Raw genomic sequence first — 60,948 nt, forward strand, 5'->3', positions numbered from 1 at the left:
ATTTTCTACATATATTGAGTTAATTATATAAGTTGACTTAACTTTCTTCAAAAAATGATGTAATTATAAAAATCTTTTTTTTAAAATTACAGTTATGAATTATATGGGTCCACATATGTCAGTTTTTCTTTTATTCAATTTTCTTTTGATTTCTATAGTTACATCAAATGTTTTCGATCGACACAATATGAAATTAACAAAACACAAACGCTCTTGGATAAAGTACTTATATTTTTTAATGCTGTATACTTCACATTTTATGAGATCGATTGTATGATGATGAATACATAATTAGAATAGACAACATAACATAAACACTGTTCGCAAAGACTTATTTACAACATTTCACAATCGTTTTCACTTTTCACTCGAAATGAACTTTATACATTATAGTTTATCATTTTTTTAAATGCTATTTTTTATTTGTTTTCATCCAACTATTCTCAGGTAAATGATAACAAATACACATTTACATGTGAAAACAGACTATAGCTTCCTGACCACCCAGGAGTGAAAATCACAATGGAATTGAGAATTTCAGAATGTTGGCAAAGTGGGAACAAACCTCGTTTAGACATGACACCCAACTACCCATCCACAAAATATCTATGAATTGTTTATCATTGACATTTTTTTCTCGTTGTAGAAAACCTTCAAAATCAAGTTTTAAAATGTATATTGACGTTAATGAACTGTAGTCATGAGAGAGCACCTGTACCTACACCCTGTGTTTATTTATAGCGTAAATTGCATTATTATGTAACGAATATCAGAACATAATTTAAATTTCCTTCTCAATTAAAGGAATATCAGTGCATATCTTCTACACCTGCCTTTCTTTGTGGTCATCGAATCAGAAACTTTAAGGTGCCAAAAATGTATATTACAGGGGTTGTTCCAAAAGTATAATGTATTGCAAAGCAGGTTTAATATTACTTTTGTGTCAACTCTCGTACATAATGTCCTCCTAGTCGATTTTAACAAAAGACTGTATAAAAACAGAGATTTTATTTTAGTCTGTTTAAATGCTGTTGACTCCTGTGCGTCTTACATCTACACGACGAGAAATTTATTTTTAGTGAGTGGAACATAATCCTTGATAAGAATTTAAAGGGGGCATGGTCACGATTATTATCAATATTTTCTCTCCATCTTTAATGTTTACAATGCCTCAGTAAGGCATTTGTAGTGGGCAACCAAAATTTGAGTGTCAGCCGTCGAGTTATAAGCGAAATACAGAGCTCACCATTTTTTCTAATGTAAACAAAGCTTTGTTAACGTTTTGAATGTTAAGGAGAAATTTTCAGTTTTAGACCCAACATGAATGTGATAAACACTAGAAACTACATATAACCAGCTTGAAAAAGATGTTTTCCTGTATATTGAACCGGTATATTGAACCAATTGAAAGTAAACAAAAACAGGGCACGAGCCTTGTTTACCTGACAAATAATTGTGAGCTTTGTATCTCAAATTTTGCTTTATCATTAGAAATGCATTTTTAAAGCATATCAAACACTAAAAAAGAAATATGAAATTCGACCAAAATCGTGACCATGCCTCTTTAACACCCGGATTTTGATATAATTATATGAAATTGATAGATCGAATGGGGAAAAACGTTTGAGTTTTATATTTGCTGTTGTTCTAAAGAAGAGATTTTAAAACTCTTACAAGTGCTATTATTCTCGAACATTGGAAAAAAAATATACAAAGGCATAGTTTGAAAGACTGATATTTTAAAGAAATTTTTGCAAAAAGCGCCAGCTAATCAAATATTTAAAAAAAAACTACCTGGGTTTTAATCTATGTCATCAATTCAAAGAACTGCACACAAATGTTAAAGACGTATTTACAATCTTTTCCAAACTCGAAGAAAAAATTGACGCCCGAGTTCGTAAGATACTTAAACCGCCTACATTAATGCGTGCAGTGAGTATGAAAGTATTAATAATGAACGACATTAAATGATGTGCAGATGCAACAATTTAAATATAGTTTTGTTATCTATTTTCATACATCTGCAGCCTCATAATTTTATTGATTTTTTAAATGGTAAATTGGAAAAAATTGTAAATATCTTTAGAATAAAACAAACAAATAAACGAAAAAAGTAAAGAACATAAGAATGTCTTAACATTGTAAATGTTAAGCATGATTAAAGTACTTACACTGAATCTGTGATTATGTGCGTGTAGAAAGGGTTTCATATCGTCTTCGTTTGGTAGTCTGCACAAGTTAACAGCTCGGATAACGCAGTAAGTGACTCATTTTAAAAAGGGATAAATTAGACGGCAAGGCATTTAACGCTATGGTGCAAATCCTTTTGGGGTTTCCCCTATAAGGAGTTAGAATGCTTTAGACTTGTATGTCTTTTATTGGTAAATCTTAACAACAAAATGTAACATTCTAATGCACACAGAGGTCATACTTTACTGGAGAGGGGAAAAAAAACCCTAAACAGTACTAGTGTCATTTTGTGAGCTGCATCTTTGAATTGTGCAGAGCCGCTGCTCTGATTCTATTCTGACTGTATGAACTGGGCAGGGTTCTAGATATCTGATGGGTCCTGCAATATTTTTTAACATCTGGGCGATGTTTTTGATCTTGATTTGATATCTACACAGACTGGTTCTTTTAAAAGAAAAAAAAAGTAGGAAAGACACGGTGCTTCAGTATCTGAGAATATTTACACAAAACGTTTAAATATTTTCTTTTCACATATGCGGAAAATCAATCTTTTTATGCATTGTCTGTTGACATTTCGATGGCAAGTAATGAGATTTATTTATAAATGAAATCCTCAGAAAAGATGGGACTAACTACCCACTAAATACCTTAACAAACATTGCCACTAGAATCCAGCGTTAGTTGACAGACCAACTTCAAAAATCATGGCACCTGAAGTATGGATGTCACTAGTATTGTTATATATAGCTACAGGTCTGTACCTCTATGGGAAAACAGTTTCTCCAATTCAAAGAGATTGAAATTTACGGTGCACCAAAAAATGCGCTATTTGGACAGGTTTATCTTATTTCTTGCATGTGGTACAAAATTCTCCCCAACAGTTAAGTCGTCTTCCTAACTTAACACTCAACTTCTTTTAAACATCACGCGCTTATATGTAAAATATGGCGACTCTCAACCTGCACTTGTTAGCGTTTTTGATATATAGAAAGTCTACGGCAATCAAAAGAAGTAAATTGTCTGAAGAATTTAATGGGATTAAGTATTTTCACAGAATGCGTTAGGAAGCAAGATGAATGGGAATCTATAGATACGGCATGTCAATCCGAATTTTCATGCAGGGTTCAAAGACACTTGTTTCTGCGATAAAATTTATCATATAGTTTAACACTAACACAAGGTGTCCAACTTCAAATTCAATGTTAAAAGACTTGAGCAATGTTTGAATGCTGTTTATGCAGGTAAAATTTTAAAAATGATTTTCACAACTTTGAATCTACACTACCTCATTATGCTTTCATACAAGTTCAGCTTTCCTGGCTGATTAGTTTCTGAGAAGGAGATTTTTAAAGATTTACTATATATATTCCTATGTAAAACTTCGACCCCTCCATTGTGGCCCCACCCTACCCCCGGGATCTTTGAATCTACACTACCTGAGGATGCTTTCACACAAGTTTCAGCTTTCCTGGCTGATTAGTTTCTGAGAAGAAGATTTTTAAAGAATTACTCTACATATTCCTATGTTAAACTTTTCATAATTTTGTTGGTAAATATCTTCCTCATTTTAAGTAAAGTTCTGCGTTTTACATTGGTATTCATTCCCGTATTTGGATTTAGATCCTTTATCCAATCCAAGTTCTTCCTTAAAAAAAGACTTGAAGTATGCAGAACGCAGGGACATCTCCTAACTTGTATCAAATAATTGAACATTGCAGAGCACAATGAATACAAAATTTAAGAAAAAAGTCAGAACAAACTCACTAAGGTTGCCTTTTCCTGAGAAGAAAAAATAGATATACCTATTTCTTTGTCATAAGATCATCATCAAAAGGAGCAAGACAAATGTCCTTAAGCCTCGGCTATACAGTCTGACCGACCTTGCATATAAAGTCATTATTCAGATTGCTGTATACATGAACCTCTTGTTTATGGTTATGAGAGAAAACACCTATTATAGAACCATTGATATCTAGGGTTATCTCTCTTAAGACACATGAAGCATTGATTGTAGAAGATTGGGGTGGTAAAGACCAATTCTGCTCCCTGTACAAAGACGCCCTCCTCGTTTGATTATATTTTTTTTTTCATGATATTGGGAAATTCCCCGTATTTTCTTTCTTTTTTTTTTGCTTGTCAAGATTTTTTTTAATGAGTCTGCCCCCACCCACAAAACTTTAAAGTCCTATACCAGACATGCTTTGCGCAATTTTGTTTGAGATAATTATAACACTATTATCCCGGGGGCAAATATGCAAAAAGGCCTAATTTTCAAAAATCTTCTCATTTCTCACACTTGCGGGAAAACTAAATGCATGGTTTTTAGGCCCATGAAGCCCTCATCCGAAACTGTGAAATTTTCGGCCCCTGGGTCAGGGGTTCAGGTCCTAAGGCGGAGCAAATATGGCGACAAGGTGAAATTGTATTGTATCTTAGAAAATATTCTTTACTTCCACACTAGTAAAAAATAAACTGAATATATGATTATGATGTTCATAAAACCCTCTACCTAAATTGGGAAATTCATGGCTCCTTGGTCAGGGGTTTATGTCTAAGGGCGGGGTTAATATGGCAATATTGTGAAAATGTCTTAAATCATATAAAAGCTTCTCTAGTTTCGCTGAAGGAGGAGATAAACTCTACCTCTATCCATATATTTATAAAAGAAAATCTTAATGCATGATAATGATTGCCATTAAGGCCTCCAACAAAACTGTGAAATTCATAGCCCCTGAGTCAAAGGTTCAGGTTCTAAGGCGGAATAAAGTAGTATCTAAATCTAAGAAAATCTTCCCTACTCCCATAAAAGAGGGGATAAACTGAATGCATCATTATGATGTTCATAAAACCCTATACATAACTGTGAAATTAATGGTCCTTTGGTCAGTGTTTCAGGCCCTTGGGCGGGGCCAATATGGTCATTAAGTTAAAATGTACAAGTTTATCTTTTTAAAAAATAGGTGAGCTAGCGCTGTAGCCATCATAAAACACAGAAGTAGATTTCTAAACCATTGGTTTAATTTCCTGAAACGATTATTTAAAACTAGGAGGGCACGGTTGTGAACAGAAATTGTGTTGGAGATGGGATCTAGAGTGAGACTCACATCGGCACAGGCATATCTTTGAAATGTGCTTTAATTATTCTGTATTTACTGTAATTTCAATTCTGATGTGAAAATAAGAGATTTATAGTAGAACCCAAAGTACCGTTTATGTAGTAATCGTATATTCTCGGGCCTTTCCGGCAAGCTCGGGAAAACACAATGGAGGTTGTTTTCCGAGCTTAGCGGAAAGATATGGGGAGGCAATTAAGGAAAAAAATCTGTTTATTATAATTTTAGAGATAACTCGGGATTGAATATCAAAACTCAATGCTTTGATAAAAAAAAAAACCCGAAATAGACGTGGTACAGTTAATCAACAGAAGTATTCCAAGAATTCCCTACTGTGAAGTCGCGCATGTGTATTCCAGTGATTTTAATTTTAGGGCAAAAGTGAATACACAATCTTTTAAAATACCGTATAAATAGTTTTTAGAACAATTATGCAGCCTTATTTTTATGCCGGGTTGTACATGAAGGTGGGGAGTTAAGCGTGTAGCGGTGTACAAGCAATGTATGAATTTAATACTTAAAGTTGTAATTTTGTAGACATAACTCTCTGATTTTCATGGTCTGGTGGCAAACTACTTCCAATATATTTACTTTTCAATCTAAGAGAGTTGAGAAGATATATGCGGACTGTGGTAGTCTCGCTTATCCCAGACTCTCGCTCTCGCGAGAGAGCGCGAGAGTCTAAGATAAGCGAGACTACGGACTTTGGCTGCAGTCGATTCCCATTGACAGTCTTCCATTACATTGATGCCTAGTTTGACCTAGACACTAACCGGTTTCATAATGTCTTCGAATATTTCTAACGCGAAGTGTCTAATTTCTTCCCAGAATTCCAATTTACGCAAGCGCAATTGTAGTTTCATCCTAACTTAATATAGTCAGCCCGGGCTGACTAACTAGTTTAAAATCTTCTTCTCTACTTGCAAAGCAGGTGAGATAACTGAATGCATGGTCATCATGTCCATTTAGCCCTCTACCTAAATTGGTTAGGGATTTAAGCCTTTGCGTAAGGCCAATATGGCCACAAAGTGGAAATGTATAACATTTTTAAATATTTTATTCTGCATTTTCACAATCGTGGGAGATAAACTAAATGCAACGTTATGAAGTCTATAGTATTCTCCTTTTAAATTGTGATTATGTAACTTATTGTTTACAGTGGCCAATAGTAAAGGCACTGAATTCCTTTGCCTTCACAATTCTTTGATAGCTGAAGAAGATTAGAAAGTGTGACTTCAATCGCAAAAGTGCACAAGGCAATTAAATTTCACAATATTCACGGGAACAAACTTTTATTTTACTTACTGACAGCCATAAAGACATGCAGGTCTCTTTTTACCAAACGTTTACAATTGTTTGCCCCTGAAGCTATGGTATAGATAATCCGAGATTTGACTCTGCCCCTTTCATGAATTGATGTTTGCAAACCTCAAATATTAAAAACCGGGGGTAACAGTAAGAGGAGTCTCGGATTAAGGTCTAGACTCCAAAATGAAGCCTAATTTAGGACACGAATCTCCCACGGGCTATTGTGCCCATGTGACTACCAAGGCCTGTGTACCTTTCGTTTCTTTTAAAAATGGTTCAGACGAAAATAATGAGAATGTGAAAAGCTTTAAATGTGAAAATATAGAAACAATTTTAACAAGACCTTAAACTTTCAGTAGCATGTAACTATCTTTTTTTTTCATCAAAACAAGTTAAAAATGACGCTGTTTTAAAGTGAAATATACATAGATTGCGTAGTCTTTGCTCAAAAGCCAGACAAACCTTGTTGATTTCAAAGAGCCATCGCTGACAGACCAGCAATGAAATACACAGGCCTAGGTATACGTCAAATTGCTGTTTGACACAACTACCCAAAGTCCAAGCTCCTGTTAAAATGGTTCTTATAATCATGGCCCCAGTTTACATAACAAAAATATTCAGAGAATCCAATTTCTATAAAGAATTAAATTTCATAATATTTAATTAGTCTTAAGTGGTTCTTTTATAATGAAAATATTTAAATGAAACAGAGGGCTTTATTATTCCTTCTCCACCTGAAAAAGATGAAAACATTTTTTTATCATCATGATTATGTATTTACCAGCCTTTTCATTCAGTAATTGCTTAAATGAGTAAAAATAGTATGGTCATAAACCTTTAAATGAGTACATATTTGAGACAAAATAGCTTTAAATTTGTCAGACAAGAAAGCTTTAATGAGCTACATAACTCTTTGTTCTTATTTATTGGATTCCAGATTGTACAATTTTACTTCATCCTCCCATTAGAAGCAGGAGTGCTGTCCATTTCACAGTCCCCGATACCTCTTTCTACTCTAACATTGCCTCCGCCAAGACAAGACAGAGACACCAGCCATGGACTTAGATAGAGCTTTCACGAAGAACCTGGGATTAGTTCTGAGATTAAAACACTCCACTGATGTCAACAGGTGTGAATTAAAAAAACCCTCTCAAATGTTATCATCCAGCGAAATTTTCTGCATGGACACCATATTATCACAGGTTTATCAAAACCAAAAAAAAAATAAGAGTAGTGTGGGGTTTTTTCCTAATAAAATGCATACTGATTGTCTTTCCTACTCTCTCTTATTAGCACACAAAGGAGGCCATATGAAACATAAATTTTCATTTTGGTCACATTCATAGGAGCAAGAGGCTTCCATTTTAATGGTCTCATATGAGTGGACCAATACTAAAAAAAACTTTTTTTTGATGAACATGGAAAAAAATATTCGTTTGTTTACTTTAAATAGGTTCGCTCCTTAGGTTTTGGGCAGTCATTTTGGGTCACCTCTAATCTGAAAATTCTCCATCACATATTAATTCTTGTAGTATATTAAAGTCTCCCAAACGAAGCTTGGAGACTTATAGTTTTTGTACGGTTCTTCTTCTTTCCCGCTCTGAACTTGTCCGTCGCGTTTCTCAGAAATGGGTACAAAGAATTGTATAAAACTCTAGGATACGATAGGCTTGCATATGTAGATGTGCAAACTGGTTTGATTTTTCTCATTTGGGGTTGGCCAACCACTTTTCTGGGGGGTCAAAAGGTCGTGGGGTCTAACAATGAACCTTATAGGGAAAACTGTAGACTCTATTGTAAATGGTTATAACTTGAAAACGGACAAAGATAATAATGTTGGGTTTTTAGAATCATATATTGACTGTGAAGCGAAGTTATAATCAAAAATATCCGTTCGGTTCCCTGTGGTAGTATTGTGCTGACTGACTTTCGGTTTCATGTACGCATCCCATTCGATTCTCAGCTGGTCATGTTGTACCTGAAGGGTATATAAGCTGAAAAAATCGGTAGGATCGAAGAGTCTGTGTATGATGGCCGAAGCAGCAACACGTTGAAGCCAGGAAAAAAAATAAAGGTTTGTAATATTTTTATAACATGTCTATGGTCTTACGTGCCTGTAATAAGCTCTCAAGATTTTAGGTTTATATTTGATTTAATAAATATACAGATTTGCTTGTTGACTGTGGTTAGTACGCTGCAGTCCGGTAACGGCGCGTGCGCTCCTGTTTTTGAGCAGTGCATACGCATCCGTAATTAAAAATGCGTGTGCCACGGAGAACCGGGGGATAATACTTGTATATATTTCAAATTTAAATATGTGATTGAGGAAAAAGATTATTTAATTCACTCTTTGAATTGCTCAGGCAGAGCAGTCGAATCCCATATCTTACTCAGAAACGTTAAAACTGTTACAGGCAATATATAGGGTTTGTTAGATCTGATCCCTGGGGTCATCCCCACCCCCAAGGAATTGGAAATGACGATATCTCTCAGAAACTGTTAGAATCCTGACCCCTGAACCATATATATTCTTGTTCCATGTGTTAAGGGGCATCAAATGGTATATAGGTCATTGTCCCCGGGGGTGGTTCTGACCCCCCTCAAACAGGAAGTGCACAAATATCCTGGAAACGGTTAAGATCCCCACCAGTAAACCATATATATTCTTGTTCCTTTGGTCATAAATAAATAAATAATTGTTCAAACTATAAATATTTTTTTGATTTCTTCAAATTATCAATTTCTATGTCAAAGTTTAGCAAAAATTTAAGAAAAATTATCATTTCTGTTTGAGGCCCTTTATTTCCACAAAATGGCAACAGTTTAGGTCCTCATCTTTATATCTAAGTGGTGTTTGGATGATTGACATAACTATTATTTCAGGAGCCAACCTCCTTAAAGCATTTCAATTTATATAACCGCTTTTATCTCCCTTTTAACTTCAGTTTCTAATCAAATTTAAAACTTTCTGATAGCGTACTGACTATAGAACGTTACATTTTGTTTTATTACATGTATATTGCTTGATACAAGATGCTTAAATTAACAGCTTTAATAAGCGTACCGATGCAAATCCTCAAAAGCGTCTTCTGCCATTGAAATGGTGTCAAGAGGCTGAAAAGACAACGAATTTCTTGAAATGGTGTGTTTAAAACAGCGACAGAAAGAAAGAGGACAGAAAAGGAATAGGTCAGAAAGTGCAATAGCAAAGAACATAATGTATTATTGTAAAGATGATTTAAAAAAAAGCATGTTTTAAATGCTCAAATGAATATTATTGAATGTCAAATTGAAACAAAATAAATAAATACATCATGCAAAAGTGAAATGGTATATCATTTATATTCATAACGTTTGTTCTCTACAGGACAATGAGTGAAAAAGAATGCAACTCGTACAGGCAGGTATATCTGTTAAAAATTCTGGCCATTATATCTTTTCTTAGGAGTATCAGAATTTCAATATGTTACTCGATCAGTTGCTGGCTTCAAGTGTGAGAACCTGACCATGTCCACCACTCTCTCCAAATCCTCCTTATAATGTTACTGTCTATCTCTGAGCTGACATCAAGCCTATCATTCGACAAAACCATGCAGATTGTGTCCACGTCCAAGCTGTGGAATGAGGGAGAGCTTCTTATCTTCATGAAATGTTTTGGCTATGGCATCCATTAGTATGTCGCAAAATTGCACTCCTCATCTTTTGCAAAAGTAAAATCGTCTCATGATGGCTTGGAGAGATGCATGCGTGTGATCTGCTGCACTTCAAATATGCAAGATCACTAGTATTTTGTATTGTAGGCAGACAGTCAGGCTTTATGGGATAGATGTTAAAGGGTAGGTGCAATTTAGAAATGTTTTCAAAGCACCCTCTTTTACTCCATTTAAATTTGCCTTGGTCTGAAGATGGCCGAGTAAACTCTTTTTCTTATGTGCTATGAGAAGCACTGTATCCATGAAAGAATTGTCATCTCTTTTTTTCATGCTTACAGTCTTCGAAAAAGCTCCAAAAATTAAATGTTTGCCCACAAAATTTACACAGAAGTTTTCAAATTTGATGATTTTCATTTTGATGAACCTTTAGAAATTGCCAAAAGTAACCAAAATTATATCTACGCCCACAAAACTAGCTATTTGTTATGTGACACTGTGTAGTTTGAAGGGAAAAAAAACATGTCACATATTGTTCCCTTTTGTAGATCTCATTCAAGTAAGGCCCAATATTGGCAATGTGGTTGCATTGGTGATAACAGTTCCAATGGAAGCTTGTACATGGTCAGAGGGTGCATCATCAGTTTCATTGTCAGCCTGAGGAGATGGATTTTTAAGGTGTTTGGGAACACATTCGTCAGTAGTTGTAATGTACATGGAGAAGGTGTTTTGTTTTTCAAAAATGTCTCTGTTTACTACCATAATTGTAAACAATACTTCTTTCAATTGTTCATTTACATGTATAGTGAAGTTTCTAACATGATAAATAAATTGAATAATACAGAAAATACAATGTAGTTTTGTAAACAACTAATGGTCTAAAAAGACAAACCCTTTTAATATCCCTCCCACTTTCATTTACATTTTTTTTCTAATTTTTGACACACTGGTCCACCTTCGTTTGCATTCTCCTGTTAGAAGGGTTTTTACAGTTTGATTTTTTAAGGATATTCAATAAAAATATTAATAGTTTGCTCACAATTGTAAGTGTATTTTTCATAAAAAGCAAACAATGTGTTGATATAGAATATTTTTTAATTAAAACTTTATATACATCTTTGTCATTGGTCTGAGAGAGCAATTCCATTCAATTGGTAGCAAAGTAAATTCTAATACTATTAGAAACTAACAACTCTACACATAGACTAATTCAAATGCCCATACCCTTTTGCTGAACATTTTAAAATGTGAAGGAATCCAAGACCACAGATCTTGAGGAAAAAGTGGATGAGATGTTGAATGCTAATAAGGACAGCTTATGCAGTCCTAAAAATCATTTGAAAAGGCATTTGAAATTAAAATATTACTTTTATACAGAAAGAATAAATGTAAATTTTATACAATATTAAGCAAAAACAACTTACTATCATTCTCTCTCGTCGTTTCCTCTCCAGCCACCAGGCCTGAGGGTCGGCATCCTCTTCACTTTCGGAGCTGATCTTCACGTTGCGATTTACATGTATTATAATCGGATCACGTTTGGACAGAATTTCAGTTGTCACAACTATTTTGTCCTCCATCTTTAAACACGATAATTTTTTAAGATCACCTGACTCACTCGGGTGACCTATTGCAAATGGTCGTTGTCCGTCGTGCGTTAAAAGTTTTACATTTTTAACTTCTTCTTGAAAAGTATATGGCCAATTGTTACATGTATCTATTTTTGTGAGAGGAATTATGAAATTCATGGCTTTACCGCCCCCGGAGCTTCATAGACGGTACCAAATACGCAAAAAATAAACGGTCAAATTTTCGAAAATGTCTTCTCTTCTCCCACACATGTGGGAAAATACCAAATGCATAGTTATAATGTCCATGAAATCCTTTACCTAATTTGTAAAAATCATGGTTTCTGGGTCAGGTGTTCAGATCCTTGGGTGGTGTCGATATGGCCACAGAGTGAAAATGTATTGCGTTCATAATATTTTCTTCTTTCACAGTTGTTGGAGATAAAGTCGTGCATTTTTTTAAAAAAAAAATTGTTTTTATATATGTTTATTATGTCGTGTTGTTAAAGAGGTTCGCTCTTCTCTTTTTGGGTAACTATTTTATGTCACCTCTTATTTTTGCATCGTATATTAATTCTATTTGTATATTTGTATTTAAAGCTGCTTGGTCCGATTTTTTTGTAATTACAGTATCAAAATTTTTTCCATACAAATCATTTATCTTAGAAAGTTATGGACTTTCTCCTATTTACACCAGCAGAATCAGTCTCCTTTCAAAGTTAGAAATATTCAAAGTAAAAAAAAAAATTTCTCTTTGGGCAAACGAAAAAACAAACCAAAATGCATCACGGGAATGTTTAGAAAAGGAAACCGCTTGGTTTCGTCCCCCGAATGATTGGGGTTATTCAACCCGCATGCTATGCATCGATTGTAAAGAAAGCAGACCTAGGAAATATTAGCGAAGAAAACGTACACATGTTTATTTGTAATTTGTCTGATCATTTCGATCTTTATTTAAAGCGATGTCAAAGTCGAAATACAACCATACCCGTCTCGTCATCAGGGGTGAAATTTAACATGAGGCGAAATAACGCGGTACCTTTTAATGTCGTTTGTTTTGTTAGCAAATTTTGTACATATTTTTCTTCATTGAAATTTGGCATAAATGACGAGTATAACTACTGCAATGTCTCTTATTATACATATACTAAGCATAGCCATCGTTTAAAAGCGTGCATAAAATTTGATATAAAATCGGACCAAGCAGCTTTAACAATGCCAAATAAGCCACATTTAATAAAATTGTTAAAAGAAAATTATATATTTACAGAGTTTAGTAAGGGACTATATTTTGTGGCGGAAGGTTTTCAAAAAGAAAATGAACAAGTTTCATATAACTCAGTAGTTTTAGAGTACTGTTACTTTAACCTCCTAATTATAAGCCCACACTTATCTTTCAGATAGTTTAGATATTACTATATAAATAGTGCCTGTTTGGGAGGGTAACAGTTGAAATTGACACCCCGAAGAAACCTTTGTCAACCGACGCGTGTTACCCGTTGCTAAGTGGGTTGCTAACGCTTAGGGTAATAGAACGGATTATCAACTGCTGCTAAACCAATCAGATTTCAGTATTTAACATGAAAGTATAATAATATATATTCTTGTTGTTCTGAAAAACATTTTTGAACAATATTTTTAAATTTCTATCGATTTATTTTGGCATATTAAGCTTTTGTTTCATAGATGTTAAGAAAAGATTAACTCGAATTAGCGTATATCTGGTCATATCTCATTTTTGAAATGTGACCCCTACTTTTTTTTTATACGAGACATTTGCTGTTGTATTCATTATGTACTGGCATTTGAAGCCATCAGTAAAGCAAGATTTTAAACTCTGACTTGGATATTTCTTTTATAGTCACTACACGTGTTCAACTTCATACTGTATTGAAATCATAACTAAATAATAGTTCAAACAAAAAATATTTGTATGATTTCTTCAATTAATCAATTACCATGCCAAATTTAAGCAATTTAATTTCAGGAAAATTATAATTGCTGGCCCAATATTTCCAAAAAATGGCATGTGACTTAGATCACAAATAAAATAAATGAACATGATAGGTCTTCATCTTTATATCCAAGATGTTTTTGGATGATTGACATTACTGGTATTTCAGGTGCTAACATCTTTAAATTGTGAAAATCACTGCCCGGGCCATGGGGCAGAGGTTGAGGCTATTTAATTGGGGGCGGGGTAATATTTATGGACATATATTGAACATGTATTTTTATAAGTTTAACTTTATCTTGAAAACTACAAGGTCAATTGTCAATATTGAATTAGATATGTGCTCTATCTTATGTCATGAAATCTACTTTGGTATCCTGTGCATTGTAAACTTGTAGAAATAAGCTGTATGCATTATAATGACACTGTGAATACATTAAAGGATTGACTATTAAAGACCTGCAGAGCTCTTATTACCTAAAGTTTACAATATTTGGCCCCAGGGGCTATGGTATAGATAATCCGAGATTCGTGCGACTTTTAAACAACCCCACGCCCATCCACATTTTCATGAATGGACGTTTTTCAAACATCAAATAATAAGAGCGGGGTTACAGTCAGAAGGAGTCTCACATTCGGGAATAGACTTCAAAATGAAACTTTAAAAAATGCAGACACGAGACTTTCTTACATGTCAATCTAAGGGCTATGGTACTCAGATGACCTTCAAGGCCTGTGGGCCTCTTGTAATGATAAACGTGACGTCAAAATAAATCGAATGATTATTATTATAATATGTTGATCAAGCAGTCAAGAAAAGATGAGATCTAAGCGTTTGTACCGTGACTTGAGACATTCTTTAAAGATTAAACCGAATGTCTTGATTGCATTGAGAAAATTAGGAGCGGATCAGCCATACTAAAACCGAGGCACATTTGATCAATTCTCGAGAGCTATGTCACTAACACTAAAAATATATTGGGGGGAAATGTAAATTAACTTCTAGCATTAAAACATACCTTACGTTCTTTTTCTACTTTTTTTTTCTCGTGTGTTTCATGAAGGGTTGCCCTGCACTTTAGTTCACAAATATTTAAACAAAGGTCTACACTAAATATTTTTCCCTAATTTCATTGATTTTCCTGCTGGACATTATTGCTTACTATCTATGTACTCAAACTAAAATTTATGAGGAAAATAATAAACCAATGATAACAGTTAACGAGAGAGAGAGAGAGAGAGAGAGAGAGAGAGAGAGAGAGAGAGAGAGAAAGAGAGCCGTTATACCTGCAGCAAAAATATTTCCGGAATTGCTAATACATTCAACTATATGAATTAATTTTGAAGTGACACAAAGGAATTTGCTGTGTACTTGTTATTTAAATTCAAGTCAAAAGGTACATAGTTTTCGATGACTCGGCAAGTAAAATACTAGTTATATTCAGGCCTCTATACATGTAGTATATATCAAATATAAAGAAAAAAGATGTTAAGATTTAGTTTGCATTATTTTTCTTTTACTTTAAATGTTTATAAAGATATTTCAAGAAAGATAGTGATGTGATTTTTTTTCAATAAAAATTGATAATCAAGAAAAAAAGTTACAACATGAAAATAAAAACAATATTTGATTTTACAATTTCTTCAATATTCGAACAAATATTCTGAAAGAATTGAACAAGATTTATAAATCATACTCTTAAAAGGGTTCCAACATTCTCAAAATTTGTGTTAAACGATCTCGTATCAATATACACACTGTTTTATGTAAATAAATCGTGTCGTCATTTTGAAACATTCCAGACTACAGTTCAACCTCAATATTTTATCTTAATTCACCGGATCACGTGTCGACTTTTTTTTATAAACATGTACATTGACATTCACAGAATGTAGCAAGCCAAGAGCTAGATTTTTCTCTCTACTGTTTAAAAAAAGTTAAATACAACAAAGGACACGGACAGTTCATTCAAAAACACGTGACCAGATAAGCTTCTGTGTTGAGTACTATGTTACGATTTAGGGAACAAACCGGGCGGAGTGGGGTTAATACATGTATGAACGCATTCACTCCTCTTCACCTAACCAGGAAATACTCATTAATCATAGCGCTACGACTACAGTTTATCATTTCATAATATGCAAATCTTTCGTTTTCTGAACAAGTACACTATAGAGAGTGGCTAATGTTGTAAAATTAATTCTTTGGTTTAATGAAGCAAGCCTAAATAGTAGTCTATGTTTATATCACCTTAAAGTCGTATTCTATTGAGAGTTGAGACAGAATTTAACGAAATCAAAGATGCTTATGAACCAAGAACAATTTAAAGAAAAAACAGTTACTAGTAATTATTGATGATTGTAAGTCAAGGTCGATCCATAGTTCCTTATATTAAATAACGTATACAATACATTGAACTTCTTTAGCATTAAGTGTGTCATTTTAAAAATACATGAAGTCGTAAACATAAAACTATTGTAGAAGTAGTACTATAATACTCCGGCTCGTGCACCATGTATCAAACCCTGACTTCTATTTAGGCATTGTACATGCACAACACAACACTATTCCTAAGCATTACGGTGTACAGCAGATATCAAATAAATTACATAAGTTAATATAACGGAAACAGCGGTAGAGGTGGGTGTAATGTCTAAGTTTTTTATATTTCCAAAATGTATTATTGTTTCATAAATCTCGGTATCAATAAATAACACAAAATTTCAATATTTTTTTTTTGTTGCAGAAAAAACAAACCCCGATTTGTTTCGGCTTTTCACTATTTTGCCTGAAATATATAAATAACCTGCAGCATTAAATGAGATGAACTGCATTAAACGATTTGCATATTTTCCTCAAAATATAAAGAGTGTAATTATATCTGTGGTAGAACCTGAAATAAACCTTGGTGATAGACATATTCATGACAATAACTACATTTTTGGTTGAATTAATTTTTGTGGATGACATGTCACTGAAAAATCAAGACTGTTACGCTAAAAATAAATGTGTGCACTCACTAGAAATGAAATTTTGCATGATCGTAGCACTATTAATATTTGATTTTTTTTTATAATGATTATTAACCTTGGACTTTCCGGACAGCTGTGTTCGGCATATTCTTAACTCTGCCCATCGACAAACATCTGATTATGGATCGACAGTGAATGGAATTTTTTTTATCTTCATGTGTGTGTGTGTGTTTGGTGGGCTAGCGTTTATAATCATACCGGTAGCTTTACGTTCGGACATCATCAGTAATCATCGGATTACTACGAAGGATTCCGATTCTCGGCCCTTGTTGAATAGGAAACTCGGATTCCCAGATTGGTTCCGTCATTGGTTAGGGACCTGGAAAACAGCTTGGAGAGCCAATAGAATTCAAAAGAAAATTTATTCGATAGTATAATTCCGGGTAATGGTCCTTGATTTGGTACGTTAAACGATTTGTTTAGTTTGGTACAAACGAACTCTGGTGGAAGTTTGTTTGTTTTGGTACAACCGAACTCTGGCGCAAGTTGGAATTCTGAGCGCTTGAAAACTCCTCTGTTTAAAAGACGAAATAGTTCTTTTTTGCAAACAATGTCGTGATAATATTTGTGATAAAGTATCCCAGAGGTTCTATTTTTTTTTTCATGTTAAAACGTACATGGTAACACAGAAAATCGAAGATAAACTAGTACATATATATGTGACTTATTCACGGAAATACTGTTTAAATATTTAATATGTGAGAGAAATAGAGAGGGGGGGGGAAAAGAGATTTCTTCAAAATCCTAATCTATGGTACATGTACCAACAAAAGAAATGATTAAAATGCTAAATTGGTTTCCTTTTATGTGTATTTAGAAACACTCTCTACAAGAAGTGATGTAATTCCCTTCAAAATTCAAATTTTTATATGCGAATTTAGGAAAATTGCATGTTGTTTTCAATAGAGAATGTGCTTTTTTCCTGCACTAAAGTTTACAAATATTTGAACAAATGTCTACGCTATTCTGTTCATTGAACTAAAAATTTATCTTCTGCTGCCCAAACATAACGATTTAAGGTAATATGTGACTCCTGTCAATATTTGACTAAAAAAGGATTTTAAGGTGTTACAATGTATGGGGGACACCTAACGATGTAAATGTGGATAAAAGTATAATATTATAACATGTAATCAAAATACTTCACCTGTTAAGAACTTTTAAATTGTACAATATTTGACCCAAAAATATGTATTTCAAATTATATAAGGTCAAGCGGGATTCGAACTCATGAATTCTGAGTCAACATTCTGACCCATTGTTCTACACTTTTAGATAACAATTCCGGGAAAGAAATAATTATAAATTATAAATAAACTTTGTTTTATTATTTCTTTCGATAGGAAATACGTCACATTCCACCTAAATAAAACAATTTTGGAAAGTTAAAAATTTTAAAAGCCTCAATGGGATTGGAGCTCATGACTTACATAGTCGTAGCTCACGCTCCAACCAAATGCACTATGCTGTTATGTAACAATTCTGGGAAAGAAAAAAAAATATAAAAATTTAACTTGAATTTATTGTTTATTAGTCCCCTACCGGTTTTCATCGGAGGGGACTATAGCTTTCCTCTGCGTCCGTCAGTCCGTCCGTCTGTCCGTCCATCCGTCCGTCCGTCTGTCTGTCCCACTTCAGTTTTCCACACTTTTTTTCTTTATGCGTTTGAGGAATAATATGAAATTTGCTGAACAGCTTCAAAACGTCAAACTACAGATCAAGTTTACACTTTTGTAGCGTTTGGTTGAGATATTTTTGAGAAAATAAATTTTTATATTCCAATTTTTTAATGTTTGGGTTCGTTATCGGGCTCGGTGTGTATCAAATAAACGAGGAAAGTATGTTGTCAGTAATAATATCGTGCATTTCTTGGACCATTCCTTTTACTGTTTCTAACAAACAAATAAGTTCTGTAAAATAGTGTCAAGCATTATGTTGTTAATTTAATCGACAGGGTTTTATGTATTATTACAATCGGGTTCGTTATTGGGTTGGTCTGTTGAGACGGTAAGAAATGATATTCTGCATAACAGTGCATTGTTTTCACAAATGTCTACAAACCGGTAGGGGACGTGTATTGCTTATGCAATACTCTCAGAATGCTTGTTTCTATAGAAAGTACAACCTAATATGGAGATGCTCCATACCACCTTAATAATGTACCTCAGTAAGATTTTGGAAGGAGGGAAACAGTTGAATCAAAGTTGAATGAAAGTATCTTGCTAGAATTACAATGTGTAAAGATCGAAGTTGTAATAATAAAAAGATTCTTCTTCGAAAAAATTACTCCGAGAAACACTAAAGACACACAAAGGATACCAACTACAAATTAACTTCTAAAGAGTTAAGCACTGTTTAATTTCAATGTGTGCAATGTATAATGCACTCCCTATAAAATTACTACAATCTGCATAACAACCAGATATGCCGAACTCAAGTTGCCAGAACATTTCTTACTAAAACAGTTTTGTAATACCAACAACTAAATAATAGAACTACATACCATAACCATGACAAACGCTCAGAAAATATTCGGAATGGTCAGTGGCGAAATACAGGTGTGTAAATGCTGACCCCTTTTTATATCCCCATGGGGGGGGTTATGCCAAATATATTTCAAGGGAATGTGCGGGTCCAGAATTTTTTTTTGGCCGGGAGGGTCTGAGGGATAACTTTGTTTTCCGTGAGGGAGGGGGGACGGGACTGGGCTCCATGGCCTATTTTTGGTCATTTTACCACGTGAATTAATACGTTACCATAATACGGAGGGGAGGTAATCTAGATCTCCATGCAATCCCTCCTCTAGATGAGCGCATGATAAGCAACGAGGTGAAGGGATGTGAATATACGAACCCACCACCCACCTACATATCAAAGTAACAATATTTGAGAGATACAATATTTATAACTGCTAGGCAAAACAAGCCTGTCAATGACAAGCTTCGTATTTTCTATCTTAAATGAGAATGATTAATTTGGCCAGATAATGTATTTTACTATTGTTTTGCACAACGTACTGTATTTCACGGTATTCTGAAGAAAGAGATCAGAAGAAACACACCAGAAGTAGGTTAATGTCACTCCCATTTGACCTACTTTTTATGTAAGAAAATCTAATGGCATCTTTGTCGTTTGTTCCGGGTATTAGAATAAGTAGTATTCATTTTTTTCTATTCAATTTTTTTTTTCATGTTCTTACATCTCAAAAATAACAACCCAATGTGAGAAAACATAGAATATATAGCCATTTTAAAGTTAAAAAAGTACATCCATGGCCTCTTTACCTCAAAACTTAAGTATAATAATTAATGGCACTCAGCGAAGTTTACGAGGTCGGTTTTATATCCTTACATCTAAAAATGTCCTGCAAGTGTCAAATTAATGATAAAGCGCTCAATCATTAATATCATTGCAGAGGAGTCATCAACTATACATAGCTGTTTACCTGTAAACTTGGTCTTCATTTCTTCTTAGTTGTTCATTTACCTGTGTTTCTGGTTTTGTTGCGAATCCAACTTCGGCGGAGAAAAGAATTAAAACAAAATACAAGCGTGTTAGTATAGTTTTCTGAAAGAAAAAACAACTTTTAAAAAAATGAGATCAGTTATAAATAATAATGAACAAGTAAACTAGTACACATAAAAATTTCATAAAGTTAAGAATTATTTTTAGCGATTGAAATTGCTGCACTGTAGTTATAATCTGTAGGTCTAATTTAGAGCGAACTGTTTTTTGTTGTTTTTTGCCACAGTTATTGGTTCAAGTTTCAGGTTTGTCAATATAGCCTGGGTTTGAAGTTGCGCGTCTTTCCTTGCAGAAGGTACCACAGACCAAAAATTTATTTATGTCCTCCAGTTTTGAGAACTTGTCCACCGCATCGGAAAGCCAGATCTGTAATTAAATTTTCGCACTTCGCCTGCTGCAACCGTACAGTGTATATATTGTAGATAGAGTAGCTTTAAACCAAAACAGTTGCTTATATTAACTGCATTCACACAGATTACTGTTCGGATAATGATGTAAACAACTTCCTGTGGGATATGTGACGTCAAAAAGTAATGTAAGAAAATTGTGTCTACATAGTAACTATAAGTGCTTTTAAAAACCACAGGTCAGTATGTACAGAATAATTCTTATTTAGATATTCATCATTAATATGCAGGAACCAAAATAAAGAGACATGTGTCAAATTTCGCTAATTACTTGGATCTGGCCTCTGTGGGTTTTCGTCTATAAGATTCTATGTCAAAACCATTCATGATCAATACTTAATCTTAATGATGAATGTAAAATTAAGATTATAGAATTAAAACGAGTTTTATGTAACTAAGCATCTGATGAAAATAAAGATACCTCTTCAGAAGGAAACAATTATCAACCAACAATGTCAGTGTCCTTAAGTTTTTTTTTTCTTTTGTAGGTCATTTTATTTTTGGAACTGCATAATGAACGGAGAAAGAATTATGAAGTGAATAAGTGCGGGGTCTTTTTGTCTCTTCGAACGCAGCCATGCAAGGAATTTTCGAATAAATTATAATAATTAATTAGCAACCTTCTTGTGACTGCAGTGCGACCTACAACTATGCAAATGCCGAATTAAAAGACAGCGCGAGGGTGAAAAAGAAAAAGTCTTTGTCTTAAGATAACCCCGCTCAGTTTGTAGCTAGCTGAAGGGGACAGTGAAACTTTACACTCTACATGCCTTTGGAACTGTTTGAATAGATGTAAGTCATGATTTTAAGCGTTTAATTTTACAAGAGTGTCGTGTGTGGCGAGAATAATTTAGGTTTTTATTTGTGACAAGGGGGGGGGGGGGGGGGGGTCGCAACATGAACTCATACACTATTAGAATATAATTTGTGAAAATTCGTGAGGCTATAACTAATATGGATATTTTATTTACTATTTTATTATTCTTTTATCTTGGGTGGAATAAAGGAATATCTTAAATAAGATTTATAAAAATAATATGAGTGAAAGATATGAATACAGAATAAAAAAGGTCTTTATTACACATTGGTTGAAGACAAATTTTACGTAAGATGTAGCGAAATACATCCTCTCTGAAAACAAGATTCCATTGCCAATTCGCAAGAAAAATATTGTCCGAATAGCGTAGCTGACTATAGCATGAATACATCATAAGTTATGCAAGTGACAAAAATGGCTTCTCCTTTTAAAAAAATAAATGTCATATTGTCATATCCAGCAAGTGTCTTCTGCCATAATCGTTTGTTATTGCTGACATCTTTGTTGTTAGGGTAAACAAATTACGACATCATCGGCGGACATTAAATGTAGCTATGTGTGTCAGACGGACAGCTTATTTTATCTTTCTATAATTTTGGCAAACGTAGTTTTGGTTATCATGCTGAAAAAGAGCATTGTAAATCATATTAACATGAGTGCGATGTTTATACATATATAAATTTAAAGACATATATATTGTGAAACAAAAAGGAATCATGTTAATTTGTAAAGTTCATGAAATTTAATTTTATTTATATATTTATTTTGCTGTTTTTAATGCATCATTCAAAGCCTTTAAAGCGATTTTAGATCAAAGTTAAACATGTGTTTGTATATCTCCATCTTCGCTATTCAAGGTCTTTTCTATTGGAAAGAAGCTGATCGTATACATGTGTATACCCTTGGCTAGGGAAAATGATATCTTTGTTTTATTATCCCTTAATAAAACTCGCTTGTAGATTAGTTTAAAGGAAACTACAAAATTAAAAAGTTCATAATTCGAAAATATAGATGGTGCATATCTTTAAAAAAAATAAGGAAGAGAAACAGATTTATAGTAAAAAAAAAAACCAAATAGTAAGAAAATTATAACATAACTACCAAAACAAAAATACAAATCATGTGTTATCTGCAAAAAAACTACAGATTTTTTTTTTATGGTTTTCTGGAGTTCATATCGATTCTATGCCAATAATAGCCTGTCTCTCTAACTTCTAGAAGCACACGTAGTACAAAAATTAAGCTGTGACAAGTGTGAAAGTATGTCGATGGCTCTTCATTAATAATATGGCTGACATAGGATTGTTAGAATTAATATATAGATGTACATGCATTTGGTGTATGTATACCTTGTAGCCAATGTTGCGGTCCTGAAAGGAAAAAAAAGCGTGAAAGAAATCGACGTCCAATGTAGGAAAAGTGTGAAATGCGTATTTTCGCTGTCCCCGACGGGAATAGCTATTTCTTGTATAACATTTTCCTCCGGGGGGGAAATTTGCAACTCCGGTAAAGAAAAAGTAAAAGATAGAAATGTATAGAATTGTCCGTACAATGCGTGTCTTTTAGCGAGCAAAGCAAGAAGTAGTTATCTCTCACTATTTACTCAGTAAATATTAGTATGACCTGAAGAGCATTAAGGTCAAGCAATAAATTTTAAATCCTTCCGTGCCTCCATGACGAAGTGCATTGCCCTTTGTATGAAGATACATGAATTCTTGATGTTTCACAAGTCTGTACAAAGCGGGGAAAGTGAGAGTTTTATGACTGAATACATACATGCATCACATCTATTGGATGCAGATCACTTAATATCACAGCCATTATAGAGTTACTACAACCATCTACGAAAAGCTAAGAGTCAAATTTGCCTTTCCTTACGTTTTTATCTATTATAAATGCATGTCCGTGTAATTGACCTGTCTACATCAATGCAATCGATTTTCAATATTTTAATTATTAACGCTCTCTTTCCCTTTCCCGACCCCCATCTGCAAGAGTCAATCAATGAGCAAATACTGAATTGTAAGCTGAATTAATATTTGACAGAAACTTAGGATCGGGCTGAATATATGGGGGGGGGGGGGGGGGTACACCAACTTTTTTTTTTCGAAATAGACATTTTTCTTAAATTTTGAATATAGAAAGGAATTTTCATGTACCTGACCTTCCCTGTTTTGGGCAATGTGAAAAGTTAAAGATAAACTTTACATATAGATAAAAATTGTAACAGATATGATGCGATACCCCCCCCCCTTTCCTCTATTTTTTTTAACACAGTGCTACGTGCCTGTGTGAAAAGACGGTTGTAGTGAAAAAACTCTATTAATTTCCTAGTTCATTTCTCCTTTACACAATAGAAAACGGTTTTATTACAGTCAACACATCTAAATCGAGTTGTCATGTTAAACCATGATTTATATTTTTATTTTTAGAGAAATTGGGCACTTTATGACCTGTCTCAGCAGTAGAATTAATCTTAACATTACTTCTTTGTCAATCGAAATTTGGTTCATTTAGTATCAGCATTTGGATAAACTCGTCAGTTCGAATCTACCTGGAGTTTTATTCTTTACCGTTCATTTAATGGTAAAACTATATTTAATCGTGAAAAGATACAACATTTAAAAAAAACGTATTGAAACTTAAGTGTAATTGAATCTTTCAAACGTATGTTATGCTATACATCCACATATGTAATTCAGAAGGACCATTTAGCCTAAAAAATTAAAGACTTAAAGCTGAATATAAAAAGCTTGAGGCATCGTGTGAGAAAATGTTTTATGATAAATATGTTTAACACTTGTAATATTGATAATCATATTGATAATCAAGCAAATACATGTATACCGTGTCGAAAATTTAATACCAACGTTCATTGGTAACAGTCTAAGAATATGATTTATCATGAAAAAAAGACAGTGTTCAATTCATGAACAAAAGTCAATATTTTGAAAAGAATTTCTTTCAGCTGACCATAATATAGAATTTAGAGACAATGCATTAAGTTTTATTATGGCTGTCTTATAAAATGCACATATGGGATGAACATTGTGTCTGATGTTTTATTTATGGAAAGGCAGCATCATCATCATAGACATCCTTTAAAACCTGGAACGATACTCCTTGCGTTCTATATCCGGTTTAACTTCATGACCTTTTTTCTTGATGTGGTTCAACGTAAGATTTTTTCATCACGTGTATTATGTCAGTAAAAAAAAAGTCCCCAAGTAAACCAGATCGAATTAATTAACGTTGATAACATTAATCACTGTTTTCTGAGCTTATTTTATCAGTGCCTCCAACTCTTTGGTCAACCTGTCAAGTGTCTCCGTGTAGTGGAATAACACAACAATTGTACGATTCAAAAGGTCATTTTTTTCCTAACCACACAATGCAATAAATTATTAAATCTCTCTTTCTTCTCTCTCTCTCTCTTCTCTCTCTCAAACAAACATTCCAATTTCAGTAATTAACATAAAATCTTAAACGAACGGTAGGTATATATAAAGTTAATTTTCCACCTCTCTTTCCTTATATGTTGCGACGACTGTTTCTCAGTTGTTCATGAAATATGACAGACTATTTATACCGCGACGACTAGCGGCCCACGTCACAAGAGTCGAGAGGCAGTATTTTATATAACACAAGAGTTCTGGCTACATAGACCCTTTCCGATTTTGCCTGTCGACTGTACAGGATTGGACTCGGGAACGCAAGGCGTTTTCCGGAAAGGAACTTCCCCTATTTATTGTGTATATACCTCGGGTGAGTATACTCAATGAATATTGTTTATTTACAATAACCAAATGCGATAAATGTTTAAAATTTTTACTGGAAACGAAACCTTAACTTTTTTGTCTTAATGACGGATAAATTCACCTTGAAAGCTTATTTCAATGATATGCGGATTTTTGTGCGTCTTTATGAAAGAAATTGAACAAGAAGTGTTTGATCCAATAATTTATTGATAAGTTATTTCAAATAATTTATTTTTACCCTCCGATTTATAAAAAAAAAACTTGAAACTTTCAAATCAACATAAATCTTAGTATTGAATTATATTAGTTACAGAGAACTTGGGATAGAGAGGTTTAAATCTGATATACCTTTGAAGAATTAGTTGAAGAACAATAAATTCATCACTTCCGCTCCCCCTTTTGACAAAACAGTTTAACAACCTACTAAACTTCTGATGTGAATTGTTCTTAACTTAGATGAAAGAGAGACGTTATCATATGTTGTGACAAGACTCCCATTACCTGAATTTGTTAAACCGTTATTAGCTAACTACTACAAATGCTTTTACATTTCCGGTACCTTATACTTGTACTATTGCAAGATGTTTTTGATGAAAAAAAATCTTCTTTTAGAAAGTGACTCTTTGATATCCTTTTTAAATTATTTATTTTTAAAAAAAAAACTAAACTCATGGTATATCAAATGACTCGCATTGCAACCGGAAGTCTCTTTTTGGTTTCGTTTTCTTTCCTAAGCAACTTTCGTATTTGCAAAGACAACGTCAACTGTATTCCAGACAAGAAACCTTGACCTTGCTTTGACCTTGTCCTGTCATAATTGATTCTGTCTGGATACAATTGTCACTCTTATGCATTTTTCTATTCATGAGCCAGCGTTCTTTCAACGTCCTCTTATAACTGACAAAAACGCTTTAAACTCTTGGACCTACATCGAAGTCTTTTGCATATCACTGTCCATGTCAGTGACCATGTGAGCTTAGTAGTCGATGACGATTCGCCACTCTATTTGTTTATGTAGTCTACCTTTGTATTTTTGACATCAAGTACTCACATGGATATAGACCAGGTATCGGGTGTCAGTTACAGTGTAACGTTCTGGGTGTCCAGGCAGTGTGTTGCTGTACCCTGTAATCGTATCGAACAAACTTTCATGCTAAAGATCAACAAAAAGAAACCAAAAAGCATTAATGTGAATCATTTAAGTGAAGAAAAAACACATTTAGAGAGACAAAATTGATATACAGCTTCAAATAGATGATAATAGAAAATGTATGATAGCGTTCGATTAGTATTCGTGGAGATCCTTATTCATAATTTAAATAGGTATGTCATTTTATTAATGGAAAAAAGTCCGGAATATATGTATATAAATACAATCATGACGTTTAAATAGAGAGCGAAAACACATACACAACAAAATCACCAAATGTTAGGGAGAACAAATCACCCAATGGTGCACTTGAAACGTCCCAAATGACCACAGTGGTTAATTTTCTTAAGAAGGGTTTGAATGATGACTTTTTGTTGATGACAGTGTATTACTCGATGTGACAAATGTCAAAGTTTTTAGCTGTTTCTTGTACCAGATTCAACTTTTCCAGGACACACTTCACGGCTCACTGACGCCATTAAACAAATCCAAAGTTAGCAGTGGGCAGGAGATGTTATAATTTATGTAATGCCTTGAAAAAATCCCCCTTAAAACTACAAAATCATGTATGCACGGATAAAGAAGTCTTCTTATCAAACAGGACAACCAATTAACTTTTTCCCGACCTCCTATTCCCGAAACGTTAAAAAGTGTTTAATGCGCATTTCCTGCAGGCAAGGTTCAGTTGTTAAATTTTAATCATCAAGTTGATGCGTGTTTTAGTGTTGGTGCTTGCCAGAGGTTGTCGACGGAGCGAAACTCTGGTAAATAGAAAAATTATGCATGCGCAATATCATAATAGCCTTAAAAGTTCATTAATGAATTCATAACTTCGTACCGACAATGATTTTATTGTTACAATCTGGTCTCTGCGATAGAAGTTCTTAGTTTTCCTCCTTACTTGCTAATTCTACGCGTAATGGTTCCTCGGGCGTATATATCACTTGTTTTAACTTATTTGACGTTAGAGGATAAACATTTATATTTATTCTACAATTTGACATTTGTGGAATATATTTGAATTTTATAGCCAAAGCGCCCTGCCTTACTGAATTAATGTCTTGTCCTTAAATCAAGGGTTCTTGTAAGCGCCCCAAGAACAAAAAAACAAAAACTCATATGTAGAAGAAATAAACAGATAAATAAATTGTTGCTTCAATTTTAACGTTGAATTTGATTAATATATAAATGTGTCTATTTTTAAATTGTGACATATCTTCAAAATTATGACCAAACTGTTCTTCTCTTTATAAGTGAAGTCAAATTCTAAGCGAAATTCTGTAAGTGAAGTCAAATTTTAAGTATAAAAAACGGGAAAATAATACAATTTGAAATGCCTTATCGCCAATTTTTGAACCAAAATGAAATCAAAGTCATGTTCGAACCAATTACAAGTGAAATGCGCGGCCGGCGCCGTCTTGTCAGTGGAAGGTCGAGCAGTCGTCCTGCTGTCAAAAAGTTTGTCGACTTCTCCAGAAGTTTTTGCATGCTTAATTTCCTGTTTAAGTGCCATCATGAGTGATACATGAAACACATCATTAATTAGCATAGATACGTTTTTAAAACATTGCGGTTTGACTTTGCAATGTTTTTCTAAGCGACAGTCCAATGGCAGTGAAAAAAGTGAACAGTACTTAATCGTCCAAAATAAGAATAATTCAATTTTTACAACTGGTTTTTTTTTTAAACAAAGATTTTGCGTTGCGTTCCGCTGCGTTGAAATGCGAAATGTTTCGCTTAGGCATGTTAGGCCACTAGAGGGCGCAGAAGAGCATTTGTCGTGCCCGACAGAAGTTGGACCAGAATGACGTTTGCGCCGTGTGTCCATTAGTGTGACAAATGAATACTAATGTTTAGATGGACCAGCTGTGTTCCTTGAGAATTGCACGTGTTGAAACACGAGGAAATGTCAGATGCATGTACCAAGATGACGAAAGTCAATGTTTATGGAACGCAAATTGAATACACCCCTCCTCCTCCCCCCAAACAAGATTTCGTTTCTTTGTACGGAAAATACTATTAAAATTATGAACAAATATCACAAAAACGATTTTTATTGTATTGAACTCTTACAGAAAAGATTGTATCATATATTGATTTTTCAAAATATACATAGAGACAACAGTCAAACTCTAAACTGCATACGACCTAAATGATATTACCTTGACCAAAATTGGATACTCATGTGCAATGTCATTTAGAAGTGACACAGAAAAGTTGTACTCAATTTTTATTACTTTGTTCAATTGAACTGTAGCTACCTAAATTGACTGAAATATTATCATAATAAAAATGCCAGCAGAAGCAGACGACACCGGGGCTGTAGTAAGACACTAAACAAATCTTGGCCCTATTTTAGTTTCTTTGTGCGCTTGGTGGTAAATTTGGTACGGAAAAGTAAACAGTCTCCCGTAGTCCCGTTTTAAAACATTTTTTTTATTATAAAAAGTAATGAAAACAAAAGAAACTTGACTGAGTTTTTGACGTTTACTTCGAGCGATAAAAATATACAAGGAACTGTATTTGTATGAAACCCCATCCCTTCATTCTTACGCACAATTAACCCCATACGAGGCCAAAGGTGATGGGGGAAATTACCAAAATCAACAACATTCCACTATTTTAGGCTTAACCAGGGAGGGGAAAAAAGAAGAAAGAACACATGATCAAAAGATTTGATTAACCTGAGCGACTGACACTCGGTCAATGTTAAATATACAAAGCTGTCATAGGTTGTGACCATTAGGCCAGTGATGGACCGGCGGCTATACGGTAGCTGTCAGGGACAGTGTTTACACTATCTCTAATCGTCTGACTTTGACAGTCTGGTCGTCATATTGGTGATGAGAACGCGATAAATGATAATGAGATCTTCTGATATATATCATTTGTCAGAGAGTAATTTATGAATGAGGAGGAGGAAGTTCTTTTTCTGTTCGGACAACAGTCATTCATATATTTCCTTTTCATAACTACATGTATGATGCGCGCGCATTAAAGTGTAACGTAGTACTGTTCTAATAGCCACGGGAAGATCTCCATTGATCAAATGACAATGCGTTAGAAAAATTCAAAAAGCACTTCACCTTGAACTTTTGAGGATTTAAATATGCTGGAGCAATAATTAAAATTGATTGTTATCTTATCCATTGTCAAATAGCACACAACAACATAAAGGGATCGGCTAAAGAGTTGCAATTACAAGTTTTTATGCGCGGATCCCCGATGGCGTGAGGAGGGGCAGGTCGACGGGATAGTTTTATTGCCGTGGTGTTGATGGGGGTTGGGCGAAGTGGGGATTGTAATGTTGGTAATTGTAATGTCTATAATCAGAATTCTCATTTTTAGATTTAATATGTTTGAAATTTCTTGTGTAGTGGGGTCCGCATCCAAATGACCCCATTTAGATCTGCGCGTTTGTTTTCATCGGTCTGTTCATTAATCAAAGAGAAACTCCATTTATTTTGGGTTTTTTTCCTTTTCTTTGGTCGGCCAGTTGTCCGAATTCTGTCAATAAATAAGGTCAAAATATGAGGCCCCATTTATCTACCGCACAAACAAACGTCCACATTCTCAAAATGTCTCAAAACAGAGAAGGGAAAATAAAGCAAGCAAACGTATGAGCCCTCAAGAAAACGATGTATTATATTTTGCTTAAATAATGATTTTTTTCCCTTCATAGTTAACCCCAACAGAAAAATTAATTGTATTTATAGACACTTTTAAGATGAATGGTTAAAAAATGAAATAACAATTTTAAAAGTTTGATTAAGGTTTATCATAATTTTAATTATATATCTTTAGTTTCTTTGTTAGGATAGTTTAAAAAGAGCAACCATTATAAATCTGCACGAAATGGCCTGCCGAAATGATTGCAAATTAAGTTTATATTGCGTCTCTTTTTAGATTGATACGCGATTGTACTAATTTGTAACGTTGATTTGCGTTTGATTTATTTCATTTCTATGACGTTCTGATAAAAACGGCAATACTTTAAACCAAAGATAAAACGGGATTTACATACACCGACATTCAAACTTTCTTTCGTACCCGACAGGCTAAAGAATTTTCTACTCAACGAACAAACGCATTCAGCTTTCTTAGTCGTGATCGGATATGTTGACATTTTCTTTTGTCTCGAATCTGTGGCACCTCCTCTCTCAGCTTTATTGGTCGTGATCGGATACCGTATATTGAATGTTTTCTTCTTCTCTCTATGGCACCTCCTCTTCTTTTGAAAGTTCCGAACGTCTTCAGAAAATAACCAAAGAACATGTTTCAATATCTCCCAGACGGATTATTTATTATACCGGTCGTCTGCAGCCATAAATGTTGGACTGTGACTTTAAGAGATTTACCACACCACTCCAAATTACCAGATATTTTGTATTATAAAAACTCAAAAGCTCGCTTGAATTCAATGATACAAGTACTTCCAACAAGAGATTACCATTTGAGAACTTCTTCGAAACATTTATGAATTTGAGTCTGCAAGCAGCCCTGTGTATTTGAAATCAATAAAAAAAGGACTTGATATCAGTGACTTAAGAAGTTACTCGCTCCTTGACTTGCAATTAACCATTAGTATGAGATAGACAAGTGCATGAAGACGGTTTAAATTTTCTTAATTCCAGAAGTAACACCTGACGGAAGTTGAGAGTTTGGCTTCATCATGACGGATTCTCACGAGGAAACAGTGAGGGATTATGGGCTGACTCGGAACTTTAGCAGCGACAATTTCGGTAATTTTTGAGAGCTTGATAGATATTAATTTTAAAAAAAACCCATGTCCATACCCAGTAAGCATCATCGACTGTGCAATATTATGGTCATCGAGCATCAGGTCAGGAAAAACGTTTTTCTTGAATAACGCAAAGACAACAAAAGATGTAATTTGTTATGCTGATTTATTTGAAACCCTCGAAAACTCATAAAACTTCAAAGTTGGTTTAATTGCTATAAATAATTTTAATAAAGAAAACTAAGCCATAAAGCATTGCCCTTTGTTTACAGCTAGCGATGCTCATCGTCAGATGATAGGGGTACGGTTGCCAAGGAGACAACAGCGTCCTGGTCGCTCTTCATCTTCCAGACGACATCGGGATCAAAATGGCTACCCTAGATCGTCTGATGCTTCAAGTCCCAGTAAGTACATGCAATTATACACCTTGCAATCACCGAGGTTCAGCTGTTGGATAGAACGATATACGCTAAATTGAGGCGAAACTCTAGCATTACGGACTGCTTTAAAATTCAAGGTTTAAGATTTCTGCTTTAAGATTTTGCATTTGCTATTTTCTTAAACAGATGTGCCAGAAAATACAACCGGTCTTCCTGGTAAGATAATCAATGTTGTAAGGGTGAAATGTTGTATGGTGTTAGCGTACTAATGTCTTTTTCTCCATAAAGATTTTAAGGGAATTTACAAAACTCATTATTGTGTTTTGTAGACAAACTAACGCTCAGGTTAACAAATATAGTACTGACTCAATCATTAATATCATGGTTTTGGTGACCCCCAGTATTATTGTACAAATAATTAAACTTTGCTTTCTTGCTATTTCAGAAACAGTTCTTTTGAATTGCGTGATACTCTAGTAAAAATTTAAAAGTATCAATTAAAGTAGTTGGAATATTCAATTTCAGATTTTAATTAGAAATAGACGTTTGAACTTAATTAAGTTTTGGTAGCACGCTTTTTTTCCATTTTAGCTTCAGTGTCGCCTAGTGAACACATTCAACAACTCCTTCTCGAGAACGATGACACACACAACGTTTTCTGTCAGATGGACACACTTTACACCGCTCTGAATGAGTACCAATGGAGAGAGACAGCAAGGTAAATACCCCGACCACAAGTTAGTACATGCTCTATTTGTTCAGTCTACATTCTGCTGTATTTCCCTCTACATTTTCAAAAGAAGAGAGAAAACTCTATCAATTTTTTATTGAGAACTCCATTCACGTAAGGAAAATGTCAAATGTCATATAAACTTCTAAAAATATTCATGATGAAATACTGAAGACAGGAGAATTAATGAATTGTTTGTAGATGGGTGAAATATGAAGAAGATGTAGAAGATGGAGGAGAGCGTTGGTCTAAGCCCCACGTTGCCTCACTTTCGCTACATTCCCTGTTTGAACTCCGGTCCTCCCTGCTGATGGGAGCTGTGATGTTAGACATGGATGCTTACCATATCACCCAGGTTGCTGGTAAGGCTCATATTTTGGATATGTTCAAAAGTTCTTATTTATTGGTAATAAATATTCATAAAATTGTTGTAGAAATTAGTATTCTATACAGACCCATTTCTTTATTCAGACCTCATCATCGATCAGCTCATTAATGCCAAACTCTTGGAAAGCAACCTTCGCGACAACGTCAGAGCAGCAATAACAGCAAACCACGCCCATCAGCATCAAAAGCGCAGGCGAAGTATGATGCCAACTCAACAAGAATCAATGGCCGACTTCCGAAAACGTTCAATGAAGAGAAACTTTTCTAGTAACATGTCTTTCAGAAAGGGTAACCATTTACTATATAAATTTCAAAGTATATACTTCGGAGGTGCAAGCTGCATGTCTTTTTCGTATTTTTGAAGGCCTATAAGCGTATTAATCTCTCATTTCATTACAGACAGCTCAGCAAAATTAAACAGAAATCCAAATAGTGTTCCTGAAAACATTGGTGACATTTTGAGCGATTCTGCTTCAAGTGCTAAGGTATTTCTTGTTTATTTTCTTTTTTACAACATTTTGTGTTCATAGATTGAAATAAAAAGACAAACTAAAAACGAGATCAAAACTGAGTTACGTTCTTTTTTAAACAGCTGAACCAACAGTTCATGAAAAAGATTCCTGATGGGTCGGAAGCTGCCAACATTTTGGTTGGAGAGATGGATTGCCTGAAGTATCAGATTACCGCCTTTGTGAGACTGACCGAGGCACGGTCTATCGGGGACCTGACAGAGGTCCCTCTGCCAACAAGGTTCATCTTCCTCCTCCTAGGACCTCCCGGGAGCCACAACAAAAACGTAGAGATGGGACGTTCCATGTCCACAATGATGGTTGATGAGGTATTTGCGACTTTCTAATTTAACCAAATTTTAAACTTTTTCTTATGGTCTAAAATTCCGATATTAGCTGAATCTCTAAATTCTTGTAATACTAGTATTGACTTTGCATTGCTCTATTATCAGGTCTTCAGGGAAGTTGCATACCGGGCCAAAAGTAGGCAAGATATTTTGTCTGGAATCGACGAGTTCCTTGACCAGGTCACGGTTCTTCCTCCCGGAGAGTGGGATCCTAAAATCAGGCTAGAGCCTCCTGACAAAGTACCATCCCAGGTAATTATTATAGGATTATCTTAAAATGTAGAATTTGTTAACATTATACTGGGTATGAAAAACTTTATGATTTTGCATTTTAAAAGCAAATCATTTTCGTTTAATATGGTTTTGTTTCTAGGACCCAAGGAAACAACAGAACGCCAAGGTTCCAGAGGGTCCGAAAGTAGCAGCAGAACAGATTGAAGAGGAAGAATCTCATATCGATCCAACATTAGTACGAACTGGCAGGTAATACTATTTTTTTTTCTTCAATTAATGCGCTCACAATTAGGATGCAAGCGCGCATATACACGTTGTATTAATTTTTTTTCAACTTTTAGACTGTTTGGAGGTTTGGTGGCCGACATCAAACGAAAGATTCCGTGGTATGCCAGCGACTTCAAAGATTGTCTTCACATCCAGTGTGTGGCGTCCACATTGTATCTCTACCTGGCTACTCTTACACCAAATGTTACATTCGGAGGACTTCTAGGACTGGCAACAAACCAATACATGGTATGCAAGAGTCATTTCTCTTTTAAATTAAAATTCTTACCATTCAACCCCGAAAAAAAAATATAAAAAGACAATAAACCTAACAAACCCTCATCACAATCGTCCTTCATCTTACAGGGTACGATGGAATGCATCTTGACCGCAGCTATCGTTGGCATTCTCTTTGCTCTCTTTGCTGGGCAACCGCTGAATATTCTGGGTAGTACTGGTCCCATGTTGGTTCTTGAAATGATTGTCTACAGCTTCTGTATGTAAGTAAACAAAGGTTACTTTTGTAGGTTTTGCAGGAAATTTATTTTAAAAAATACCTATTCATTTGTGGATGCCGTAAGTTATCCTTTAATTTTTAAATAATTCTCTGTAGTGATCAAGGATGGGATTACATGCCTTTCCGGGCGTGGACGGGAATCTGGACAACAGTTATCATCATGCTTGTAGTGGCCTTTGACCTCAGTGCGCTTGTGCGGTACATCACGAGATTTACCGAGGAGAGCTTCGCTTGCCTGATCGCCATTATCTTCATTTACGAAGCTATCAAAAAAGTCATCGGAATCACCAAAAAGTATCCCGTCAATCTCAACCCAGAGCATGAATACTTCTTCAACTGCACTTGTACGCCACCGATTGACAATTCCACCTACTTTAATGCAACGAACCTAACGATGGCTGCTGGGCCGACATACGCTGTACAAGAGATGACAACCATGAGCTACGCCAATTCCAGCTCCATTGACTTCTCGACGCTGACGGAGGACATGTGCGAGATGTACAATGGAACCATGGTGGGACCGGATTGTGGTCATCATCCGTATGCCGCCGACGTCTTCTTCCTGTCCGTCATCTTGTTCTTTGGCACCTACGTCATTGCAACATCTCTGAAGGACTTCAAGACCAGTGGATACTTCCCTAGCTTTGTAAGTTTGATTAAAATAAAATAGCTTGTTTCGCTTACATTAGGACTATGTAAACGCAGTATAAGATCTATTCTTAACTTTTTGGAGATTTTTTTTTTAAAGATATCAATTTTCATTATATTTGATGGGTTCTGTTCTAGGTTCGTCAAATCTTCAGTGACTTTGCTGTGCTGCTAGCCATTATTCTCATGGTCGGTCTAGATATGGCCATTGGCATTCCCACGCCTAAACTAGAAGTACCAGAAAATTTCGCTGTAAGTTTCAGAAAGTGAACTTTTTTCCGTTGTTTTCTTATTTTTGTAAAGATTTGAATACTGATAAATCATCATCTGATTTCAGCCAACAAAGCCCGGCCGTCCATGGTTTATCAACCCCATCAGCGACAAGAACCCCTGGTGGGTCATCCTTGTGTCCGCTATTCCAGCTTTCCTGTCTACCATTTTGATTTTCCTTGATCAGCAGATCACAGCTGTCATCGTCAACAGAAAGGAGAATAAACTGAAGGTACGATGTCCCCCATCAGTCTCGAATGCTCAACCATTCTATAGTACACTAATGAATTAAGTACCGGTATCAATTAAGCAGATTTTAGAATAAAAAAAATGATCATGTTTATATTCAATGATTTACAAGTATGATACCGAGCAACAAGGAAACTCGGGAGAGAAAAAAAACAAAAAAATAATCCCACATCTTAATTACTTGTAAATTGGTAATTAGCGTAAGACTTCCCCATCTTTATTTATAGAGAGAGAGAGAGAGAGAGAGAGAGAGAGAGAGAGAGAGAGAGACTCAAATGTCTGTGTTTTGTAAATGAAGAACATCTTTGAATAAAAAATGTTCTGTTGAACAGAAAGGAAACGGTTACCACTTGGACATGTTCGTGGTCGGTATCTGCGTGCTGATCTGCTCGCTGCTTGGTCTGCCGTGGTACGTCGCCGCCACTGTGTCCGCCCTGGCCCACATCATGAGTCTGAAGAAGGAATCCGAATGCTCCGCCCCTGGTGAAAAGCCGGTCTTCTTAGGATGTCGGTATGCTGAGTTAATTCCAAAAAATGAGATTTCTGTGATGTAGTTCGTATTTTGTACAATAATTGTAAATATCAATATTGGTAATTTTGACGGCTTTTTATATCTGGGGATATATTCGCTGTGTTTCAGCGAACAACGTGTGACAGCGCTGGTGGTCGGTATCCTCAGTGGTCTCTCTGTCTTTATGACCAAAATCTTGAAGGTTAGTTACTCTTAATGCTTGATGACTGATGAAGTCGGCCTCTGTTTTTTGAGTTTGTGGCATTTTTCAAACTTTGCATTGTGCTAGATAAGCCGCCTAGATTGTAGAAGAATGCTAGCAGTTGAAATATTCCTGTCTGTTTTTAGGTTATCCCTATGCCTGTGTTGTACGGTGTCTTCTTATTCATGGGTGTCGCAGCTCTTAAAGGAATGCAGGTATATATATAACAAATGTAACACTGTATATCTTATGCACTTCCAACGTACTTTTCCACAACATTTTTTCACAACATTTTGTGTCGAGTTTTTTTTATATTCCGAGAAAATGACTATCGCAAGTGTTGTCTTATTTCAGTTTGTTGACCGCCTCGCTCTCATCTTCATGCCCAAGAAGTACCAGCCCGATCACATGTACCTTCGTCACGTGCCGATCAAGCGTGTCCACCTCTTCACCTTCTTCCAAATCGTCTGTCTGGCTGTACTGTGGGTGGTGAAGATGATCAAGTCCATCTCCATTCTCTTCCCCGTCATGGTAACATTTTCACTATACATATCCGATTATGAAATATACAGTTGGGTATGAATCAATATCCATTAGTCTTGGCTTATGAAATGTTTGTTTCCATCTTTATAATATATCAATACGCATTCAAAATGTTGGTGAGTGTTTTATACTAAAAAGCACGTCAGAAAAGGTTTGCGTGAGTTTATTATATATGTATTTGTATACGAATCGTGCATTTACTCATTTTCTATTTTCCATAGGTTTTGGGTACTTGTATTGTACGAAAGTTGTTTGACTATATCTTCGAGCAAAGAGAGTTAAAATGGCTGGATGACTTGATGCCGGAGGATAAGAAGATGGCAAAGGAGGACCAAGAAATAGCTGGAGAAGGCGAGGTTCGTAGCATTATATTTCTTATCATCAAGGAATTTATTGTGTTTTATCTGGTATAATCATTTGAACAATTATTTTACCCCCCCCCCCCCAATCACCCCCCCCCCCCCCCCAAAAAAAAAGACAGACAAATCTAATGTAAAAATAAAAAACGTGTTATTATATGATACAAACATTCAGTAACTGTAAAAAGATTAAATAATCTAATACCTGCACTAAGGATGATTAATTTGGTTTTAACAGAAAGATCAGCTGCTGAATGAGGAGGAGTCAAAGTTCAACTACAACCGAGTCAACATCTCTGAGGAGGTCAACAAGACCGGTATGTGGCTCCAAGTGCGCCGCAGTTCCACCAGGGAGGACTCACTCCACGAGTAAGCACGCCCGAATATACTCTGGTCTAGTTGTTGTTATTTTCTAAATATAGTATAGGCTTTTACCATGCTGTATGGGTGGAACTACACTTCTTTGAAAGTGTTTTTTTCTGTTTGCTGTTTGATCGAGAGTTACCTTTCTTAGTGGTTAGAATCAGTGGTCATTTTGGGTGCTTTAATAATACTGAAAAAGGCATTTCTAAAGCTCAAGTGTTTTTTTATCTAGACAGTTGTTTAAAGGATAGCATGTTTCTAATTAATACTGATATTTTATTGAAGTTAAAAGAAAATGAATACCATATTGTGATAAAAAAAAGTTTTACTGCATTATTAGTATAGTGAGCTATTATAGCCTTTTAAATTCCTTCTAACTAATTGTGTGCGTCCATTTACAGCAAAAATAGAAAGAACATGAAGAACGAAGAAAATTCAGAGAAAAAGGGACAAAAAGCCGCCTTCTACTTCGGAGAAAACGCGTAAAGGACAGAAATAAACACATACACAGAGAAAAACTAATGTGTTGATATAAACAAAGAACGCGGGGAGATTGTGTGCGTTTAAAAGTAGCAATTCTTTGTATTGTTTTATAAGAGACATCAATACTAGCATAGTATTAAAGATAGAACTCCTGATATTTTGTGTACAATTGGTCAAATATATAGTTAAACAGAAACAAATAGTTTACTTCACTTTGAAGTTTTGTATTTCAATGAATGACTATGTATTTTTTTCTATCACATAGGTTTTTTCTGTACAAGACTGAAATATATATTTGTATTTCCTGAATTTAGGTGCTTTTGAAGGGATGAAATTAATTGGAATAAAATTAAAAAAACAAATGAATGCTTATAACTGACACTCACTTTTTGTATGTCTGCACCAGCCATTTAACTCATGATACATTTGTTAACACTCATATTGTGCATTATGACATCTACAAAGTAGCACTTTTTTTAAAACTGTAATTTTAATTTATATACGGAATAAAAAGACTTTAAAATCCGACAACATTGTTATTTATACTTTCATTTTTGGTATAAAATTTCCCCCTAAGCAGAGAGGAGAGTCGCTGCAAGTAAGTTAACTAGAAAACGAGTTATTTCTCTTCTCCACCGATGAAGTCACAGGATTTCGATGCTCATTCTGTGTCAAAAAATTATATACAATATAGAAAAACTCGTAAAACTATATATAAACTTTTTGCCCTTTTTTGCACAGATTGTGACAAAACTCTGTGAAATGGGTGGTCCCAAATTCAAATTATTAAAAAATTAAGAAAACATCTTTGAATCAATTTTATTGATATTAATTTTTTGAAAAATGTGCGTTGTACATATTTTTTTTAATTCTATCCTTTGGTTCCTATTGTTGTCATTGTTAAACATGGCCATTGGCCAGTATCTTTAGTTAAAACAGACAAACATTGATTAACGCGATACCTCTGGCTATTGCCACAGTTTGACATGATGAGATGATTGTTTACATGTATATCATAAATCATGTGTTTAGTAAGTAATGATTATTTACTTTCTTCGTCTTTAATTAATGTCCTAGAAATTCTAGTATGAACCTGATGAAAACAGGAACAAATGTCGGATCAGAAGTGACGTCAAAGAAAGTAAATTATTACCATTGGTTAGAGTTTCACTTCAAACACGGTATGCTCCTCTGATGAATTACAATTAGATCTAAACTTTAATCAGCGTTTGTAAAAAAAAAATGAATATAAAACAAAGAGTGATATTGAAGTGGATCAATTAATAAACAACCCAAGAAGAACCTTATAATTAAGGTGTAATATAGGTATACATTTATGAGAGTTTGTGACATTGAAAGATCTTGTATCACTTCAAACATGCACAATTTTGACCAGATGTGGAAGTTCTATTATATTCCAAATGCATTGTTATTCTAGTTTGCCCCTCCCCATTTTGCCAGTGGTATAGAAAAATGGGACACTCCCCCTCCCTATATCAATATTTGGCATGTAGACATATACCGATCTTTCCCTTTAATTCATCGCTGTTTGATCTCCATTCATAGGTCACAAGTATAATAAATGACTGGGTGGGAATTGTAAATTACGATTATCAATTATTGTTGTCTTGCTTCCGATGCGATTTTTCAATACAATTTACATAATAAGTCGGTAAAATAGACCAAGATACTCCAAGTGGGATAAATACGCAATAGATACACGTCAGCTTATTGATTTAGTACCAGACTCCCACAACAGAGCAGCATCATTTGTATTTAAATGTAAACAACTAGAAATATGTATTAGTTTAATCTAAATCAACAGTTCAACAATTGTACAAACAAATAGTATGTGTTCATCCTGAAAACCCAGTGCAGATTTCCTGCTGATTTTCAACAAAGCAATCTTCGTTAACAATGAAAACACTTTGGCTAAATACACAATGTACAGGGTTTTGTTTTTTTCAAATCACGTCATTGGTTTAAGAGTAATGTCATTGCATCGTGGGATTTTGAGGAAAAGGATAACGCCAACCGTCACCAGCTTTCCTCAAGTCAATACTCAGCCTCAAGTCAATACTCAGCCTCAAGTCAATACTCAGCTTCAAGTCAATACTCAGCCTCAAGTCAATACTCAGCCTCAAGTCAATACTCAGCCTCAAGTCAATACTCAGCTTCAAGTCAATACTCAGTTTCAAGTATAAGTTTTTACCTAAAATGTATGCACTTTTCATTTAAGGATTTAATTTGAGGACCGAGTTGAGTGATTTGAAAATTTTAGCGCCGGTAGGGCTAGAAAAAAAACTATCCGTTTTTATCTGATTTTGCCATCCACCTTGTCCAAAAGTAAGTAGCAACATACTAAAGATGAAACTACAATTATACATACAAATTTGGGTCAAAATGTTAGCTATCATGTAATCTTAATTTCACACAGAAAGGAATTTTTAGCGGAGCATAGGGTTGGATCCCATTTAGAGTTGTCTGACATCAATAAGATACAGTCCTCCCCTGCTTTAGGCGATCTCTTAGACTTCCAGTTTGTGTACACCATTTCACCCGAAGAAAGTGTCCACTTTGAATTCTCGTATGTTCCATCAATCCACATGTTACCCACATCTTCAAAGATATAAGGTAAAATATCAAAGTAACTTCGCTATAACTGTATTCGGAAAATATGAGCAAATTGGGAAAAAAGACCACGTAGGTTGATTAAACTTAAGCCATTTTAGACACAACAAAGTACGCTGTTAAATACTATGTGTGACTTTGTCCACGAACTTACATGTCCTTTGGTACATATATTTTCGTTAAATATGAGAACAAGCTTTTTGTGTGTTAAAGTATGACTGTTTGAAAATATGTAGCAAGTGATCTGATATGCATTTAGGAGTATGGTTAATTAACAAAGGCCAATAGAATTCATTGGCTTTTTTACTCATTAGTATTGTTCTAATTTTGATTTTGAACAAAGACTGTTTATCGTATATGTCTTATCTATTTAAATAACAAAAGCCACTAACTAGAGTTCATATGCTTCGTCAGGAAAGCTGAAATACTATTCTGTGCTTCTTCCGAATCAATTCGAAGTAATAAACAGTTGCTTGTCTTTTGGCACTCGGATTTGGCGTTGTCACGTGACATTTTGTTCTGCATGATGGAAATACATAACTTCCCGTCGTCACTTTCTATGAACGGTGCTGGACAAAAAGATGAATTTGGAGTTGTTGAAATCGATGACGAATCAGTTGCAGTTGATACCGAAGTCGTACTTTGCACAATACTCGAGGCAGACAGCGGTGTAGAAGTCTTAATAGATGGCCTGGGAACTACAAACGTACATTGTTCAATATGCATGAGACGAACAATAACCTTCCTGAAATCTCATTGGAATTTTTACACAATTTCATTTAAATGCCGAAGCTAACGAAAATAACGTTTAAAAAAAACCATATTCACACAACTAATAAAACAAACTGTATCTCACAAAAACAGAAGCATGATTATCCAGAATCAATTCCTTTTTGTGAATTTTACGGACTTTGCTGGTGTCTGGTAATTTATGGTTCTGCAAGGTAACGCAATTCATATGCAAGATCTAAAAGAATGAGTTGTCAAATCTCGATAAAAAAAAAAGTACTAAAAATAAATTGGTAATGGAGAAAAAACAATAACGAAACAGAATATCAACGCTGTGATTAAATTTCTTGAGCGAGGCCCATGGATTTGTGTGTCGATTGCCAATGAGGCGATAGTTGATTTCCTAACTCTATTGATAATTTACCATAGATATATATATAGGTAGAGAATGAGAGTAAAGTCCTAGAACTTGTTTTCGTTTTCGAAAGGAACGTTCTTCCATTAAAGAGTGTTGGCATCAATGAACACACAAGTCTAACATGTCAATTACATTATTGGTTTGACAGGTTTTTTATGTTCCATCCCGTGTACACAGAAAGCTGAAATATATTAGAGGTTGTGAACATAGATTCTTGGCAACCCTTGTGTGTGGTGATTGACATTTCTTTCAGACACTTTCTAAGGAATTCTTGAAATAAAATACAGTAGTGTGAATGTATTAAAAAGTTCGTCACGTTCAAATTTACCCATTTGTGTCAAAACATTCAGAGCAGTTAGTGCTAAATTGATGAATTCATCATTCAAGAACCTCATTATTTTTTTATATCCAAATAATTGAATCTTAAACAAGTACTTGTATTTATTATTAACAACAATTTTTATATTTCCTTAGGGGTGAATATTAAAGCTAATTAGAACTAGTTTTACTTACTTACTTATATGACTGTACGAAGATTCTGCGGAATATTCAGAGAGAGAAAATTCCTATTTTTTCTATTTTCCTCCAACTTTACACTAGCACATTTAAAATGACCGTTTTCGTAGATACATAGCAACTGAACAACAATCAAGAATGTAGGCAGAAGCGCACAAACGTTCCGATTTATTTTGGTCAAGAATCAAAGGTTTGGTTTATGTTTGTTTGTATGTTTTATCCATCCATCTCTCTAATTTTTTTTATTGTTGAGTTGTTGCGTTTTACTTTAAACATTTACCTGGGTTCACACACACCGTCTTCTGACTACTCAGCTGGACACATTTAGTCGCCAAGGATCCACAACTTCCGGTTGAAGAGCAAGAGGACAACGGGCTCTGAAAAGGAAAAAAATGAAAGATCCTAATGATCTGTATCATCTCCGACTAAATTCTTAAAAATAAACTTATTAAACCATTATGCAAAACTTGTTGGAGCTGGCTTTTCAATTTAAATGATTTTAAATAGGAGACCACCCCCCCCCCCTTTCCGAATCACTAAAAAATACAAACTTTAATGGTATCAATTGAATATATCTTTTTTACATCAAATAAAAAAATAGACTCCCTTGAATGTTCTTTTTGTGAAAAAGAAATTGAAACTATTGAGCCCTTTTTCTGGGGAAGTGGATTTATACAAGGTTTATTAAATGATTTTACTGTGCATTGTTGTAGAAATAGTCATACTTATATATGTCGTATCTCAGGAGAATTTTGAATAAGTCAGATATGTCATTGCCTTACAAATTAAGTATTACATGTATATACATGTACATATATAAGAAAATGCATGCCACAAATAGGTAATTTGCTTGTTAAAATAATAGACGAATACCATTTGATGATTTAATAAGGTCTAGAGCAATTCTCTCTCTCTCTCTCTCTCTCTCTCTCTCTCTCTCTCTCTCTCATACGATACTTGTATTTGCTGTAACTTCCCGATCTAATTCTCGGTTGTGTTGAAAAAAATCACACGGTCACACAGGACAAAAGATATAGAATGATTTTTATAGGTTTAAAACCATAAACTTATAACTTTTTACCTTTGCAACTCTAGGTGAAGACTATATTCTTAATTAAAAAAACATATGTTGTACCCCACAATTCAAATGACCTTATTTGGTCAGAAATTTTGCATATATACTTTTCGACTAATTTAAGTGCAAAGCCTAAGTTTAATGACTTTTTCGTCGCTCTAATTTCATCGTAGAAGCTTTTATATGGCTCATTAATTGCCGGAATCGTCACAACAAATCAATTGGCTGAATTACAAGTAAACAAACCGAAAGACGCAAAATAAAGGCAAAAACCAATGCGTCGCTAATATTCACTTTTAAAACTGCAGAGATCAAAATGATTTTCAAAGCATTGACTAAACAAAATACTATATATATATATATATATATATATATATATATATATATATATATATATATATATATATATATATATATATATATATATATCAAATTCAAATCTTTAAATGTTCTATTTCAAAAATAAGAAATTATTGTAAAAGTATTTTTAAAACCTCACAGAAGCAACATCTGCCATGTCCACGTATGTGAAAAGCGGATCCTCAGACACCAATGAGGCGTCGTTTTCCTTTCGGACACTGCTCCGGTGTAAGTCACAGATAAGATGGGATCTACTGTAGCTCACGGAGAAGCAATCCCCCCGCGTTTGACATTCTCTTATACACATGATAAATCCAACACCATGAACAGATTCCAACAAACGATTTGTCAATTTGACACCATCTTGTCTTTTTATTCCCGTAGACGAAACGTCGGAAGCTACAAAAACTTTTAAAATAATAAAAAATAAAGCGGTCCAAGGGGTGAAGAATTTCGAATATTTTATCATGACTTTCAATTTTTTTTTTTCAAATTGAAATGAAAAAATAAACAAATTGACTGGAAATTGCGGTGTTTCGTCCTAGCCTAGTTCCATCGCTGAGCGACTCTGGTGATGAAATGGTAAGTCAATGTTGTGAATCAATCGATAGTAATCAAAAAATCAAAAATAGTTCGGTTCGAATTCCATGACAAATGTCGAAAATACGCTAGCTACATATATATATGTATAAGCACAGGAGCACTTACCTGATTAAACGCTAATTTGCCATTTGTTTTATATATCAAACGAACCCGATCGAAGGCAATTAACCTTTAGTCTTCTCTCTGTATAAGATGCTCGTTTATATATTATTTAAACCTGAGCTGATTTAAAATGGTGAGCAAATTTTATTTAGTAACCCGTAGTTTCCTCGATAACAATTTTGTAACTATCAAATGAATGTACCGTCACCTAGGATATTGACTTTTTTTGACGATATTCATAAACTAGACTGATAAAAAAAATCAGTGTAGTTTATCAATTATAATTTCGAAAGAAAAAATAAACCATGAGTATTACGTACTACGCAATATATTCATGCATTCCAACTACTGCACCTTTTGAATCATTAATTGAATCAATTGATTAAAAAGGGCAATGAAACTTGATATTAACTCTCCAGATGAGTTTTATTATTCATCCTCTTTCCTTCAATTTTTTAACCTAAATTTAATTTTCATTATGCCAACTGAGGCTAAACAAATTCAGATTAAGAGAGCTCAAAGTGAATGAAGTAAATAAAGTTCGTTCACCTCAAAGTATAGATTTTTTGAAAATTTATTACACGCACTGACAAACCAAGAAGAAGCTATCCTGTATATAAATTTTAAAAAAGGGAAGTCTTAACAACCTAAATCTGGACCACAGAATTTAGTTCTGGTTGGGTTTTGTTTTGCAACCGATAAGCACAACAGGCTATTCCAGTACTTCCGGGGGTTTTTCATAGTTTTTTATTCAATTTATTCATCTTGATTAAGTACAAAACGAGAATTCGTGGTGTTTTGGCATTTTCATCCATCAAGCTAATGAATATTGGCAGTTTCGTAAGAAGCGAACTCATTCCCGCAACGCGACATAACCATAGATCAGAGTGTCATTACTTTGATTAACCATCAACAAATTTAATGGATCAAATTAAGACCTAGTCTTTTTTTGACTAAGAATGATTAATTATTAATAAACAACCATTTTCATAGGGCATTCACACACGGTAAAGAATTATGATGTCGATATTTTTATATTTGAAGTATTAACTAAACAAAAATAATTTCTGCGTTCTAGGCCGCGTATTATTTTTCAAAAAGCTGGTAAAATTAAATAAAACTTCAATATCAACAAAACATCCTGAGATGTCCACGGGGCATTATAGGTTTTTAACATACATCTGGCTTCAAATTCCACTTGATGGTAGTAAATGATTGTTAAAAAATGATGTGGTGTCAATATTCTGTCTCCACGTCTGCAGTGGACAACAATGTATAAAGGATAACTTCAGAAAAATATTTTGAGTTATCTAGAAAATAGAAAATAAACAATCGAACCAGAAATGTTTTATTATAAAACAGCTGTTTCTAATAAAAGTGCACATTAAACAACAATGCAAATTCGTGGATCTTCATTTATCTGTAAATATTTTTAATATTGGTTATCCATTATACGTACACATGTAAATGCCTATCTATCGTAAATGATTAATATGACAATTCATAATGTACGTGTAACCTCCAACTTTAACACAATGTATTTTACAATTATTCATTCATATTGTTATAAAGAGACGCCTTCCTTAAAACAGTGGGTATGACTTACCTAGCAACCACAGTTTCATATGTCTTTTCATTTAAATACTTGCACATTTATAACTTGCATCAACCATTTAAAGTCATTTCACAGAACAACATCCTCATTTATTCATGTATTATTAATAATAAACCTGTCAATCATCCAAATAATCATTCAAACAAACACTCAATTAACCATTTATACTATATAAATGAATATATATTACTTATATCATTTACGCATAGCGATGAAAATTCTACACTTCACTGAAATTGAACCCGTTTTTCTTGCTCTCGGGTTCAGCGTCGGGCGAATCACAGCGAGGCGATAGATTTACCGGTAACGAGGATACGGAGATCTTCCGCTTCGTCGAGAATCTCTGGATATCTTCGTAACACGAACGTCTCCGTAGAGATTCGTTAGAGATGGAGACACTGGACTTCAACTCTGTTGGCTTCAGCTGTAGCGCGTGGCTATAGGCCGGTACTGAGAGCGACCGGATAGTCTTTGGTTTCACAATAAAACTTTTATGGGTCTTTTTCTGCGTCTGTAACAAAAGAATTTAAATTTATTTTGTATATGCATTCTATAATGATATATATATATTATATAAGTTACCTGCTGTTGTTCTTCTGACTAAAGCCGTGAAAACTGGCCCCTGTTTAAGAGTCGAACATATTGAGTATTTTGCCGACCGGAACGCGATATCATAAATGGAAAAAAAACTAGGGGACGTTTAACAACAAATGAGTATATTATATTTACAGAGAATGTTGTGTAGTTCATTGTTGTTTGGGCCTTTTTCCCTTTGAATTGAACACATTTTATTGGTGTTAGTCAGAGGGAATAAACTATCTTGTTACATGTTTTATAGACATTTGTTGTTATTAGCTATCTGTAAGCTTAGAGGTACACATGATCCGAACCTCGTTAAAATAACCACCTCGAAGGTTTATTGCAATACAGACAAGACCATCATTTAATTAAATGAAACATATTCATCATCCGACACGTACCGCAGGATCAAAGCATATCTAGCTAGACACTTTTTACTACCAGAGCAACGGTGCATAGTAAACTCAATAACTTTTATAAGTTAAACATTACACTAGAAGCATTTTATCATTAGGAGCTGCCAGCGACATGTTTCAAATATGCTGTGACCATTCAATTATTAAAAAGACAACTTAAGTATTATTAAATGAACTGCATGGCAACTGAATCAATCTAATAAGGTAAAAGCTTAATTGCATGTAAATGTGATCATAAAAATGCTTCGCACTTTCCCTGTTTCTTGGTTGATTTTTGAGCCAGGAAGAAGTTCATCCATCCACTTCAATTCATGTTGAGTAAAAATAAAGTCCAGGGCTTTCCTTTCAAAGCATATCGCAAGAACCTAATAATTAAAAAAGAGAGAAAAAATTTCGTGTGATGTACCATGCACAAATTTGAATTGTCATTGCCTCAAGTTTCAAACACATCAATATTCAATGAGATTGCATTCTCGTGTTCCTACACGGTGCAAAAAAAAAAATCCAAAAACAAAAAAAAGTTTTGGTTTAAAAGAAAGTTGGTCGCCTATTTTTTCTAATTTCTTTTTTCAAGTATGTCTTTCCGCTTTGCAGTACATGTAATGTCTCACAAAATCAATCATGAATTTCACTCGTTATTGTTCGAATGCAAATTTTGGAGAAAACATTTGTTTGTTTCTAGATTGTTATTGTTATGCACTCAATTAATAGTGATATTCTTGTATACATGAGATACACAACTCCAAGTGTTTTGGGGTGTTGGTTTTTTTATTTTTAAAAATTGTCAGTTTATTTTGGTTTTTTGTTTTTTTTTGGTTATTTGGGTTTTTTGGTTTTTTTGTCTTTTTTTTTGCAATTTTCATACTTGCATTGTTTGCACGTGCAATGCAAGTTGTATATTTAGCCTGGGCTATAATTTGAATTTACCTACCATTAAAGGAAACACAATGCTTATAGAACTGATGCTCTTGACTGCCCAAAGGGCAGCAAGGGAGATAATCTGAACTCCTGTGTACAAGTGTACTTTGATCAGAGGGACATGGCGAAGGAACTTATAGTCTGGTTGGTACTTCTGAGGCATGAATACGATCAGTATCCGCTGGATTAGCTGGAGATTAAAAAGAGATGAAACTAGGATGAATGGTAAAACTAGGTCAATAGAGAACTCCCCAGACAGGGAAACTACTTGCATCATTGGATTTTGACCTTGAATTTTTCACAGGAATGATTAATTTAACAATCAAATGACTTGATCATTGGATGTTGACCTTGGATTTTTCACAGGAGTGATTAATTTAACAATCAAATGACTTGTTCAGTATACGATTGACTAACGAATAATGAGCACTGCATGAAAAGATATTCAAATAAAAAATGGTTTATTCAGTAAGATGCATTGCTAATCAACAAAAACTACATAAAAAGGTAAATGAACATATTTCTAACTTATGAAAGATATTGTGGTGTACGTAAATTCAAAGATATCAGCAAATTTGCAGTTACCTGCATTCCACTTAATGCGGATGCTCCCATGTAAAAGAATACGCCGTACAAAACTGGCATTGGGATGTGCTGCAAAAAAAGATAAATTGTAAATGTTTACTGATAGAAATCATTAAAGTGAGCCATAGCAACCTTTTTTTCGTGCGAGACTGACGTCAAAATCAATGGACGGCTAGCCTAGCTTTTCCACTGACCGTTGACCGACAGCTCTCTCTTGAAAAATTCACACACAAATCTGATTGGCTCCTTTGTATCTTCGTGAAGCAAATTTTTTTCATTGCGCAAATGCAATAAATATTCATGATTACTTTTTTTCATATACCAGACAATACCGTAATCAAACGAAAAGGATACAGTGTATCGCTTTTCGATGATGGATTGAAATTATGAGGATTATAAATATAAAATGAATATTTATGATAACGAGAAAAATCCTCAGAGTTGGCGTATGGTCAGAAAATGTACTGTATGCGAGTTAGGCCGAGAGTTTCAGATGTCTTTATCGACTCTTCGCCATGAAAATCCAAAATCTTTAAAAATAATTAACCTGTTATGAAACACTGTCCAAGCCTATTTATCAAAGTAAAAAGAATAGATTTACTGATTACATCTGGTATTGCATTTATGTTTATCACTTTGTTTTTATCAAAACCTTAAAATAGTTTCAATTTAATGAGGGGTTTTTGCATATCATATTAGATACCGTTCCTGCACTTAACTAATTAATTATCAAACATATACAACAGTACTTAGTTTTGAAAACTCCGAAATTTAAAAGTACGTAGATTTTTTTTAATGCCATAATGAAAATAATCTGTAGAGTATTTATCAATATCTATAGTTTTGGAAAGGATTAACATTTGAGTTTTCAACGAAATTCCATTCTTATGAAAGTCACCAAAAAAAAATCTCACATCTAGTGGACAGTGACACCGTTTCTGGATAACATATAAATAAAACCATGCATGGTATAAGAACGAGGATGAATAATAAATGAGGAGATTTATACATGTTGTTTGTTCACCCCAATAAAAAAACAGAATTCTCTTCGAAGTATACACCCAATTTACGAAGATCATAAATTTTGAAAGTAGTTTGTCTTCTGGGAAATAAAAATAATTCAGAGGAAAAAAGTAATGAATATTATATATTACCTTTAGCACGGATGTAATTAGGACGGCGAGGCCGCTAAATATGCCGACCAATAGTGCAGTCACTCTCTGTTCCCTGTAGTAAAATTAACCCAATTAATATATAAGTTTAAAATACAATTTCAAAATTTTTCTTCGCAAAGATTTTGTTTCTCTAGATCTTGAAGTTAGCATTGCTAATTTTATCACAGTTATCATGTAAGAATAAAGTGCTGCAATTAGAAGTAAATATCGAAATTATCAGTTCATGTTATTTCTTTATTTTTAACCAAAATGAGGGTTTGGTGAATTTGAGATAGGAGAAATCAACTCTATGAATTTTACAGCAGCCTTATAAAACATCCCCAATCCCATCTTGTAGACGAGAGGAGAGGATTGTAAACCCTTGGCTAGCGAAGTTGCCCCAATCCCAATTTACACCGCTTTTGTTGTTTACGTAAAATTATAGGCAGACTTGGAGACAGCTTTAAAAATAAAATGATATCATTAAATTATTTCTTTAATCACCGATTGGTTTTTTATTTGTACTACTGTTATATATCAAAAGGACAAATGGTCTGTGCTCAGCCCCCCTCTCCCCTTCCTCTTGATCCGCCGTTCATCTCTTAAATAATTGGTCGATGTGCCAACCTGACTCCGAGAAATGTTGGTTTCTCCCCGGGTGCGGTACACTGGGACTCCTTCCTTAGACTCATCACGTGAGCAATGGCGGTTACGGTGGCTGCCAAATACCAGGGGAGCCCCAGAAAGGAGAGAAGCGTGATCAGCAGGGCCACGACCAACAGGTCCAGGTGGTACCCCCCTCCTTTCTACAGAGGCGAAAAACGTGAGGTTTTATTGACAGATTCATATATTAAAATCCCGATATTCAATGGTCTAATTTAATTGTATGTAATGAAGATAGAGAAAAAAAAAGTAGCAGAAATTACTTTGAGTTTGTTTTCTTTTCTGTTGACAATCACGGACGTAATCTGTTGATCTAGGAATACTAGAATAGACGCCAAGATAGCCGGAATAGCGGACGCCAGAATTGTCCACCATGGATTCTTCTCACTGATTGGATTAATGATCCAGCCTCGATCTGGTCTAGTTGGCTGCAAGATTATAGAAAATGTTTAATTTTGTAAAAGATTAACTTCCTATCTTAAAAACAGTAAGAGGAATTATCCGTACAATAAGGGTATCCTTTTGGCAGCCGCCCGCCGCCCGCCGACCGCCCGACCGCCCGCCAGCCATTTTCACCATATTTTCTTTGGAAAACCCGGTTAAAAATTCATTGCAATCTCGAAGGGAGTGTGACATACCTTGAATTCTGTTGGAACACTCAGTTTGGGAGTAGGAATGCCAAGCAAAATGTCTACAAAAACCATTACGATGATGGCGATCAAGACTCCAAAATCTCCAACAGTGTTTCTTATCTATTAAAAACAGAAAAATATATCATTGGATGATTAATTTTGTACTCTTTGCTTAACATCGATTTGGTGACATCATGTCGAAATTATAAACAAAGGTACTAACAAAGTTTGGAAAAAATCCGGAGTTTCTGAATATCTTCACCCCATAGGCGACTGTGAAGGTTCCCAGAAATAGAAGAACACTGAAGAAAAAGACGTCGGGCACGAAATCCCCAGGGTGACATTCTATTCCACCCAGGAACCCGCCGTTTTCCGTACAGTTGTTCAATGCCCAAGCAACTGGGATCGGAATATTATCTGTAATGACCTCATTTCTTGGTGTCGTCTGCAAGGACCTCACATGACGGGAAGTTACGTCATCATTTTCAAGTTGGGTGTTATTAAGGAAAATGCAAAAACAGTCCTTCAGTTGTTTGCTTTGAGAATGTAATTCAACGGGGGCAACATGTTCAATTTCAATAAGTTTTTTGAATGCTTCGTAAATAAAAATGAATGCAATCAAGCAGGCAAACGACTCCTCCGTAAATCGGGTGATGTATCGAACAAGTGAGCTGAGGTCAAAGGCCACGATAATAAGAAGTATCAATGTAGTCCAAAGCCCTACCCAAATACGAAGGGACAGGAAATCCCAGTCATGTTCTCTGTAACAAACAGAAATTATTTATTCCAAGCTACTATGTGCATGTACACATGCGCGGATCGGGGGGGGGGGGGGGGGGGGGGGGGGGGAGTCAGGACCCCCCCCCCCCCACCTGCATAATTCAAAATTTTTTAAATTACATTATAAAATTACCGAAAATATGCCTCGTACCCCCCCTCCCCCCTCCACCGGCAAACTCAACCGTTGGACCCTTCCCCCTTGAAAAAATATCTGGATCCGCGCATGTGTACATGTATTTTACATTTTTTAATGATATAACACTAAACATGCACTTTACTTCCTGTATTTTGAATGCTACAGTTATGATTAAATTTGAGTAACGTGAAATACCTACTCGCATAAATTATACAAAATTGATTCCAGGACAAGCATAGGTCCCGTGCTTCCAAGAATATTCATTGGTTGACCGGAGAATAACGCAAAAATGATCCCCGTCACCGCTGCTGCTAAAATACATTCCATGGTGCCCTGAGAAAGGAAGAGTCATTTATAATTAAAGGTTATTTTTCATTCTTTGGTTATTTATTACTTTAAGTCGGCAAATAATTTATTTCTTGAGTGCTTGTCAGAGGCCCGAGTAAAAGTTGCTATTATTTTTTTTACAAAAATGTCGCAAACGCTGCTCGAACCGCAGACCCAGCTATTGGCACACAAACCACTGGATGTACTAACCATATACTGTTTGGTAGCAACTCCCAAAAGACCACCAAAGGTGACATTGGGCGTTAAAGTAGCCAAAAATAAATAGACGAAAGAAGCGAAGCATTGAACGTGGATTGCGTCAGTGAAATCGCTTATGTACCACTTCCATTTCCTCTTCACGTCTTGTATCAGCCCTCCGAACAACCTACAACGACATCAACGTGTAGATTTCTGGTGGAAATCAACTAGCCACCGTGTGCACGAACTGCTCATTAATCTAGCAGCCGACATCGTTTGACATGTTCGACACTTGGAGAGCATGCTGTAGGATCGTGATCTCTTTTTTTATCCAAAAAAATCAAATAAGAACAACATGGACGACACAGTTTACACGGTTTTCTAGTTAAACTTAGTTTTTTCCTTTTTTATAAAATTTTTATTGGAATTTGTAATAGTTTTTATTAAGAATTCGAAATATCTTGTTGTTAAGTTATTTAAAACAAGATCGATTGCCATTTATAGAGGAAAACATGCAAATTACAGAGAACATATTTTTACCTTTGGTTTGTTTTCCCAATAAATATAATGAACTCTTGTAAAGGCTTTCATTCCAAGAAAATTAAAAAAAAATCGGTTTTTACCTTAAATTTAATATTTTCCAAGAAATTCAATGCAAAAAATAAAAAGATAGGTTTTTATCTTGAGTTTAATATGTTCCAAGAAAGTCTTATTTCTTGCATAACAAGTAGTAAAAATAAATTTAGGAGTAGCAAAAAAGCTATTCAACATGTAAAAAAAAATTCCAAAAAAAAAACGGTACCTCCTAGAATTGAAAATAACAATGTTTTTGTGAGAGTTCTTTTAAAATCGGGAGCATGAGAGGCAAATTATATCACTATATACATCTAATCTGTACAAAGGCAGTACAACGCAATATATTACTGTGACGTCAGAAAGCTACACTGCTGACCTGCCCGTCCGTTCAAGGCTCGGGTCGTGACCATCTTCCTCCTCATCCGGGACTTTGTTCACCTTCATAGTCGGCTTTGCATTTGGTCTCGAGTCCTAGAAAAAATAAAGGAGTGCATACTTTTTAACAAAAAAAAAATCTGTATGAATTCCAGAAATTTGATAAATACTTCATAAAACTGTATCAATTTATCGTATTTTTTGTGTTTTCAGTACTCAAAATTGATTTTGTAAACTTCTGTTACTTTTGCTGGCATCACTTTGGGAGGTTCAATTCTGTTGTTTTTATCCCAGCATCCTGGAGGTAATACAGTCACGTGACTGGTAAAGTCTAGAAGAGCTGACAATATTTCTACCTTATTTGAAGACCGATATGCTGCTTCTCGAAAAATCTAAGTATAAAAAATGTTGTTCAAGTACATTTCATTTATTCATGCATTTAATGCGTAAAGATCTATTAAAAATTTGACTTTTAAAACCAAAAAATACATGTTCTTGCCTCATCTGTCATTAGAGTTCCAAGGCATCGTCCTATTTCCACACCAACACCAATGTCGTCAAGTGGAACCAAGAGAATAAAAAGGAAGCGAGTTGGAAGAGAGACCTCTGTGATTTTGCCAACATCTTTAGCTTCATTCAGCCGCACGAACGCACACAGTCGTCTGTTTTTGAGCTCCTCCACTTCTCCAACCATGATATTCAAAACCTCAGCCCCAACAGGAATTTTTCTTTTGAATTTGTCATTCAACTAAATAAAAGAAATATCCAACACATATTTTTATTACATTGGACCAAATTCTACAAAGACAAAGACTTGCAATTGGATACCCTGGCCATTTTGTACAGAATGAGATATACTCAGTACCTCAGACCCAAAAGAGAGGAATTCGTTGGATCCATCTTCATTAGAATGTGACGATTCGTACCCTTCTGCAAACAGAAACCAAAAATGTATGGAATGTAGATTTACATTTTTGTTTGATAATGTGGCATGAATCTTTAGGGCAGTGATAGACAATTACATATGTAAGGGATCGGTCAAGAATTGCTTTTAATAGAAGTTACCGTTGGCGTAGCCGTGCAGATTTGGAGCTGACACGCTCTCCGATATTTCTCTGACGGGACTGAGTTTGTGCTTGGATTCGTTCAGTTTGGCCTTGCTGGTGTGACGCTTCACGTACTTGCTGCTGACGTGCTGGTGCTTGTGCTTCTTCAGCATTAGGGCTCTCACGTGGTTCCACAGTAGGTTACTGACCGTTCCCTCGTTCCTCCACTCCTCCAATACTTTGTCTGAGAAAATGAAAATTATTCAGTCTAATGAAGAAAACTGAACGAAAAGAGAAGTCTATGGTTACAACACACTTGGTGTGCTAGTGTTCTGCTGCAAGTTGATACTGTTTGGGAGTCAATTGTAATGATAGGTATTTCATGTTGGGACGTCTGTTATTCTCTAACAAAAATACATATATTAAATTTACCTGTACTTACCTACAACTTCGTACATAGACTGAGCCTCCATGTCCAGGATACAGGGGTTAGAGGCCATCAGGGTATGTAACTCTGTCAGGGACTGCATGTAGAGGGAGGACACGTGCGGCTTGGACCAGCGCTTACCTTTCTCTTCCAGCACCTCCTCAAATTTCACCCACCTGCAAGAGTTTTGAAATCTTATTTTATTGTCAAAGAAAATCTTTCTATTGAATTATTTTAAAGATATATTTTTAATTCATCATATCTAGTTTTCAAAAAATTGAATCAAGACTAATAAAGAATAGAAAAGTTAAGAACTCTACTCTAGGGTGTGGATTTTGTTGAAATTTAATGCATTTTTTGTTTCTTCAGGAGCTGCACTAGCATTGGTAAGAAATGAACTTTTTTTAATTTGAATGTTATATATTCTTTGAATTCCTTTTTCTTATTTGCACACTTTATTTTTTTCTAATATAAAAAAAAAATCCCCAAGAATTTCTTCAATAAAAACTGTGTAAAACGGTTGATAGATAAATAATTTGGCAAAAGGTGAAAATCTGGAAAATTTGTCATGAAAATGTATTGACTCAAGGTGACTGAATGAGTGATGGTGGTTCGTTACACATGGCTGCTGGGAACCAGCGACCTTGACATTTGAGGAGCACAGAGTGTACACCACTAAGTACAACGGTCACAGTCAGGGATAGGTGTAGGACGGACGAGACAGTCCAGAGTGGGGGCGACCTAGCCCACTGGCTGATACACATAAATCTCTCTCTCTCTCTCTCTCTCTCTCTCATTGTCTCTTTAATCTTATAATCTCACTCTTTTTTCTTTCCTTTTCTCTGAAACTCGTATCTGTTTCACTTCATGCAACTGTCCCTCTATATTATCTTCCATGGTATTAATTCATCATATCTCCATAACTCAAGCAAAAAAAATCTCTTTAATTTCATGCACGCAACCTTACATCTTCTCAAGGACATTTGCGATCCATGTCCATTCTATCCAATCCATCTTAAATGCCCGGGTCATCTAATAACAAATGCAATTTGTTCGTAATCTATCAAATGCTCTAAAATTGGCCACCGTGAGACACCGGCAGTTTATTTTCAAGAACTTTGCGTCCTCTGGGAGCTGAACTTCAATGTGTTTTACATGCTATCTCTGTCACTCTAACAGAAAGGTGATACTTGTCTCTCTGTTTCTTAGAAAAAGTGGTCAGCCAATGGCGGTTATGTACATGCATTTATAAATATCATTGTTAGAGTAAAGTTTTGTATTTCAAAGAATCCAAAACCATTTAGATTGTTGTAAATGTACATAGGTCTTTTTTAATTCTTTAGAGTTTTGCAAAATTAATGTGACATTATACTTGCTACAACAGATTTTTTTTTATTTGAAGATCTGAGACTTTTTTCTTTTTTCATTTAAAGCTGCATGGTCTGAATTTGAGCATCCAAAAAATATTGTTCTGACCATGCATGTTATGGACATTTTACTAGAACTTACTAGAACATAAGTAATGTGTGTAGCTAGAAAATGTTAATGAACATTTCTATTATAATAATCCAATAGCCTATGCAAAACTTGTATTGAACTGGATGAAATTCTAAAAAAAAAATCATGAAAAAATAATTTTACAGCTAGGAAACAAAACTAATCAGATTACTACTGTTAACAAGAAATGTTCTCTACTTGTAGAAGTTCAGTTCGCCATGTATTGTCCCTAAATAAAGCAAGAAGATCGACTTTTAAATATTTAAAAGTTTGTAATGACTGAATCAATTATACAAACACGTACTACTTTTCTCATAACTTTAATTACGATGAAAACAAGTCTACTTTTCTATCAAACCATATTTCATTACATGTACATGTATATCGGATTAAACTTTAAGCTTTATCGAAAAGGTCAACAGATTGAAACCGCTTTTCACATATATATCAAAGTGGGTTTTCAAAACTTATTTTTTCGTCTATCGGATACTCATACGATAAGCACGTCAGCACCTATGCAATCAACTAAAATCACATTGCTAAGTATATTCAAGAATCATACAGTGGTATTTCAATATAAAACAGTGATGCACGTGTAAACTCACTCAAATGGTCACAATAGTAGCGTGCACTGTGAATTCGAAGTGTCAGTTGAGGTCATAGGAGTATGAGTAACAGAGGTGAGCGCAGGGTTGTAATCATTGATGTGTATGTAGTTAGTGATAATGACGCATATATGATAATTAACGTAATTCTAATTGTGCGATACTGAGAGGGGAAAACAGGAGGGGCTCCGACAGATTTATCAAATGGGATGGGTGGGATAGGGGGGAAAGTCCAACAACAACGAAACTATATGAACCATTATAAATTTTTTCGTTTCTTGATTTCAAATCACTAATATTTCTTATATTTTACAAACGATGCTTATAAATCATAAAATCGTAAATCTTTGATGAATCTTTTAGATAAGTACATATATGTAATAGAAATTCTAAAATCAATTCACTAATTAAAAGACTGGGCTTTGAAAATAAAATAATAATAACCTATGAAACATTGGTTTCTGACTAATTTTAGTCACTCTATATAGGCATCTTTCTGTGCACCAAACCTTAAAAAAATCAACAAGTATTCCCAGAGGCTGTTGAACTGTGGGACCACAAGTCAATGACTAAAGACACGTACGATGGATCACTCTGCATTGCAGACGACAGATTTCTAATTGTCTTGTAATTAATTTTAAGGTGCAAGATCCACAGTAAGAGCTGTGTTGTATAACGGAAGGCATTTCGATTTTACAAGACAAACAGAAAAAGCTAACGGTGGCATATTTTTTTTTTTTTTTTTTTACATATATTTGGTACTTTAATTTGATTTGATGTTCAAAAATAAGTTGTGATTGAGAGTAAACTCATGTGTAAACGCTAATTATTTGGAACTCGATTTTTAAAAAAATAATAATTTCATAGTTAATGTTAAATCAGAACGCCCAAAGCTGGAGAAATCGTGAAAATTAAAGGGAACACATCTTTAAAATAAAATTCCGGGTAATTATGTAAAGTACCTACCGATGAAGCTCTTTCCAGACGAAGTCGTCGTTGTACTGTCTGAGGATGTCCATCTGACAGAAGATGTCCCGGGGCTCGTGACTGTCCATCACCACCACCTCGTATCCCCCCGAGTGGGTACCCTCACTCCCAAACTGCGAGGAGTCACTGTCGTGGTCCTCCATTGCGACTTAAGAAAAAAATGTATTTGCTGTTGTCTTCTCTGAAATGCATATATACATGTACAACGTGGGTTTTTTCTTTCTTTTTACGTATACAAAATTAATAATATCTAACTTTCGAAGAATATCATATATTCAATACGTTTTCATTTATTGAATTCACATATATATACACAAAAGTTAAGGAATTAATGATAGAAACATGTCCAGTTTTCAGCAAAATGTTGATCGTATTTACTTCATTATTTTGAATTACGAAATTCTTTGTCATAAAAAGAGTGCACAACTTCTCTATCTCTGCAGAAAATTTCCCAAACATAAAAAAGGTAAATTCAATTACCTTGAAAATTCAAAGATATTACTCGTATAGATGTATATAAAAAACACATCAAACTATGCCGTAATTTCACGCCTCCAACTTAACCAATTCATGAATGAAAAGACCGCAATCCACGAGAGGACAAATGAAATCTAGACGTCCACTTTCCCTCACTGATAGGTAAATGATTACCTCACGTTTTGTCTTTTTGGTTTATATACCTGGGAAAGTAAAGAAAAAAAAATCCGAAAGGTCTGCGTTTACTTCAAATTCGAGGATCTTTGAACATGTTTCGTTGACCCATCAATCAAAGCGCAGCCAATTGCTGGCGACCTTAGAAAGGGTTCAGAGTTGTTGCAACAAGAGATCTTAGCCGGTATTCGTGTGTTTGTTTGTGATTATTGTTTTTCCGTGTTGACACCTTTTGTCATGATACTTTTCATCTCGTAAATTTGAAATCGTTTTCAATCGGAAATGGTTTGTAATATTGCGTTAATTTAACATCGCATAAAGGGTGTTTTAGAACATAAATCATTTTCCATTATTCTGAACAAGATATAAAGTGTGCCACTATTTCATGGATATTTTTGACGACAATTTCAAAATATCCAAGGCTTTTCATATTTCAAAGTCACAGAAAGTGTTGTCTAGTTATATAGATCAGTATGTTAAATGGGAATATCTATATATAAACAATGTGAATCAACAATTCATAAATATTTGCAAAAGACACAGGGATAATTTGACAATACATCAGTTATAGATCAATCTCGTTAAGAGAAAGTGATTTTTTTGTTTACAATGTGTACAGCATAAAAATATTTTCACTTCAAATTTACAGCTGACGGTTTCCCTGTTACATCATCATCATTATGATGATCGTCATTTGACCATCGTCCTTACTGACCGTTAATTCATGCCAATGTCACCATGTACGCTGACTCAGGGACAATGGGATACCCCCGTGACGTCAACCCACCTGTCCTTTGGACGCGATGAATGCGATGTTATAGTTACTAATGACACACACTCCCTCCATGCATGTATCACAGTAACCTCACGGCTTTATGAAGATGAACGTAACATACAAAAAAGTTCGACGTCATAAGAAATAAATTTATTCATACGGGGGTGTATATGAATCTCTCTCTCTCTCTCTCTCTCTCTCTCTCTCTCTCTCTCTCTCTCTCTCTCTCTCTCTCTCTCTCTCTCTCTCTTTTAGAATGAATTCTTCAGACTTTATGAAAAATCAGGCGACACGTTAATCTAAGATCTGTGTAATTATAATGACAAACTGACTTTTCCCCAGACGGTTTTATTCCAATATTTCTAGTATGTATTGTAGTATATTCTCTATGATAACCGCAGACATACGGGCGGACAACGCAGAAACACATCATACGTTGAGAAGAGGACAGCCAACAACAGGCGAAATCAAAATTATTTCCAATTTAAGAAGTACCGATGTCGCTTTATTTTTCTTCTTCGCAGAAAATGTTCTACAAACATCGTTGGAATGTCGGAGGAAGACAGTGTCTAAATGTAGTCGTGATCTTGTTTTGATTGTTTGAGATATAAAACGCACACTAAATAAATGGTTAAGGTACATAGCGACATGAATATTAGACCCCACAGTTCGACTGTGACGAATACCGAACATAGAAGGAAATTTTATTAGAATTTGAACTTGCTATATATTTACATGCTTGTGAGATGTTACCGAAGTCAATAATTTTAAGCTTGCTTGATTTGTATATGTATATTGTTTCTTTGAGCAAATCGGCTGAACAGTAAATATAAATCAGTTTGCTCAACACAATAAAAAAAACAGAATTAGAAAGAAAATGAAACTTTCTGAACTGGGATAGTAATGAAAACAAAATGCTTGCATAATGATCAAATTCAGAATTTTTTTAATTTGTTTGTAATATAAAAACATTAGGATAGCCTAGCATATATATTTTGTTCAGAAACAATTTACGACCCATGTTTTTTTCCCACGGAAATTAACGTAATTTTCATTCGAGTTGCTATGATAGTTATTATTTTTTGCAAACATCTATACAAAATTTATTCTCAAGGTTACATTCGTGTACAAAATTTTGAATATTTGTTTCGTGAAATTAAAATATTACTTTTGTCAAATTGATAGCTTTTATCAACTCTTTTCTCTCTATAAGGCACCAAAAATATTTGAAAAAAAAATGAGGATAAACCTTCGGACGGTCTTGAGTTGTGTTTCAATGTCAGGGTCACGAAGGCAATAAGGTGTCTCCATCATGTACCAGTATATTTGATCACATTGTAGATATAAACTGATACATGT

The 60,948-nt window shown here is 34.7% G+C and overlaps 4 protein-coding genes across 5 annotated transcripts in view; 1 reads left to right on the forward strand and 3 right to left on the reverse strand.

The window, feature by feature from the left end:
* Positions 1-2,263, reverse strand: part of LOC128156319 (toll-like receptor 4) — an 11,308-nt gene extending 9,045 nt beyond the window's left edge. The window contains exon 1 of the mRNA XM_052818416.1: positions 2,172-2,263. The gene's annotated coding sequence lies outside the window, so the exon portion shown is untranslated. The remainder of the gene's footprint in view (positions 1-2,171) is intronic.
* Positions 2,264-25,178: 22,915 nt separating this feature from the next.
* Positions 25,179-38,744, forward strand: LOC128155974 (electroneutral sodium bicarbonate exchanger 1-like). Of its 2 annotated transcripts, XM_052817905.1 has the most exons (23): positions 25,179-25,330; positions 31,108-31,215; positions 31,487-31,618; positions 31,781-31,810; positions 32,186-32,312; positions 32,526-32,686; positions 32,796-32,999; positions 33,111-33,196; positions 33,304-33,549; positions 33,673-33,819; positions 33,941-34,050; positions 34,143-34,317; positions 34,435-34,568; positions 34,682-35,231; positions 35,372-35,485; positions 35,571-35,735; positions 36,085-36,263; positions 36,393-36,465; positions 36,612-36,680; positions 36,820-36,996; positions 37,230-37,364; positions 37,606-37,736; positions 38,132-38,744. In XM_052817905.1, the coding sequence occupies exons 2-23, from the start codon at positions 31,146-31,148 to the stop codon at positions 38,214-38,216; spliced, it is 3,300 nt and encodes a 1,099-aa protein (XP_052673865.1). In that variant the 5' UTR covers positions 25,179-25,330; positions 31,108-31,145; the 3' UTR covers positions 38,217-38,744. The 2 variants fall into 2 exon arrangements, with proteins under 2 accessions (XP_052673865.1, XP_052673866.1); XM_052817906.1 differs by lacking the exon at positions 31,781-31,810.
* Positions 38,745-39,913: 1,169 nt separating this feature from the next.
* LOC128156632 (uncharacterized) lies at positions 39,914-44,504 on the reverse strand. Its single transcript, XM_052818852.1, has 4 exons — positions 44,082-44,504; positions 42,788-42,884; positions 41,237-41,542; positions 39,914-40,832 (listed from the first exon to the last, which is right to left on the reverse strand). Exons 1-4 carry the CDS (start codon positions 44,409-44,411, stop codon positions 40,627-40,629), a joined length of 939 nt encoding a protein of 312 aa, XP_052674812.1. The 5' UTR covers positions 44,412-44,504; the 3' UTR covers positions 39,914-40,626.
* A 1,483-nt stretch (positions 44,505-45,987) lies between these two features.
* Positions 45,988-58,808, reverse strand: LOC128155503 (electroneutral sodium bicarbonate exchanger 1-like). The gene is made up of 19 exons (XM_052817240.1): positions 58,644-58,808; positions 58,143-58,344; positions 55,090-55,250; positions 54,667-54,891; positions 54,467-54,531; positions 54,101-54,349; positions 53,847-53,993; positions 53,603-53,697; positions 52,663-52,837; positions 52,325-52,458; positions 51,433-51,970; positions 51,216-51,329; positions 50,841-51,005; positions 50,542-50,720; positions 49,915-49,987; positions 48,761-48,829; positions 48,189-48,365; positions 47,509-47,622; positions 45,988-46,773 (listed from the first exon to the last, which is right to left on the reverse strand). Exons 2-19 carry the CDS (start codon positions 58,304-58,306, stop codon positions 46,483-46,485), a joined length of 3,135 nt encoding a protein of 1,044 aa, XP_052673200.1. The 5' UTR covers positions 58,307-58,344; positions 58,644-58,808; the 3' UTR covers positions 45,988-46,482.
* Positions 58,809-60,948: the final 2,140 nt, after the last annotated feature.

This window comes from Crassostrea angulata, chromosome 7 (genome assembly GCF_025612915.1).
Source record: "Crassostrea angulata isolate pt1a10 chromosome 7, ASM2561291v2, whole genome shotgun sequence".
Taxonomy (NCBI): Eukaryota; Metazoa; Mollusca; class Bivalvia; order Ostreida; family Ostreidae; genus Magallana; species Magallana angulata.

What these genes read in the sequence shown, in the direction of transcription:
- LOC128155974 (XM_052817905.1), top strand. Translation starts at nt 31,146, where the DNA reads ATGACGGATTCTCACGAGGAAACAGTGAGGGATTATGGGCTGACTCGG. An exon ending in CTTTAGCAGCGACAATTTCG is followed by an intron (nt 31,216 to 31,486) that starts GTAATTTTTGAG and finishes CTTTGTTTACAG; the next exon opens with CTAGCGATGCTCATCGTCAG. An exon ending in GAAAGGAGAATAAACTGAAG is followed by an intron (nt 35,736 to 36,084) that starts GTACGATGTCCC and finishes TCTGTTGAACAG; the next exon opens with AAAGGAAACGGTTACCACTT.
- LOC128156632 (XM_052818852.1), bottom strand. Translation starts at nt 44,411, where the DNA reads ATGATAAAATATTCGAAATTCTTCACCCCTTGGACCGCTTTATTTTTT. An exon ending in ACATGGCAGATGTTGCTTCT is followed by an intron (nt 42,885 to 44,081) that starts GTGAGGTTTTAA and finishes TTTCCTTTTCAG; the next exon opens with AGCCCGTTGTCCTCTTGCTC. An exon ending in GACGAAGCATATGAACTCTA is followed by an intron (nt 40,833 to 41,236) that starts GTTAGTGGCTTT and finishes ATATCTTTGAAG; the next exon opens with ATGTGGGTAACATGTGGATT.
- LOC128155503 (XM_052817240.1), bottom strand. Translation starts at nt 58,306, where the DNA reads ATGGAGGACCACGACAGTGACTCCTCGCAGTTTGGGAGTGAGGGTACC. An exon ending in CCAAAGTGATGCCAGCAAAA is followed by an intron (nt 53,698 to 53,846) that starts GTAACAGAAGTT and finishes TATTTTTTCTAG; the next exon opens with GACTCGAGACCAAATGCAAA. An exon ending in ATTTTGTATAATTTATGCGA is followed by an intron (nt 51,971 to 52,324) that starts GTAGGTATTTCA and finishes TGTTTGTTACAG; the next exon opens with AGAACATGACTGGGATTTCC.